The sequence below is a fragment of the Phragmites australis genome, chromosome 1, assembly GCF_958298935.1.
Source record: "Phragmites australis chromosome 1, lpPhrAust1.1, whole genome shotgun sequence".
In the NCBI taxonomy this organism is placed as follows: Eukaryota; Viridiplantae; Streptophyta; class Magnoliopsida; order Poales; family Poaceae; genus Phragmites; species Phragmites australis.
In genome coordinates, this window is record NC_084921.1 from 47,705,453 (window position 1) to 47,756,804 (window position 51,352).

A 51,352-nucleotide genomic window follows, 5' to 3' on the forward strand; every position below is an offset into this window, starting at 1 on the left:
ATTTATTTTATTTTATTTAAACTCTTTATTTAGATATTTTGCTTTTCAAGCCATATGGAAATCAAATTGCTATTTTTCTATAATTTTTAATTTCGAATTTAGATATTTATTAATCATATTTGATATAGACTTTTGGTTTAATCTAGACTGTTAGATATTCATAGCAAGTTAGCCCACACTAATAGCATGACTAGCCTCGCTGTAATATTTTTGTTATGATAATCTTTGATTAAAAATTAGCTTAAATAGCTTTTTCTACGAGGTTAGTGTCGCTCAGTTGCAAAACACATTAAATTAGAAGAAGAGATAAAAATTATGTTCGTGGAAGAGAGAATTATTTATTCTTTAAACTTATGCTCGAATCACATATATGTATTGGTTTGATTTCTACCCCAGGCTTTGCAACATTTCGAAATGGGGAAATTGCGAGTATACATTTTTATCAACTACCAAAATCATATGTCAAGTGTAGGTAACCCAACTAAAATCAGAATATGTTTGTTTTATCTGCATGTTATGTCTTGCCTGCTGTCTGCTTGATCTGATGAACTTGAGTTACACGTTGCTTCTTAATCTATTCTTTTAGTAAGAATTTTGAAAAAAATAATTATTTTTTAATGAATTTTAGATATTGGTTAATTGTATTTTACATAGACTATTTGTTTAGTTATTTAATTTACAATAATTTTTTAAGACTATATTTGATATAGATCATTCTTTCTTCTATTCTAACCCAATTTTAATTATTGTTAATTTTATTTTATTTGGGCTCTTTATTTATATATTTTGCTTTCCAAACTGTATGAAAATCTAACTGCTATTTTTTTATTTAGCTATTTATTAATCATATTTGATATGTATTTTTTGGTTTATCTAGACCATTATATATTTATAAAAATGAGTGGTCTGGATACTTATCTTCTTTTCCGATTAACGTGTTAATTTCGTAACTTTAAGAGCGAACATAGTGACTCCTTTTAATACTTAAATAATAGTATACTCCATCCAATTTTAAATAATTGACACTTTTATCAAGATTCAGTCAAAGTTTTAAAATTTTGACTATCGATAGCTTCTAAAATATTTAGTTTGTAAATATAAAAATCATATGTGTTGTTTTGTCTAAAAAATACTTTCATAATATATATTTTTATTAGATATTATAATTATATTTTAGAAGCTATTGATGGTCAAATTTTTAAAAAACTGGTCAAATACTAGTGAAAGCGGCAAATATTTATAACAGAAGGAAGTAATAAATAGATTGCAGTTTCTTGTTGAGCTACTACCCGTAACAATAACGGAGAAATATGTATGTGCATCATAATATAATTGAAATGCAGCCTCCTACGCATTCTCGAAAGAAAACTAATAAACACTGCTAGCAACTTAGTACTAACTGTTTGCTGTCAACGTAAACGCAAATTAGCTTGGCCCATGTGCTATCTTCCCAGCTGAACAACTGAACTTTTGCCACAAAGTCCACCGATCATTTTAGTGCAGTGGCTGCGCCGTAACCTGAACTCTGAATGGTTACTCCTACATTCTTACAACACACTCCGTTGCCGCCATATCCTGCTCCGCTAGCTGCGAGCGGCGGTTCACACGTGGAAAAACTAATAGAGTCACGTTATGTGCAAAACAGATAAAAAAAAGTATTATATAAATGCTGAGTGTTAGAATTTATTACTTAAAAACTTTTTAGTGACATGTCTTGTTATGACCCGTTACTTACATTGCTTTGGTCAGGAATAGACTATGACCTACCACTTTTGATAGCTCATTAGTAGTGAATCATAACTTAATCTGTCATTTAAGATATTAGTGACAGATTAAGTTATGATTCACTACTAATGATCAATTTATCAGTGACAGGTTGTCCTAGACTAGTCATCAGTGATAAGTCTCTCTGGGTCTGACATAAGCGACGGATGATGTTACAACCCATCACTGATGACTAAGCTTTATTATTAGAGCTGACCAGCTACTGTCCAAGTGATGATTACTTTTTCTTAATTTACCCAACTAAAAACTAACGTACTGTACAGATCTAAAAGAAATTATGCAAAAAGCTTATAACCATGCTATAGCTGAACATTTACGCATAAAAACCACAGATATAAACACTAAATGTATAATCGTACTATAGCTAAGATTCAAACCAAAAAGATATGAGACTACAAACATTTACAAAAAATACATCAACAAGTTAGAACTTATATTAGCCTATTTCATGAATTTTTATTAAAAAACAAAACTGGTGTAGGGTACAATAGCGTAGTAGGCATAATTGTTTTATTTTTTCCTAATTTTTTCTTAGCGTATTCGGAACGCATGCAAGAGTGAGGTGGTAAATGGGCTACACACACGAGAGGAGGTCACGAATTCGATTATCACAGAACACAAAGTATAAAAATAGTGTGAAAAATGGCAAGTGATATGTGGCGAGTGGTGATGGTCTCTGCGTTAGGATGGTTCGGGTGAAAAAAATATTTTTGACTTTTTTATCCAAAAAACGCAAAAAAACGTTCATCAGTCATTAGTGTGCGGTCAAGATTATGACCTGTCACTTATGACAAATTACTATTATGATCCGTCACTGATGACCTTCATAAGTGATATAGCCCACCACTTATAAGTGACGTATAAATGATGAATCACTATTATGACCCATCAATAAACACCATAAGTGATATATCACTATTATGAACTTTATAAGTAACAGGTTACTATTATGACTCTTCAATCATATGGTCATCGGTGACGAATCATAACTCGTTACTAATAACTAATCATCAATAACGTATTTAAATTGATGGATACACTGCAAGACTCATCACTTATAATGGTTATCATAGGTTAGTGAAGATCTTTTTTGGCATAGTGTCAGTAAGAACGGAACTACATAGATAAGTTAAGCAACACTAGCGTATCTAATGAAAAAGTGTTTATATGAATGCCTGAGCAGAGTCACATCATCGAGCCTCCATATAAAGTACCTCTCTCCGATGCAAACATCTTCTCATAGGTTCTTAATCGGGTGCTTGATGTACTAATTGATGATAGTTACATGTGCAAGCACCTACCAAGCATTGATACTTGACAAAACTTCGATGTTACGAAATAAGCATCCTACTCATCCTACGTGATGATAAAACCGGTTTTCTTTCGCCAGACACCAATAGAAGCACCTGTACTGAAGATGGCCTAAGCAGTCTACAGTATCAATCTAGGGGAATTATCTTGCGAGCCCACTTGAGCTGAGGATGCGAATACACAGTTCAAAGAATGGAAGGGCTTCAGGAACACATAGCAGCAAGCACGCAGAAAATTCAGAGAGAGCGGGCCCCATGCATGTACGCAAATGCCTTTTCTTGGCCTCCAGACAAGTACCGTTCTATGCATTTGAGGAACTAAGTGAATATATATTTTAGTTTACTTGTAATGAGTTATTTGTAACGATTGATTTGAGTTGATTTCAATTTGTATGAGTGTGTTTATGTATAATCTTGCTTATGGCTAACTACTGTTGAAGAGTATAATGAAGTTGGTGTGAATTTAGAAAAAAAAGTGATCACCGGATAATCCGATATGAGAAAATTTATCTTCACCGATAGTTCGGTGTTCTAAAGGAGTAGATACCGAAACATTTTTGTGAAGAAGCTAAAGTGGAGTTAAAGCACCGGATGATCCGATGTGGTGCTAATACTGACGCCGGAGGTTTTCAGTTTGATGGTAAAATTTGAAATAAGCATCGGATGATCCGGTATTGGCTACTTGTGTTCATTGTACTATTTCTAGTAGAGAAGGATCCAAATTGAGTTCTAGAGAGTTGTACTCACCGGATAGTACGATGATGAGCCGTGTGAACATCAAATAGTACACCATATATTTTCTTGCAGAGAGCAATTTTTCAGTGCATGGGGGATTTATGTGCACATGATTGTCCAATGGTGAATAGTGTCACACCGGAGTATATCACCGGACTAATTCTTATAGAAAGCAAATTTTCAGTGCAAAGAAAGAGCTACATTCACTGGATGATCCGGTGTTCAGAAGGTGAACACACCGAAGCATCCGGTGTTTATGATTTCTGTATGATATGTTTTCATCTGAGGATTTTTGTTTTGAGCTAACTTGAAGATGTTTTTAGAGTGGGAGAAACATGCTTTCTTATTTCATGGTGTGCAGATGATAGATGCCACTTGGCAGTCGACGGTAGGATGATCGGGGCCAAGCGATGTTGGTGCCGGACGATCAAGGAGGCTGAATGGAGTAGAGGATGATCCTATCAGTACGTGTGGAGGTCAAGTGAAGCATGAGGTGATTGATGAAGATGGTGTGTTGATAAAATCAAGCAAAGGGGTATCAGTACAAGTGAAAATAGGGTCTGAGGGATTCGGAGCGGAAGAGACTTACCGACGGTCAAGATCGTAAGGCGAATGACACGTGTCGACATCAGAGCGCTTACTTTAGGCAGAACAAGTGAAAGCTAGTCACATTTTGAAAGGCATGCTAGGGTTTCGCGGTTTGGCCACAAAACCGTGGGAGGACTGAAGGGTCACCTGGCATCATCGCGAAACTTGCGTTGAGACGAAGCTAAGTCTTGAACAAGCCATGGTAGTTCGATAGACGGAGCAAAAAATGGACCAAAATACCCCGATTGTAGGTAGGAGTTCATTGCCGGTGAGGGGTATTTTAGGAAAAAAATTAAGGACCAAAACACCTTCCTATGCCTATAAATAGAGAGGTACAACTGTGAAAGAGTATTGAGCTAGCCATTTGAGAGCCTAGTGATAGATTTTGGTGGAAATAAAAGGATATACTTAGTCTTTGTAATAGTCTAGAGCTTTTTTTTGAGAGAAACAACTTTGTAATCTGCCAAAAATAAGATTGACCTATGTACTTAATAAAGATTATTTTCTTGCATCTGCTCATACATGCTTATATCCTTCTAGTCTTTTTTTTTCTTTTGTCTTCCTTGTAAGTTTTTTTATTTTTGTGTTGATTTTCATTTTTTCCTTTGTGGTACAATATTTTCATCTTAGGAAGTTGTTTTTTATAGGTATAAAATTCATATATTTATGTATATGAGAGGGTCTTGAGTTCTCTTACCTTTAAAACATCAACGTGAAGAATTTCTTTATCTGGTGATCATCTTCTTTAATTTTTTATCACAAGTTGAGAGCTTTCAGGTACTAAGACATATAAAATGATCTTAAATAGAATCTAGAGTTCATATTCTTTTCGTACAGTTATGTTGCTCAAAAGTTTCCTTTTAAACTTTCTCTCTACTTGATTTTCGCTTGTACGTTTTTAGAAACGTTGAGTGAACACAGAGTAAATCATCTATTTCACAAGAAATTTATAAGACGTCTATTTACCTCTTCTAATCATCTATCTCGGTCCTACGACATTGTATCAGCTGCATGATTTCATGGGACTAAACTTGAGGCCAAGTTGCCTAAAGATGTCCATGGTGCGCACACTTGTGCTTGCAAGTTGCCATTATTTTCCTCCAAGTCTTTCAGTCCGATGTGTAGCCAGAACCAATGTCCCATTGGCATGTCCCCAGCTTGTTGTTCTTAACTATGCAGTGGCGTGGGCACTACTCCATACACATGCATCACTAGCTACCTAAGGACCGTTTGAAACTTAGAAATGCAAAATAAAGAAAGCGTAAAAAACACAGAAATATAATAGAGTGAAAAGTGAAAAACTATATAATTCTAAAACACATGAATGAAAAGGCTGTTTGGATCGCAGGAACGAGACAGAGCAGCGGTGGGAGGGAGAGAAAGATCGAAGACTCTTTCCCTTGGTTCAGACTAGATGTTTTATTTCCTGTGAAACATACAGTTAGTGGTTTCTTTCCTCCAGAACGGGAGCTTACTTTTCTCTATTCCAAACGCGCTCAACATATTCCTTTTCAGAGGAACTGAAAACTGCAAAATTCCTGTGCGGAACATGTGATCCAAATGGGCCCAAGGTTTTGGGTAGGAACCTTGTCAATTTTGCCCACTGGAAACTTACTAGTTGCGAGTGCTATGTGTACATTGTGTCGGTAATGGAGCGTTCCATGGATTAAGCGTTATGAGAGCCGCATCGACCTGATCTTGTATGGAAGAAGAATATAATCAGTATTCAGGAAAAGGGCCGGTTTAAAGCCGTTATTCGTGGACTTGAGTTGCTTCGCGTGGAAACGAAGGGAAGAACAGGCTGCCATGCATGTACTAATGTTGCAAGTTGCGACGTGATGTTTGGTCGGCCATTTATGCCGGCTGACGCAAAATTCCAGGCCTCGAAACGGAAAAGACAGTAAGATTACGATTCAGTTAGTGTTCGCTTGTAGTCAGTCGTTGCTCAGTGCTGTGATCACCGTGTAGTTGCACATTGGGAGATTGTCAATTACCGCGCAGTGATAAGATATGGAATCGGACAGGATGTACAGCCACACTTGAATATTTCAAAACGTAGTCTGATACGTCAGACTTTGTCTAGGTTCATTGACTGCGCCAGAGCCTGAATCCCACCAGATCCATGCGACATAGACGGACCAGCGGTTGAATTCATAAAAAAAAAAAGAAAAAAAAAAGAGAGGAAGTTCCAAGCATTCACAGCCGCGCAAGAAACTGAATCCCCGCTAGCGCACCGTCCGATGCAAATTTAAAAAGTCTTACCACAACATCATATATTGTTTCACATAATATATGAGGCACGAATCCCTTTTACTCCTCTAGTGTTCGCTAGCCCTCGAGCGCAGCTAGCACACTATTAAGGAGCTTAAGACCCTAAGGTTCTAATCAATCTCTCAGAAAAATCGTATGAATAATATTTTATATCCTAGAAAAATCAAGTCCCACATGTTAAATCACGATCTTCAACATCCAAACAACTAAAAAAAATAAACTATAGCATGCAACAAGCCAATTACATTTCTTCAACATCAATAACACTCTATTGCAACATATAAAAAAAACATCCCATCTATAGTTATAGGATAATCCAAATCTATTATGCAACATTTATAAAATGCTAGTGCAACATCAAAACATCGTTTATGCAACATCCATAAAATGATTTACTGCAACAAATCGAAACACCTATTGCGACAAAAATCAAATGATACAATAAATTCAAAAACATACTGCAACAAATCAAAACCACATACCACAACAAAGTGATTTGTTGCGGTCTAACTTTGGGCGAGGAAGCCATTTGGAAAAAATGACGAAAAGAGAGGTGGAGCCGATGGATAAGAGAGCCCCGTGCGAAACGTCCAATATTTTTACATGTAGAACGCAGGCAAATAATATTAGTATTAATTCAGCAATATCCATTACATATCCATTTGAATCCTAGCAGTATGAGTTACCAGACGTCGGTTTATTGAGTATTGGGGAAGATAGAAATTTCGGGTCTAATGTCTTAGATAACGATGACGAGGTGCAGTCATGCCATTAGATGCATCAACAACGTCTGAACAAATCCTCCACCGTCGGAGCGTTCGGGTAGGAGCATTACCGAACTGAATAACATTTGAGCCCACTCCGGCCCACTACAGAGAACCCAGGCCCAACCAAAAAATGGGGAGCTTCTCAGCTTAAGCTTGAATCGAAAATCCTTGGGCTCAAATATGGCCCAAAATCTAAAACACACCCAAGGGACTATGAGCGCAATCGGCTTCCCAGAATGCATGATGACGAACTGAAGAAACCGAACAGTTGATGGGGCCTGAGATAGTTTAGTCTCCGGTGAAGGGAAGATAAGTTCTTCGTATCCTATGTCGCTAGCTTCAGCTCATCGGTGTCGGATGCGGCGGAAGACCCGGCAGAGGAAGAAGATGGCAGGAAGTCCCTAGTTATCCTTTTTTACAATTTTCAGTTGTTATTTGGGGGTGAATGTAAAATTGGTTAGTATCTGCACGTTACATGAATGAAATTCCTTCCCCTTAAAAAAAAGACCACCCAAAGAAAAACAAAACTGTATCTGTATGTGTAAAAAAACCTGAATCTGTACGGCTGTATGTGCAGAAGCTGTTGAATCATTGGACTCGTGGCAGACCCCAACCGGACGCGCGCCCGTATGGCTGCGTGTGCAGCAGCTACCGTTTGCGTTGCATCCGCGCCACGCCTCCTGTTCCAAGTCGCCCCACGCGCCAGACGTGCCCCCGCTCCCTCTCCACGTCGGTTGAACAGAGCGGCAGACATGCAGGAGCAGGACGCCACCGATCGAGCCGCCGAGACGAGATGGCGGCGGGCGGGGCCGGCGGTGGTGCCGCGGCGCGTGGTGGCCTCGTCTGCGTGACGGGCGGGAGTGGCTTCATCGGCTCGTGGCTCGTCCGCGGCTACACCGTCCACGCCACCGTCAAGAACCTCCGTGCGTAACATGCTCCCTTCTCTCTATCCGTAGCGCATCAAATTCGTTTTCATGCATGCATGCACTCAGTACACCGAGTTAGTCGAGTAGGAGCAAGATTTCAAAGTTCTTGACGGTTCTTTCTTGCAGAGGATGATGGCGAGACGAAGCACATGCAGGCACTGGGCGGCGCGGACACGCGGGTCCGGCTGTTCCAGATGGACCTCCTCGACCCTGCCTCCTTACGGCCCGTGGTCGAGGGCGCCCGCGGTGTCTGCCACATCGCGTCCCCTGTGGCCGGAGGGGGAGTAGGGCTGCCGGCTGCACTACCTATCGAGAGGAGAGAATCGGTGGAGGGAGAGAACAGAGAAGAGAGTGGGGTCTTGTTCAGCAGAGGGGATCGAAGAACAAAAATCGGAATAGCCTTCTTCTACCTCCAGCCGGAACCTCCCTTTGTTGCTTCTCCTCCGATCCCCAACTTTCCTGCTCACCCCTAGTTCCCCTTCTTCTTCCAGCTCTTAGAGCTTCTTCCTTCTCTGGATGTACCCTTTTATCTGTATTAGACCTTGACCTCACAGTACACTATCTGTTGGAGTGATTTGGCGTTGATCAATGACTCGTTCGTGTGTTGATTGGATTGTTGATCGCCCGGGATCGTGATAATTGGTATTAGAACCGTTCGATCTGAGGGTTCGCGTTATGGAAAAGGTGTTTGAAGATCCGTGTGATGCGTTGTTGGAGCAATTAGAGGAGCAAGGTCAGATTCTGGACCGGTTGAGCAAGGTCGTGGCCGGGTTGACTGTTGACAACGACATTATGAGCTACCGGACTCGTGAAGCCGAAGGTGGAGAAGGAGGAGCCCGAGCCGCAAATCGAAGTCGTGTGGTGATGCTACCGAGTCTGCTTCTCCCGCCAACGCACCTGCATCTGCTGCTGTCAACACTGCTGTTGTTGCCAGGGACACCACGCCACGTCAACCACTGTAGCTGCTTTCTCATCCAAGTCTGTCCCCCTCCTCGCTAGGGACGCCACCGCCATCAACACCGACACCGTGGTCTGTGTCGACAACCCCCAGTAGCCGCGTCACGCTCAACCACCACCACATCGACATCGACATCACGCTCTGCGGCTTCAACCTCGACGACGTCCACTTCGACCTGCTCATGGAGTGCCTCGCGTGGATTCCCGGCAGCATCTTGGCACCCTCGTCGCACAAGCTTCCCCTGGATGACGCAATTCCGCTCAGCGTCGATCAGGTCGCGCTCGGTGACCGCCTGGAGTGGCTCAACAGGAGAGGGTCCTACATCCTTGTCGGCTCGGACCCCGGCCCCGGCGTCTTTTTCGTCGCTCAGTCGCTCAAGGACGCCTCGCCCGCGCTGAGCCCATTCCCTGGAGCCGCAATGGGAATATGGGATTTGGCGTTAGCTCGTCGACGTTCGGTTCTGTGGCTACAACGACCACCCACCACCACAGCCACAGGCCCACCAACCACTCGACGCCGCCTGGCCTTCCCCTGGGATGCTTCATCTTCGACACCGGCGGTAGTGTCAACTTCTACGACGACGACGTGACCTCTCTGGGTAACAATGACATCACCATCTACATCCACGACGCCAAGTGCTTCGGTGTCATTCTCCTCCAACTGCACCTTTGCGACTTTGGCGGTGATGAGCATCTGTGTCGGCTGCGATCGGAAGCTAGGGTAGTTGTTGAGGCCGTTGCCCGGCGACGAGACGTCCTTGCGGTCGTCCTCGCGGTAGATGGCCTTGTCCTACCGCAGCAGCCACGCCACGTCGCCGAACTCATGGAGGACGCCCCACACGACCAGTTTCTCTGTCATGTCCGACTTGTCGCATGCACAACAAGCCCAACAACGGTCACCTCGGCCCCGCAGTGGTGCCCAACAGGCTTGCCTTCGTGCTACGGGTGCACACCCACATCCTCAACCTCGAGGACGCGCTCACTGTCCACTACACCGTCCAAGGCTGCAACCGTGATGTTGTCAAGGTGATCCTCGAGCTCGGTGCAATCGATGTCAACTCTCGCACTAGGTCGACGGGGAAAACACCCCTGCACCTGGTGGTGGAGATCATCTTCCCCGGCACGGTGTTCGTCCTCCTCGATCGCCACGTCGACCCAAACGCTAGGACGCTCGACGGCGTCACCCCGCTCGACATGCTTGGCAGCCTCAGCTCCGAGTTCCTATGCAAGGGCGCCATGCTAAGGCTGACGCACATCGAGCCCAACAAGCTTAGGATATGCCTGGTGCTTGTGCAATCCGCTGTCAAGGTGACCACGCGCGACGAGGGTACGCACGGCGCCGGTGGCGATGCTGGGGAAAGCGACGGTGGCACCCACCTCCACAGGCAGACGGCCGCAAATCGTTCGATGGTATGCTTCAACCACCTCTTCCTGGAGTTCATCAAGGTCTGCCTCAGCTCAAGGATATTCCGAAGCTGGAAGGACTCTATTTTTGTTCTGGGGACAACAAAAGCTCATTTACCCTAGGCAGAGGATCTTAAACTGCTTCCAACGGAGAATGGCCATGGTTCTCCATGGAATGGAGTCAAGCAGCACCCATTTGTTCCAAAGGATTGGTGGGTTGAAGATCTGACGGATCTCGGCAGTGATTCCTATGAACAAGTCATAACAGCAATCAAAGTCGAGGGTATGGTGCCCAAAGAGGGCAATCTAGGCTTACACGTACAAGAGGCTTCCGTTGTTGAACAAGCTACTGAAGGCAACAAATTTGCTGAAATGTAGAGTGAAGCTATTGCCTGAATGGTCTTGCGTGTGGATGAGGATCCATTTGGAGTCTGGGAAAGTGCTACCGGCAGTGGCCATGATCAGTGTGCTGCAGATATTAGTCCATTGGAGTCTGGTGCTAGGGAGGCCTCAACAACCAAAACCACTTCCTGGGAAAGAATTCAGGAGCGGCACATCGGTGACACTTGAAGGCACAGGCGACACATGGATGTGTGCAACTGGAGGGCAATGTGTAACAGCGTTTCTGCAAGAGAAGGGTGTCCCTGAACTTGCCTCAGGAAGGACACTCGAAGAAGCTGTGGAGGATTTTATGTCCGGGCTGGACTCTTCACAAGATCTCGATAGGCAAAACCTCAAGGAGCAAAGTTCCAATGTCAGGGAGCTAGCATTGATGCACATGGTCAATCAAGACAAACTAGTGAAGAGATCTCCCTTGACATGGTTGCTCAATTGCTCAGTTGAGAAGATGGCGTACCAAGGTGACCTAATCTCTTTTAATCTTGTACTGATTTTGGGTGGTGATGCGCAGCTGAAGTGTGGGGTGGAGGTGGCTATCTGTTACAGCTTGCTGTTACTGCTCCTCTTTGGAATGATCTGGCTACCATGATCCACAGGGATTCTGCACATATGATTAAAAATAGTGAACCTGAAGCCACCAGCGAGGACACTGCTCCGATTGTGCCCTGTGGCCTTATTGCTTGGAGCTTGCTTAACTGCACTTATGCGTTTTCTGTCAACAAGATGTCCAGAGATAAGTAGAGGGATCACTACAATAATGACAATAGAAAACAGCATGAACTTATAATTGCTCCTATATAGAAATTACATAGAAGTATAATGCTAACAGAGTTCAAGTGCACTACTTTTGGAGAACTAAAAAACCGCATAAAAGAATAAGTAAATCTGCATTTTGACTTTGACCAAACTACTTCAATATTTCATAAAATGCTTTTTGCATATATACATAAAGGCGCCTCTCTGATTTTAAAATTACACGGGAGTGTAAAAATGATATCATTTAGTACATATCTAACTACATGATTTCAAAGGACATTACCTAAATCCAAAAGAAAAAACACAATTAAAAACATTATCTGCAACATGGGAAGCTCACACAATAATGCATGGCCAATATATACATATATGGGAGAAACGGAAAAAATGCAGATGACAGTGGTTCAAAAAATAAAAAAACAAATTAAATGCAAAAATTTGACATGCCTCGCATTCATTGAAATATCCCATCTCCATCAACAAAGAAGTGATTATGCGTAAACATAAAAATGACTCTTCAGCCAGGTTAGAAAAATTAGTAGGATCAACGATGAAATTAATTGCCTGAACCTAAGCATGCAAAAGGTATCAATACTAGCAGTAAGTTATCCTTTACTAAATGCCTTTCATCATCACAAGTGCAGATATGCATTTCACATCGCAAGATTGATGTGGATCAAGCACCTAAACGAGAAAGGTAAAACATGACTGATAAAACAATGAACAATCACATGACTCCACATGGGATTCCACAATGCCATATTTACTGGAAGGTGGAAGCATCAGTTCATCTCAATGCACAGCAGAGGTCACAACTGTTATCTTCTCATTAATCAAGTATGCTATGCAACTATGAGATGAAAGCAAGTAACATGCTTCTGCCCACATTATTAACATCGATTCATTTACAAAGCTTCAATCATAAGTCATTATTTTCCTCACTGCAGAAAGAATATTTTCGAAAGGAATTATCATGCAAAGCTGCTTTTAAAAAGGACCAGAAGGAAATATACTGGAAAACACTGAGCCTCCGGTTGTAATACGACTCCGGCAGCGTTAGCCATACCTCGAGCTGCATCTTCTGATTCGGCAACACTAGCACAAACGCAACCGGGCTAGGCTTGGTGTAATCAAAATTCAGGGTCTCTGTCACCTGAACAGGCTCCTCCACGATTCTTCCCACCAAGAGCCCCCCTCCTAGGAACACCCTAATCAGCAGCGCACACAGAACCACACGGACGTACACGGCCCGGAGCGACCCTCACACCAGAGTCTCGTCGTCGACGGCGGTGACGGTGGAGGTGGCAGCGGAGGCCGAGGGGGAAGGGGAGAGGACGGGTTTGGGCTGCTTTAGACTTTTGCCGCGACGCGGGTGGAGGCAGAGGGTGAAGGAGGAGGGGTGTGTGGAGGGGGAGGGGAAGGGAGTGAGTCGAGGGCATCGAAGAAGGTGTTGAAGGAGGAGCAGGAGGCGGCGGCGGAGGGTTCATCGGTGTCCATCGGCGACAGATCGGTGGGCGGTGGTGGGATGAATGGTCGTGGTGGTACGGAATGGGGACGAGGAGGTCGCGGTGTAGAAGCATTGGGGAGGAGGAGGATTCGTGGAGAGGGAGGAACTGTGGTCGGTGGGAGAAGACGGGTGGGTATTTTCGGTTACCACCTTGCGGTTTGGAGTTATTTGTTTTCGTTTTCTCAAATAACAGTCGTGCAGATCGACGGATACACAGTAAACGGTGGATCGCATGTGGGTGCTGATCGACGAACACAGAAAGAAGTCTTTACCCTCTATTTTAGAATTATTTTTATTATAATATATTAATCTTAATTAAATATATATTTTAAATATAACTTAAGAAATATCAAATGTATTGCTCATAACTATAAATTGTACCCCATATTGGTATTATGATTTATCACTTAAATATTTTTAAATTTTATTTGTTCTTTGCCTCCCTTAAAATTTTGATCAAGCTCTATCGCTGAAGGCACACTTCTTATTGCAAATTTTACGCCGATTGATTTGACTGAAATGAAATATTGTTAAACATTCTCTTGAAAATTCCACGGAGCACAAACAAACCTGTATTATTTCAACAAGACATGCTCCACAGGACCCTTCGGAAAATACATTGGAATGTCTAGCATCGACATGCAAAAAGTAGCCAAATAAAGGAAACAGTTCGAACTAAACTAATTAATCCAGCTCGCTACCTCCGCTGAAACTAGCCTCCCCGACTCCGCAGTGCCCACACGGCCGCACCCGCACCCGCACCTCCTTCCCCGGCCACGGCATCCGCCGCCTTCGATCTCACTCATTTCCCCGCAACTCCCGTTCCGCGCTCCCAAACCAGAGGAGGAATGGCCATCTCCTCCGCCCTCTCCTTCCTCTCCGATCGCAGGCGCCCCATCGTCGTCGCCGTCACCCTTTTCATCCTGATCTCCTCTCTCTTCCTAGTCTTCAGCCCTGCCCCGTCCGCGCTCCCGTTCTTCTCCTCCCCTTCCTCCCACCTCTCCTCCTCCTCCTCCCCCATCGCCGCCTCGGCGCCTCCCCGAACCGCAGTTCCCGTTCCCGTCTCCGCCGACGCATCTCCGCCCGAAACGCCAAACACCATCGCGTCCGACGGGGTCAGCAACGGCACCGCCGGCCCGCCTCGGTCAGACACCACTGCAGCTGCCGGTGACGTTGCGGCCGACGTGCCCCAACCAGATCACGGCACGCCCCCTGCTGCTGCCGAAGCGACTGGATCGGCAGGCAACAATGAGACCGCCGCCGGCGTCTCGGGCGAACGAGATGGGGAGCGGCAGGACGGCGACGGCGGGGGTGTTGAGGAGCGGGTGGAGGTGCCGTCGTGGGAGCTGTGCGAGGTGGGGAAGGGGGTGGAGGCCGCGGACTACATCCCCTGCCTGGACAACGTGAAGGCGATCAAGGCGCTCAAGTCGCTGCGGCACATGGAGCACCGGGAGCGCCACTGCCCCATGGCGCCGAGGCCGAGGTGCCTTGTGCCGCTGCCCCCGAGGTACCGGCGTCCGGTGCCGTGGCCGCGCAGCCGTGACATGGTGAGGACGCCTGCTTGCCTTCTTCGGTAAGCGAGGAAGCGGTTTTAACTGTTGTTTGTTTATTCCCCAATGGTTGAGTAGCGGTAGTAGCAAATTAATTTATGCTCCTATGCTCTGATTAAGAGGCACTTTTGTAGTAAGATCCAAATGAGCATATGTTTTAACGTTCTCGAAACTGAATAACAGGCAGACGGGTCTGGAAAGGGCAGTAGAAAACTCTGTCCGAGACATCTAGATCTTGGATGCAGCTATGCCCACCTTGTTAGACTGCACATAAAGGGTGTTGCCAGGTTGGGAATTGTGTGCATCCATGTGGTAACATATGGAGAAGCAAACTTCTTTTATCCATTTTGGCAAAGGACCCTTGGGCACATGGCTGTGTTGTATGGATATTGTCTATTAGGTGATAATATGACAGCATGGATGCCGATTTCCCCTTTCTGTAAATACAGACTTCATCACATACCTCTAATGCTCAAACTTGCAATGTCGCTGGTGTATGCTTTATATTTATCTTGGTTGAACATTCAGTAAAATATACCATTGCTGACCACCTTCAATATCATCTTCCACTTGCAAATTTCAGATTTGGTATAACAATGTTCCTCACCCAAAGCTAGTGGAATACAAGAAGGATCAGAACTGGGTTAGGAAGTCTGGTAACTATTTTGTTTTCCCTGGAGGTGGAACTCAATTTAAAGCTGGTGTGACTGCATACATTCGATTCATTGAACAGGTAGATATTACTTGTTCGCATATCTAATTTCGAATTTATGATGATCAATTTATTTATGCTTTTTGGTGATGTTGCTTCTCTGTAAGATAATTTCACTGTCTATTTTTGTTTTAATGACATGTTTGTAAGATTAACATTTAAGACCTCGCGGGTCAAAAGAAAAGGTGTACTTGTATTCCTAGGAGAATCGTTATAAGTTGGGAATTATTCTCACCTAAACATTACCAATACGATGCTGCCCCTTGTTTTATCTGTCATAACTCATGATTTGCAGTCATAATGGTTTAATAGATCATGCCAAACATTCAATGGGGAACCCATACAAGAACTGTCCTGGATGTTGGATGTGGCGTTGCTAGCTTTGGTGGATACTTGCTTGACAGGAATGTCATTACCATGTCTCTTGCACCCAAAGATGAGCATGAAGCTCAGATACAGTTTGCACTAGAGCGTGGGATTCCGGCAATTTTGGCAGTGATTGGAACACAAAAGCTCCCTTTCCCCGATAATTCATTTGATGTGATCCACTGTGCAAGGTGTAGGGTCCACTGGTATGCTGACGGCAAGTACTTTGGACCACTGCTATATTCTCTTGCAGTTCTTCTCTTTATTATATTCAAAATAATATGATTCACTTATTTGTACACTATTTTAAGGTAACGTGTGTGATATGCATAGTTAAGGTTATAATACGTGGGGAATACAGGTGGAAAACCATTGTTGGAGCTCAATAGGGTACTAAGACCTGGAGGATATTACATCTGGTCTGCAACACCTGTCTATCGTCGAGACCAAAGAGATACAGATGACTGGAATGGTTTGTGTGAACTATCTTTCCACATCATTTGTTTTTTCATCAACACAAATTTTCATTGTAGTGTTAGTATCTCAAACAAAACTATGCACCTTTGAGAGATTATGGAGTGTTAACAAAGTTTCATGCACAAGGTTTTATTGTGATTTGATGCCCCAATATATTAGCACCACATGTTGGACATACATAAAATGTGATTCCCAGTTTCAGTTCATATTTAGTCATGTCGGTGTGCAACATAGCTGACCAATTAATCTAACAAAAAATGAGGCCATTGTTCTTAATGGCTACAGGACATGTGGTTATTATTGTATATGACTTGTGCTAGGTGGTTATACTTTTTTTTTTTTTTGAGGAAACTAAGTGGTCATACTTAAAAACTTCAGGCCTTTTTCCACTACATTTGATAAAATAGGTGTACGTTTCTACCTTATTTACTTGTCCTTGGGTCTGCAACCCTTGTTTGTTTTACAAATCTTTTGTATGATTCGGTAGATAATAATATCTCATTGCTGATTGGAATTGTGTTCCATTGCTGGCAGCGATGGTTACTCTGACCAAATCGATCTGCTGGAGGACAGTGGTGAAATCTAGGGATATTAATAAGATCGGAGTTGTTATATACCAAAAGCCGACATCAGATTCTTGCTACCTTGAGAGAAAAATTAACGAACCACCTCTGTGTTCCGAGAGTGATGGACCACGTTCTCCTTGGTACATGTTCTTGACCTGTCTTTTCCTTTCTTTTATTGTGCACACTGTTCACTGGTGATCTGTGCCAGTCTTAGATAGCCACCAGTGGCTAGGATCACTCATCACTCTATCTGGGCAATTGCTGCCTGAGTGATCAAGTCAATTATGATTTTTGCAATCCTGAAGTACTCGTGTGTCCTGGATAATGATGCATAGGCTTCGGAGGGAATTTATGTTATGATCTTCATTCATGTCATACATGTTAATCTTCTTACATTTTTCTTCTTCAGGTATACACCTCTCGATAGTTGCCTTTTACCTGCTGTTTCGAGTTCAGGTGGAGGAAACAGTTGGCCCATTTCCTGGCCTGAAAGACTTAACATGATACATTCAACTACATCTAACAACTCTTCTACTCAGTTTCCTCAAGAAAAAATTGATTCTGATACAGACCACTGGAAGAACCTTGTTTCAGAAGTATATCTCAATGAATTTGCTGTTAATTGGTCTAGTGTTCGCAATGTTATGGACATGAATTCTGGTTTTGGAGGGTAAGAGAAAATTGATTTTATCTCTTTATGCAATTCAAGGCAGACTAATAGATTGTTCCAAGTGTCATGGCAGTATGTCTTTTAACTTTCTAACTTTTACTTGATCTGCTTGATTCCCATGAATTTATTTGCCTTCCTATTTTACTGAACTCTATTAGACTATTAGTTGGTATGTGTCGGACAGTCAGAATTGGTAATGTGTAAATTTACTGGAACTATGGCTTTTTATCATTCTTTCTGGCATTGTTTTTGAAGAGATTTTTAGCAATCGACTTTCACAATCCTTGGCTCGAACATTTCTAATGCTTAATGGAGAGTATTGCCAGGTCCCCTTTAAAAGGTGAATGCCTGTGAGTGCTTTTGTAGTCTTGGATTAGTTGGAGGCTACCTCATTAAAATCAAGGATCAAACTTTATTCAGTGGACATAAATCTGCTTGCATGATTCTTATTGCCAATATTACATTCTTACCTTTTGTTTCAAAATTCAAACTAGGTGCTTCATTCATGCTGAGATGTTGATTAAATTTTTTCCTTAAACCAGATTTGCAGCATCACTCATTCATCAATCTTTATGGGTTATGAATGTTGTACCTTTTGATCAACCAGATACCTTGCCCATCATTTTTAAAAGAGGTTTGATTGGGGTATATCATGACTGGTGTGAATCTTTTAATACATACCCACGGACCTACGATCTTCTTCACATGAGTTATCTTCTTGGGGGCCTCACAAATAGGTAAACGAGATTGTCTTTGATTCTTGAAGAACTCTTCTGTTTACATTCTGAGATTCTTCTATCAGAGCTCTAGCACGAGCAAGATTTACAATATGTCTTTGTATTTAGGTGCCATATCATTGAATTAGCAGCGGAAATTGACAGAATACTTAGACCTGGAAGATGGTTTGTGCTGCACGACACTATAGAAGTGATAAGAAAGATGGACCCAGTTTTTCGGTCCTTGCATTACAAGACTACAATTGTCAAACAGCAATTTCTTGTCGCCACTAAGGGTTTCTGGCGCCCTGGCAGTACAGGTTCTCAGTCATGATGGCTCCTGGTTCTCCTTCAGATGGTGTCATGGACTCATGGGGTACACCAAAGTTGTCTCGATTCATTTGATTCTTCTTATAGCATAGAGCTATAGATGATTAGATGACACACTGGCGCCATATCAAGGGTGAGTTTCAGAATCCCATAATTCTTTCCAGTTTATTTGCATTTAGCGAATTGTGATTGGGTTGGGATTAAGGTTTTTTTTGTCACTTGAATCGGAGAACTTATGGGTATAGCAATTCCAATAGGTTAGTGCCAACAAGTCTGTTGGTGGATTCTGGAAGCATTTCTTGTGAGATAGATCATCAATATTTTGTATAATTAGCAATGATTTTTTTCACGCCTTCTTGCAAATTAACCAGCACTAGCTTCGAATTGTTTTTTTCCTGTTCCTCGAATTCCTTGTTTGGTTGTCTGTAGACTATGTGGAATATGAATTTTTGTTTAATTCATTTTTTTTCTGCGCACTGAAGATCTTGTGTCGATGGAGTTTTTCTTTTTCCAAAAGGAAAAAAAAAGAATACCGTGCAGCAATGGGTTTGAAAGCGGATTTGAATCCGCTGGGAGGACGTGACATTACTTTGACATTGAAATGGTAGAGCGGATTTGGGACGTGCCTCTTGTGCTCTGCGACTGTGTCTTTCAGGTTTGCTACTGCGCCGACTGCTTCACCGCTTTAGTAGTCTTGGCCGCAGCGAGCAGAGCGCCACCTGACTCTGCCATGCCGACCCGGTCGAGCTTCCGCCTCCGCGAGAACAAATGCCTATTCAATTCGAACTGATGTACATGCACAGGCCGTTTTCATGTGAACGGAACCGATGGCCTGACCGTGACCGGCTGAGGTGAGAAATGTCCCGGCCCGACAGATAGATCGCTTCGGCAGTGGGGGTTTGGAGCGCCCGTGCCTGTCGATCGGTGCCTGGCCCCTCGGTGGAGATCACACACGGCCGGGGGCCGGGGGCCCTGATTGCCGCCGGCCCAACATCTGGTTGATCACCTGGCCGGCCGTGTAAACGAGCGGTGCGGACTGCGCATCGGTAGACGATGCAACGGTCTCACTCGCTCTTACGTACACATACGTTCCAGCTGACGCCTAAGAGTACCTAGCTGTCTAGGGCTTAAGCACGTACGTATATATACGGTGTATGCATATGTCTGATGCCAATATGCCATGCCTCATACATAGAGTACTCCTGGTCTCCTGCTGGTGCGTACTAGCATGCATGTAGCTCTTCTTTGTTGCTACCAGCCAGCAGTTTCGCTGTAGCTCTGAACATGCTGATCATCACATGCGTTCCAGCTGTAGCAAGGTACTCCCGTACGAGGACTTCGGACAGGACCCATCACTTGTAGTTTTCTGTATCCAGTGCCTGTTAATTGTCAAAAATTAAAACTAAGTTTGAGTTAACTTTGACTAAACATCGTGCAAGGCTCCATCAACTAACTTTATATTTGGTAAAATGGTTATACATGTTTGTTATAACTTAAATAATGTTGGACATTATTTTTATTTGTTATATTGTTGTAACAGCTGTAATACTTATCTAATTAATCTGCACCATTAATATCTGCCCTCACTAACATAGGCAGTGTCGATCCATTTCCTTTTTACATGAAATAATTTCTTGCATTTCATTCTTAAGGAGCTAACGTGGGAATTCCAGCCTCTAGGAAGACTTACCTTAACCAGACCTATTGTTTATACTTATATAGAGTAGTCCTTCAAATTTATATGTTACTTTTGACCTGATAATGTATAAATGTACTTTATGCAGTTGTATTTGTTAATATGTATTCACTCGAGTATAGTTAATGTAGCTAACCTATTACAAGAGTAGATCGGATCTAGTCTAACCTAGAGCTAAAGTCGACGAGTTTTTTCTATATCAAGGTCCTAATGTTTGCCTTGAGTAGCCGCAAAAAAAACCCCTTCGGGAGATCTAGGTCCTCACCTTATATAGGAGTATTGTACCATCTCTTATCCATTCGAAATTCATAGGAAGTCCTTCTTGTCGTCTAAGTAGATAAACATGTTATACATACTAGTCTTCTCGAGTTGGTTAAGTAATCAAGAACTTCCTAGTATACACCTTCTAGATTCCGAGAGTATTCGACACCGCAGATTTAGTTCTGTAATATCTGGAGTTGTCAAGTATACAGCCGGCACATTCTGTCCGTATATGATATACTTCTTATATGTATATATCTATAGTTAGATATTCGACATGCTTCAACAAAAACAAAAAATATTCCTGTACACTTTTCTCAGGAACAAACCATTCCTATGGACTTGTTCTCCTTTTCTGATGCTTATATCTTTTCTATGAACCATTTGTGTGTAACGCTGATATATTCGTCCAGTTATGTAGGCTTAAAGTGATCCGTACATGCATGTTGTCAAAGAGCCACAGAATGTGAGTAAAATAATAAGAAATAAGAAATCGAACATATCTCAATCCACCGCCCCTTTATTCCTCAAATATTGAGTGCTCGGTGTGTTGTGCCCTGAGGGAAGGATCATGCTACCTTACGAAGTTTGATTGAACTTTGTACTAATGGTTATCCTATACATATAATAAATTAAATATATCTAGTACTATGGCAGAATAATATTTCGACTTTCTTGCATCAAGTGCAGCATGTTTAATTTCAAATTGCACATGGTATGCAGCATAGCCTATCAAAATCTTGATTTTCCACACGACGGCCTGAACATCTGTTAGGCTAACTCCAACAGAGCTTTCAAATTTGCAAATTCCAGCATTACAGTACTTTGCGGTACTGTAGCACGGGAAATTATCTCATCAGAGTCGTACGAGTACTGTTTATAGAGGCTGACGGAAAACACCGCGGGGGCACTGTATCAACACTGTAGCAGTTTTGTAGACAGAGGTGTCAGTGGATCCGGACGGAGGAAAAGAGTAAGCAGAAGTTAAGAAATAAGATAGCTGTTGGAGATAAAAAAAAAGATGTTGTAATAGTATTTTAAAGATTAAAATTTAAGATAACTATTGGAGATGACTTTATGACACAAAATCCATTAGGGATGCAATTCTGCCAGGCATTTTCTGTCAGTGCTACTGGTCATGGTTTTGAAGGAATGTCTAATCGAGAGAAGTACTTGCCGCATCAATGGGGAGGTTGCAGCGGTCAACCGTCCCGAGAAGTAAAAAAAGGAAGAACTTCCGTGCTACACCATGGATAATATCTTAAACATTTAATGATTATGTCACATACTTTCTTTATCTTAAAATAAATGATATTTTAGTCTCTTCTACAATATTTAAAATATATGATGTTCTACAATTTTAAGCTAATTTTAGCCGAAGTTTTCTAATCTTATCTATGCATTAAGAATTTTTTTCCTAATATAAATGTTATTTTTTATGCAATTAATAATATTAAATGAATGTAACATTATTATTTTATCTTTTATCTTAATACTTGTGCTCAATTCTAAAATACCATTTATTTTAAGATGGAGGGAGTGGGATTTATGGTAAGGTAGTAGAAAATTAAAGAAGAGAGATAATGAGCCAAGCAAATCATGAAGGTAGTGCCTATGTTCCATGAATGAAGGTAGGGTCTCTAGAAAGACATAAATCCTATATTCCATGAAACAAACAAATCAATAGGAAGCAATAGAAAATTAAATATAGGCTCATGTTTTGAGATACGGAAGAAACTATATCAGAGAGCTAATTTCTGCACTAGTGTCTGTGATGTGGAAGTACATACACATCCCTCTATGACATTTCAATTGGGAGTGACCTAACACGCCGGGTGTTTCTTTTTAGTGCAAAATCAATTTTTCCTTAATTAAAAGCTAGTACATTCCTAATTAATGGCTAGGATTTCGAACCTTAAGGGATGGTCAGATATTCTCGACGGTTAGCTTATGCTGTCAAGGAATAATTTTCGCTGGTGATGAACGTAGGCCCTGTCAGGACAAAAAAATTGGTCCTGGAAAATCCAATTCTTGGTCGTGAGGAGGGATAGACATAGTATATATGCCTCACTAGCTACTAGAGGAGATATATATAAAACAGGAGCGACGCCGGATAGAGTGCACAGTATACCATCCCAGTTGCATGGTTATTTCGACCCACATATATCGTGGAACTGGATTAAAAGTTTGTATCAGTGTCTTAATCTGAGGATTACTAATGGAAATACCCGCTTGTTGAACTACACTTATTAATAAATAGGTATACGGTGCGATATTTTTATAATAATGTTATGTGTGGTTCTTCTCACTATAGTCAAACAATTTTGTCAAGCAGCAGAATAGTACATCAAATACAGTGATACAATTCAGTTTAGTTTTTGCCTAAGGTTTGCTGCTCATAAAAACTCAAGTACTAGTCAACAGGAGCTGAGATCCAACCAAAACTGTTTGCAGTTTGTTTTCCTGCACCCATCAGGGCGCGCCATCGATAAAGAACCACCCGACGATATGGAGATGATTGTGTGGCCTGGCTTGTACGTCTGTCGGTCTGTGTATACACACAGCACGAGTACAGTAGACTCCCTGGTTCCTAACCACACACGCATGTTTTAAAATGGCAACACAATCATCGTTGATGAAGAATCCAACGATATCTGTCTGTTCCTGATACTCGACCCATTTTTATTAGATTAGATTAGTAGAAGATCCAACCAAAACAGTTTGCAGGTTGTTTTCCTGCACCCATCAGGGCGCGCCATCGATAAAGAGCCACCCGACGATATGGAGATGATTGTGGCCTGGTTTGTACGTCTGTGTATACACACAGCACGTTGTACAGTACACTCCCTGGTTCCTAACCACACACGCATGTTTTAAAATGGCAACACAATCATCATTGATGAAGAATCCAATGATGTATGTCTGTTCCTGATACTCGATCGACCCATTTTTATATTATATTAGATTAGTAGAAGATCGCTTCTATCAGACATTGGACGAGCTGAAATGGGGGCCTGTTACATGATTGCATGTAGTACTGAGTTATTACAAACTCACAGTAAATTGCAAGAAAATTAAGATTCCAACAACACTAGCAGTGGTTAAGCCTTTGTCTTGCCCAATATGGTGCAAGCCTGGTAGGAGTATAGTATTCGTCTATATGTGCAATAATTTCAGACAAGACCTGACATTTGAGACTTGAAAGGCAGCCAGCAAGAGCACGGAGCGCCTGTGATCGACCAGGACCAGGAGGAGGAGGTCGCTGGTGGCTAGCTGCAATGCAACTGCAATGGGTCCGGACTCCGGACGCGCGCGGCGGAGCAAAAGCGACGCATGGCGCCGACGCGAAAAGAGACGGTGATGGCAGGCAGGCGGGCAGCCAAGTTGCGGCCGGGCATGCATGGGCAGCACAGCTCGCTACAGTTCACGCACGCGCGCCAGGTGTTGGGGCCTTGGGGGCGAGGCCCGGGGCCATGCAGCAATGGACAGGATCACAGGACACGGAGAGAAGCAGCGGCTCGTCAGCTTTCCCTTTTGCTACCAGGCCAACTGTGGACGTGAGCAAGCCTCGCTTGGCCCACCACTCTTTGTTGAGAAAGCGAGCGAGAAAGGCTAGCTAAGGTAAAACCGAGGGTAACCACTGTTCATCTTCTTCCTCGATCTCTGAAGGCAAGCACTTAGTCAGAGTGGCCACACGGAAAACAAAAAAAAATGCTCATCACATGCCAGGAAAGAAAGATGTTTCGAAGCAAAATTAAACACTGTGTGTGGCCAACAAGGGTACGTGTCACTAGATGGTTAATTAAGCTCTAGCGAGACGCAGTGATTTATCCGTCTTATATGGGAGCGAGTGCTAACTTAAGAGAAATAGAAAAATGAAGAAAAAATACGAAGGAGAGAGAGAAATGAAGATCCATCATTCAATTACGTAGAGCTAGCGAGAGGACTGATATTAAGAGAGAGACAGAAAGAAATACGGAGTAAGAGATCGAGAGGACGCTTGGCAAAGGACCGGAGTGAGTACCACGCCCACTGCCACTGGCAAGGGGCAGTGGCCATGCAGATCAAGGACGAACGGATCAAGGAGTACGCGCGTGAGAAAGAGATGGCGGCAGTGTGACAGTGAATGAGTGCGAGAGAGTCCGGTTGGAAGAGTGCACGTGTGAGAGGCTCAGTGCGTGCGCGGCGCGCCTGATGCCGTGCCATGGGCCTTGCACTCTCCGTGCATGCATCCGTAGTCCACAGTCCCATCCAGTCTGCCGGCCGGGGACCAGTGCAGAGATCTCCTCCTCCCCACGCCCTTTTCTATTTAAGGCCCCTCGCGCGTGCATGCCTAGCCCTATCCGCCTCTCTCTTTCTCCCTCCCGCCATTACAAACCGCAAGAGCTAGCTGACGACAATTGCATGCACCTCTGGTCTGCTGCGTCTCTCTGCCTAGTTTGTGCGTGAGCATGCACATGGAAAATGGGAGTTGGTCAAATGGAGGACAGAGAGATAGGCCGGCATCTGTAGCACCCGTCAGGGGCGTGCGCCATGTGTGCCAGGGAGGGAGGGAGCACCACCATCAATGCCGGCCTCTTGTGACTGTATCCCTCCCCATTTGCACAGTTCATCCAGTAGAAACGCCACTCATTCAGTGCCGCAAATTCAGCAATAAACCACAAACCACACAAGAAATGCTTGCGAAAAGATAAACAAGTATATGTGCTTTGAGTGCATAATAGTATATGGATCGGAAATGCAAAGCTACAACTAGATAGATTAGTTGTGCTAATATAAATAACAGCAAGTTTGCGATGAGAGGAACCAAAAAGGCTTGGGAGATTGAGCTGAAATATTAGAAAGCTAGGAAGCCATTAACATGGCCTCAAATCTTCATTTCTTTACCAAAGATATAATATGTATCAGATCATGAATGCGCAGTTGCGACGATTAATCTGCCCACTTCCCCCTTCAGCTAGCTCCAACTTCTAGCCATATACTGACCTGATGAATCAGGAAAAAAAAAAGGGACTCCAAAAACAAGCTACAAAGGATGAAATGAACAAAGAAAGGAGCAACGACAAAGCATAGCAAAAGCTTAAATTTTTCGATATGAATAGACAAGAGAAAGAAATTACGATAATTAAACAAGATCTGCAGGTCTACTGTACTCAAGAGGTTCCTGGTGCAGTGCCACTGCCTCCAGCTTGATCGGTGGACGCAGCTGCAGCGCCTCTGCTGCTCCCGGACACGCCGCCTGGGGCGGCGGCAGCAGCAGCGGACGAGCTCGAAGGCTCGGCGGCCGCTGCGTCCTGCGCGCGCTTGCGCTTCTTCTTCTCGTACGGGATGCCGCGCGCCTTGGCCTGGGAGTCGCGCACCTCGCGGAGGTAGATCCGCACGGCGCGCGCAGCGAAGGGGTTGGACTCGGGCGTGCCGCCGCTCTCCTCGTACGCCGCGCGCAGACGGCCGATGAGCGCGTCGAGTGACCCCCACGCCTGCCGCAGCGGGCACGGGCATGGCCCAGGAGGGGCGGGCTGGCCGTAGTACGCGCACCCCTGGGCGTGCACCTTGGTCTTGCCGAACTGGTCCAGGTACCTGAGGAACTCGATCACGTGAGCGCCGCTGCACCGCGCCAGCGTCAGCGGCGGCCGGTGGTTCCGCAGGTACTGCAGGAACGTGTTCCAGTCCCTCCGCTTCTGCGACACGTACCTGCTCAGCTGCGCCGGCCGCTGCGGCGCCATGGCCGGTGCGCCGCCGCCACCTCCTCCTCCTAGCCCTGCGGCCGACGACGGGCTGGGCCCGGATGGATCCATGCAAGTGGGATAGTTACCGACCAAGCGAGCGAGCAAGAAGCAACTGCGAGCTAGCTCGTAGCGATCGAGCGTTCGATCACGCTGAGTGGACGCGCACCGGGGCGGGGGTGCGGTAAAGCAGAGATCTTGGGGCCGCGACGGGGTGGATCGAGATGGGACGTTGGAAAGGGAGGGGGAGCGGAGTCGGAGAGCGACGGGGAGCCGGGGAGATGAATGTTACTGCAGCGAGCGGACTGGTGAGGCCGATGGGAGCTACGTTGGCCGTTCACCTGGGTGGCCCACCCCCCGTGCCGGAAGGATCCGCATGTACGTACGTACACAGCACGTACGTGTCTCGTGTATTATACGCAGTGACCATGCCAAGTGTAAGCTCAGCTAGGGATCCATATAACTGCAAATACGAAGCTGACGAACCTGCGGTCATGCGGATCAGCCCTTCCCAGACTTGACAGCTTGCTTTTGGCGGTATGCTTTTCAAAGAGGAATTTTGTGTGCCTAGTTCATTCGAGATGTGCCACTGTGGTAATGTTCCAAACGCAAAATTATGGTTAGAACTATTTTTGTTTACTTATCTATCAAATTTGCGTCTATCGTATTTGGTTTGGAAGACTTGCTTTGAGATTCATTGGAGCATGCTTGTAGTCTTGGCAGACCTGGTTGCTCTGTCTTTTCTCCTTGACTCTGCTCTGAAAGTCTGAACTGGTCTTTATAAATACTTCATTGGAGCACTACTGCAAAAACACTAGGTCTAAATTTTCACACAAAAGATGTATAGATAGCCTCAAATAATTCCATCGTCATGCTTTGTGTTTAAGCTGGAGTTACTGTTACTAGCTCCATGCAAAATGCAAGTACTCTTGCTTACAAATTAAGGTCCTGGGCTGCAGCCTGCAGGTTTTGACGGCCTAATTGCTCACGAAACAACGATCCCCTTCCAGCCTCGTTAAGCACCATCTTTGCTTCGGCGGTGGAGAAACACAGCGCAGGGCGTGTAGTGTAGATGCATCGATTGGAGCGGGGGCAGACAGGCGCGCAGCGGTGGGCACGCGGCGCATCAGAGTTTGACCCAGTGCCGGGCGGCACCAATCGAACTGCTGCCTGCCTGAGACCGACGCTCCTGCCGCGGGGTAACCTGATGATGATGGCCGCCGTGCCGAGCCCAAGTGCGTTGGTCTGACACGCTGCGCATGTTCATCAACATGGCCTTCGACGCGCGGAGCAAGTGATGTGAAGCGGACAGGAGACTGGAGTGTTGCGGATAGGTGTGCGTGCTCCACTGCTCCTATTTGCTTGGAGGTGGACTGAGTTCAGGCCCAACCATAAAACTAAGGCCCAGACATGGCCCGGCATGATCTTCCTGAGGCCCTTAAACCTGCAAACTTCTATTCGAGCTGAAAACGTTTCATGAGTTCACACACTTTTTGCCGAAAGATCGAAGGGGTTTTACAACGTTAAAATTTCAAAATCGAGCCGTTCAGAAAAAAAAAACTCAAATTCGCGGATGCTATCGCGAATTTCACATGTGCTCTCGTGCACACGCGTAAGCACCGTTGGATTTGAAAGGTCACGCGACCAACTGGACCTTTTTATTTTTTAACCCTATTTAATCTTATATTTAATCATTAGCCCGTTCCGGACTACAGTTTCAACAAGTACCCCTTTGTCATGTTAGCCCGCGTAGCGTGACCCGAACTTAAGGTGGTAATGGACCGGATTAGGTCGGGACATCACAGATTTCAGATCTAGCATGAGCGGATTTGAGTGTAGCAATTGTCCAGTGGGGCTATCGGGTTGGAGCCCCTATCCGAGTCGTATTCGAGACTTATTTTGCACCCACGGGTGCCTCCACGAGCCTCGAAATCCCAAGGCTCATTAGTCCATTCCTATGTTCAGCCTATTCAGCCTTTCCCACGTGCATGATTGGTGCTTCTTACATCGGCGAGGACCTCACCCGGTCACCACAACAAAAGCCATCCGTCCCACCGGCGAGTATTCTGTTGTAGGCCTATTCGTCCCACATGCGGTGTGCTCTGAAGCAAGCGTTGCACAGCCGTGACCTCGCCGTCCTGCCTCCCACAGTCCCACATGCCCTACGGCCTGGCGCGACCCTGACGTCCCGTCGGTGAGGGAGAGCGCGATGGAAAGCCGTGTCAGTCCCCACTCCTCAGATTCAGTCGGTGGCCGCGACGGGACCCGAGGGCGGCGGCCGCCACAATGGCAGATGCTCGATAATGAGGGAGAAGGAGTGCCTATGGTTAGGTTTCATGTCCCCCACTCGGGTCTCAGATCCCTGCCAAGGCCGAGGGCGGGGGTGGATTTACACTCGATCTGATTTTTGGATCCGAGTCGGGTTTAGTGTTTAGTGTTTTGGGTCAGATGCGTTCTTACTCCACCTGAGTCTGATTCGAGTTGTTACCACCCCTAAACACATTGTTGGCATGACATGGTGTGCCATGTCGGAGAGGTTGGCCGAGAAGAATCATAAGTGGCATGATAGAAAGGACTAAATCTATCAGTTAAACCATCCATGCTATGCTGACTTCTCACATAATCCCAATATATCCATTTTTGTTCAAAGATTTTCTTATTCAGAATATGACCATAAAAAGCATCTTGTTGTACCATGGTATAAAAATGTGGTTGAGAAACATCATTATCTATAGCATATTGATAGGTGTGTATAGCTCTAGTATATTCAGTTGAATTTCAAGATTTTCTATACCCAACATAAGCTTGACGGTTAATTTCAAAATTCTTATCACTGGCATCTTCCATATTATGATCAACATTACCAACAAAAGATGAGGTTTTCTCACCAATATCTTGAAATGACATCCAATCGGAGTCCTGACGATCATACTCTGAATCTGAGTCCACTAATCTTTTCTTAGCCATACCCTGACCGGCCACAATCTTTGTCAACCTCTTCCTAAAGCTATTCCCACTTCCACTGATCATATAAGATGTCACAAGGAATTAGATAAAGGAAATGAATTGATACAAGATAAAATAGTGAAGAAATCTGTTTTTGCCGCTACTAGCGGTCAGACCGGCACAGGCTGCGGTCTGATCACGCACGCACAGACAAATCCAATTTGATGGATTTCAAAGAAATTAGAAGTTCCAACCAATCAAACTTTGAGCATAGCCTAATTTAGACCATAGCAAACCATTACATTCAAATTTATCTCAAATACATGTATCATAAGATGGATCCTCTCTTTCAAACACTAAGCATGAAAAATAAACCTGAAAATCCACGGTAAAAGGAGAGGGAATCGAGAAAATACTGAGAAAACATGGTGGAGGAGTCAGCAGTTGGATCGGAGATTGTCACGGATCGACTAGGGACAAGGGATTTGGGCTCCCTTGAGCTTCCACGGAGGGCACGAGTTTGTGAGAGAGGAAAAGAAGAAGCGCTCGATTGGGAGAGATGGGGACTGAAGGAGAGAAAAAAAGAAGACTGATGTGGACTTAACAGACGCTGGCTGTCAGATCAAGACTCGGGGCGGTCGAACCACCGGAGTCCAGAGGCTCAAAAAGTTTTTGTATAGATCTGGCGGTCAGACCGAGACTTGGTACAATCAAACTGCGAGAGTGCAGAAGGGAAAAAACTCTCTGTATGGATATGGTGGTCAAACCAGTAGGGCTTTCGGTCGAAATGCTGGAACAAGATAGCTCCAGAAATTCTAAATTTAGATATGAGACGAAATATGATAACCATATGATATTTAGAGGTATGAAATGTGATAGAATCATATGCAACAGGACATAAACATAATTATAGAAATATAAGCTTGAACTGAAATTATGTAACAAATTTACATATTCAAAAAGGAAATAAACATAAATAATATGAGCATGTAAATCAAAGTATGATTGGTAAAACATATAAATACGCAAACATCATGTCCCATTGTTTCAAGCGACATTTGAGAAGTCGATGACATTAAGTTCATTTCTCAACTTACAAAAATGACTCTCATCTAAAGGTTTTGTGAAAATATCCGCTAATTAATCTTCGGTCCGTACACTATCTACTAGGATATCGCCTTTGTTTACATGATCTCTAAGAAAATAATGATGAATATCAATATACTTGGTTCTAGAGTGTTTAACCGAATTTGTATTTATCACATTCTTTTTCACAATGCCCAGGCAAAAAGGGAGTTGGATGATCCAGAGAATGCACTAATTGGTGCTTTTGCTGGTACATACGAAATTCTCAGCCTAGCCGTTCTAACTCTCATGTTGCTTCCTAATCATCTGACTGCCCTGTGTTGGGTTTTTCTATTTCCTCTTTCTGACCAAAACACTGTTGTTGTTGTTTTTTTACTTAGGTGCCATTACTGGAGCTATAACAACACCCCTTGATGTCCTGAAGACAAGATTGATGGTTCAGGTGGATACCCTTTCTCGCAATAAAACTTTTCACGCTGAAATCCCCATTTGTATTCTGCAGAAAAATTTGCGCAAAAAAAATCCCCATTTGTATCACTGATCATTTCCATACTGGTTGCACTTCCAGGGACAAGGAAACCAATACTCTAGAATAGTAAGCTGTGCTGAGACAATCCTGAGGAAGGCCCCAGGGCATTCATGGATATAAACAACTTCAATACTTCTAACGAAAAAAAAAAACAGTATATGACCTGATGTGAACTTGAAACTTTTGGATTTGTTGTCGAATAATTTCTCGAATCTGACTTGTTGGTACAGTTCGGTTTAAAGTATGTTTTGGCCTAGCAAATGATGCACAACGGTATCTGACTTGCCGGATTGGATGATAGACTGATAATTGTGCAGACTTAGTGGTATATTAAACACAACAGTGGCAGCATAAGATTACATCTGAGATGATAAAATGGTTTGTTCTATCTATTGAAAGACTTTGAGTTAGCAACTTTGCATTCCTTGAAATAATCTTTAGAATTCAGTTCCCCTCTGTTGGAAACTGTCCTGTTTACATAGTACTCACATTCAGTACTATCTAGGTCATAGTTTTGACCGTTTGAACTCACGGAGTTCTTTTATGTAATATAGACAGTTTCTCCAAAGTATCCACCTGATAATCTTCTCTGCTTATAATATGATGCTGCCTTCTTACCTATGCACCACTTATTTTTTGTTTCCTCATACATATTCCACCGACACTATAAAAGAAGCCCGTAATCAACGGGGGTTATAGCGTGTTTATATTTGAGCCTTCACTCCTCATGGCATCTGAAGCAAAAGAACTGCTCATCTTTTAGGTATATTATCCAGGTTGAAGACAGGCCAAAGATAATGTGAGGTGATTATGTAATGTGAAGCAGAAGCGCAGCTGGCTAGCGCTGGACTTCGCCATCTTCTGGTTGCTAATGTACGTGAGGGGATTATGTAATCTGACGCCAATGCAAAGCTGTGTTGATTTGCTACTACTAACACTAAAGCTACAATTTTCAAAAACATAAAAAAATTATTTTACCTTGATCAAGAAAAATAGGCCTAGCCACGCAATTTGTACTGGCCTCCTTGCTAGTTCACTGATAAGGCGTTTGTAGTCCAACGGTTAGGATAATAGCCTTCCAAGCAATAAACCCGGGTTTGACTCCCGGTAAACACATTACTTTTCTTGATTAAACGCTTGTGATGCGCTGTTTAAAAACGAAAAATGTTCAGAATTTATTTATCTCCTCTCATCGTCAATTTCATTCATGGATCGATCACGGACCTCAGCCCACCCTACCGCCCTGTCACACTACGTCATCGTGCCGTCCTGCAAGTAAACGTGTATATCTATGGGTAACAGGATCGACTCTTCGCTCACAAGCATTCATAGATATATCTATAGGGAAATAAAAATTAACAGATACAAACATAGATAAGCACTAACTATATCCATCGTATCCGATTGTTATTTCTAATCCCATCAGGTTGCGATGTTTAGTGTACACGAGGTTGCAAGCCTTGTGGCTCCATAGGCCTTTATACTTGCAGGCCCTAATTGTCGTGGCCTCTTGGGCCGATCTTATCCGTGTCCCGCAGTGGGTCTATGTCTAGTGTTCCGAACTTGCTTCGAAAACGAGCCCGAGCCCACTGACCTGTGGCTACTCGAATCAAGAAAACAACTACTTCACTCCCTCTCAAACGCTGAAACACGCTGAAAAAAAAGATTGTTGGGTGAGACACGCTCCTACCATGATCTACTATTGCCACCCCACCAACACCATACGATCTTGAAACCTCACGACTTGAACACATGTCGCTTGCTCGGCTTCACGGTCTGCTACCATACCCACATGCGTATGTGAGCGTGATTATAATGTGGGTGTGTACTATTTGTACTTTAAAAATATATGAATAATTGATTAATCAAATCCAAGACACTGGTGGGCCACGGAGGTCTCATCCCAGTCGTTGGCAACTGTGATACAGAACTCAGCACATGCCCGCGCCAGGTCTTTTGGTTCGCAAAAGCTATATCGGGTCAACGTCTTCTTCTCGCCAGGAATTTTCCACGGCATATAGTGGATGGGGCCGTGTGCCGCATGCATACCATGATGAGGTGAGGTCCAAGACTCTGGTCTCCAAGCAGAGGAAAGGTTTACGCTGAAGCTTTGCAGCTTTTTTACTCGTGCAGGCGCCCACCATCACGTGGGGCGGAGCTTTCGGCATACTCTCGACATGTCGCTCATGGTCATGAGCCATGGCGAGAGGCTATCTAGTTAACCGCGCGTGTAGTCGCTGATCAGTCCATTGTCAATGCAGCCAACTCATGAATCGAGCAATAAGCACGACTTTCCATCTCCTAAATAAAAACCTGTCCGGAGGTGAACTGGTGAAGTCGCCAAGATTCTACTGGTTTTTGGGTCACTAGAAGCGTGTCAAATTATCAGTGTCTCTTGGAAGTCTGGAACGAGAAAAAAACAAGTTACTCGACCAATCCAGTCTTTGTGAGAAAAAGAAAATGCCAAACGGCACAAACTTTCCCTTTTCGAAAAAAACAATCAAACGGTACAAACTTTAGCTACTGCATGGCTTTGCTGCGACTATGGGAAAGAGGACGACTAGCCTGCTGTTGGCTGGCATTCACTCCCTTTGTGCTCATGGCTGCATCAGTTGCTTGGAAGCATTGTCTTCCGACAGTGTCAGTTCGGTAGTTGTCAGCTGACAGCAGCTGAATAGATGGGTTTTGAAAGACACTGATTAATTGGTATTGAAAATTAGTATATTTTATTTATGAAATAGTATTGATAATGAATTATTCGTGTTGGTTCTAAAATAAAATTGGTATTGATAGATATTCGGCAGTCAAAAAAATTGCACAATCCAAAATGCATCACATGTACATGCATCTATTCTTCTAATATTTAAGTCACGATAAACATTTAATACATTAATTCAAAATGTAAGCATTTTTAAAATTACATCAAATACCATTACATGCATAATTAATATCTAAAATTTCAACTTCAAATATTACATCAAAATAGTTCAGTGCATAAATGAGTGTATTAACTGTTGCTTCAAATGGATGTTCTATTAAAATTTCATAAATAACGAAATTGGTACTATCATACTAAAATTTAAGGTATGACTGGTACTTTTCTTCTCGGACCTTCCTGCATTGAGGAGCAACAATGTGTACCCCACTGCTGGGTAAGAAGACGTAAGATTGAAGTCAAGTTACGATCCATCCGCATCCGAGTGTTCCAGTAAAAATTCTATAGACAAAGAGCAACAATATAGAGGCAAATTTTAATATTATTGAAACAATCCTAGCTACAAACTACAGGTTTATATCATCAACCATTTTAGCTGCATGTAACCGTGAGAGACTAGGAGTCATTGCAAGCACATCCTCATTCTGTTCGAGCGCTTTCAATTTGAAATAGCTATAGTCCAAAAATATGTATCTAAGTTACAGGTTAACCGATTGTAGAAACGCATGAACAACAGATCTTTCAAGCATAAGTCTTTAGTCTGTTTCGAAACTTGATGCTGTTAAAGTGATATATACTTCTTTAGGAAAAGCAATGCTAAAGAGATAGTGATATTCATTTTATTGTTAATAGCAAATGTGGTCGTCACCACAGGTGGTGTGCCACCAAGGTTCGTAATAATATCATATAGCCATTGTAGATAACAAAGCATCTACATCAATCGGCATGTTAGTTTTTAAATTTGTTAACTGCAAACTGCTATATTAACTTACCTTCTTATAATTTATTGCAAAGTGTTTTTTATCTATGAGCATGTAGATGTACCTAAGGCAAGTCATAGGTACGTCTACATGCCTAGAGAAAAAAACGCCAATGCCATATCAATCGTCACATGTGGATAATCTCTTAATTATGTCAAGTTATTAATTACAGAATAAGTAAGTACCAAACTAGTTACTCACTGGAAAGTAATGGTAACATCTAAAACACCGATATAGCGATACACATCGAATATCATGGCATACATATCTAATAATAAGTTAACATATTTTGAACTAAAATACATATAAAATTTCATACCTAAATTGGCTAACTAAAATTGCTAACTTCAATTTGCTAACTATAATTTGCCAACTATAATTTGCTAACTTGAATTTTAGTACTAACCCAAGTGTTTCGTGACCCTTCCGAGTAGAAAGTGGATACGCAGTTGAGGATCTGGAGGCCGGGAGCACGAGGGTGGTCATCCGGACCCGGACGGCCGGATAAGATAGAGCGGCCGCCTCCACGTTGCCTAGATCTACGCCCTCCACCTTTATTGTCGCTGTTGCTCTCCATGGGAACGTCAAGGAGGCGACAAGAAGGCGGCGGTGGGCTAGCGTGCGATGAGGATGAGGAGGCGGCGGCGGGCCGACGCACGACGAGGATGAGGAGGCGGTGGTGGGCCGACGCACGATGAGGACGAGGAGGCGGCGGTCGGCACGCGACAAGGAGGAGTAGGCGGTGGTGGGTCGACGCACAACGAGGACGAGGAGGCGACAGTTGGCGCGCGATGAGGAGGAGAAGGCGGCGGGCCGACGCACGATGAGGACGAGGAGGCGGCGATCGGCACACAACAAGGAGGAGTAGGCGGCGGCGGGGCCGACGCACAACGAGGATGAGAGGCGGCAGTTGGCGCGCGATGAGAAGGAGAAGGCGGTGGGCCGACGCACGATGAGGACGAGGACAAGGAGACGACGAGCCAACATGCGACGAGGAGGCTGCGGACAGGGAGGAGGCAACGGTCAGGGAGGACGAGCGGCGTCAGGCTGAATAGAGCAAACGAGGAGAGTTGCTAAGTGCTAGATATAAATATAACACAGACATTAGTGTCAGTTCTAGTTCTAACCGGCACTGATAGTGACTATCAGCGTCGGTTCTTAAACTCGCACGCTCGAGCAATAATTGAGGCGCCAAGAACTGTCACTTCAATCAGTGCTGGTTACATCTAAGAGCCGACACTGATAGTACCTATCAGTGCTAGTTTTTGGTGTCTCAATCATAGTACATGCACGGGAGTTTAAGAACTGGCACTGATATGTTAACAGTACTGGTTACACTCGAACTAATACTGATGAGACATTACTTATGATCTATTCTATAGTAGTGTTTAAAAGAGGAGTTGGAAATCGAGACAAAATGGGCAAGAAGTTCGAACCGGAAAAGTTTTGCACTAGCATGCATGTTCCTGTTGCTTCGCCGAGATGGTACTTTTGCACGTAGGAATGAACGGACAAAGCCCGGACACGCAATAATTTCACGTTGCAGAGCAAAAGCCGTATTCTTACAGATACAGCCACCATGTAGTAGTGATGAGTTACTGCCATACGGACACGGTGCTGAACAAGCATATGAGACTGAGTTACTCCTACAAGGCTACAAGGTGTCATTGGAACCTTATAAAAGGATCCATTATACTGAATTCAGCAAGACTTAACATCTCGCTAACTACCCTCGGTTCTGTAATTAGTAGATTTAACCTTTTGATCCATATGTACACTCCAAGCTTTGATGCCAGGCACACAGATATGGTGACCCCCGCCCACCAGGCAGCTTGGTGGGGTTGGATTGAATTGAATGGAGGTGAGGAAGAAGGCTAAGCTAAGCTCACATGTTTGCCCGACCGAGGGGCTCCAACCCCTCTCTGCTACCACTTCGCAACCAATGTACCCCTCTCCCTCTGAGCCCCCTCTCCCTCCAATAATTATTTACCATAGGTGAGGCAGAGGAAAAGGAAAAGAAAGAGAGCGAGGAAGAGGATAAATGGCGAGAGAGGTGGATGAGCTCATATCTGCATTTGCTGTTAGGGTTCGCTGTGTAGCATATAAACAAGAAAGATAATTTTTTTATTTACCACTAAAAATTTACCCATTTTCTTGTTTGCCACACATTCTTACAGTAGTGACAAATAAGTAATTGATTCCTATAAGAAAGAGAAGACGCTTACACACTAGACCATACTTTTTGCGCGGATCAGCACTTGGCCACAGCTGACTCTCCTCTCAAGCTCCTTACACTAAAGCTAAACAAAGAGGGCAATGGACTATATGCTATCAAGATTGTCCCAGTTTTATTATTTACCATCGATAAAATTCTATTTTACTTTATACAACTGAAATATCAGATTCTTCACTTTATAACATCGCTGTTACATGACGTCCATTTTTTCTTTGGTCATATGAAAAGTCCACCGTACCCTGTTTTGTTGTTTTATGGAGCTTGAACTTTTTTTCGCGATACTGCAGCGTTTGTTGTTTAGGATAAGCCAACAAAATTTATTGCATATGTGGGACCGTGACATTGTCTTTAGTTGTAATTTTCGCGCTACAGTACCGTTGCATTATAATATCTTGCTACAGTGCATGAAAATATTGTTTTTCGCATCTTGGTGACACCAAAATTATATTTTGTTGTACCGTAGCGTGATTGGGTATTATTTTTGAAATATTGTCAAACTGCATATTATTTTCAAATAGCAGTATAAAATAATATTATTTAAAAAATCCTTCTGATTTAATTCGAGGGCGATAAAGTCATTTTTAGAATGTCTGACATACTAAATTACGGTAACATCACGACAATAATGTAGAGTAGATGTTTTAAATTATCAATGGTGTATAGTAAACACGTAATTTTATCGATGGCAAATCGTAAATTGAGATGTATTTATTCTAAACAAAGGGCAGCTCTTTCGCATTCACCATGCGACCCCTCCTTTTTCATCATATTATTTAGTCGATGCACCTTCTATTGTTACAAGTGCAATTTAGCATATTCTCTTTTGTCAATTTTTTTATGCATCTCTGATCACTCTGTTGAATATACCTCCCTCCCTCTAGCTTTCTTCCTATTTAAAGGTTATCATAGTTAGGTTAGGTTTATTTGGACTTCCATAAACTATAGCTTCTTCAAAAGTACTTATAGCATAAACACGTACGGATTTGCTTCTGACTTCTCAGATTTCTATAGTAATAAAGATTGCTATTATTTTTCAGAAATCATAGCCAAAGTCAAAAAACAGGTTATTTGTTTTAACTTATGGCTTCTAAGAAGCATAAATCACCGGAAGTCAAACAAAATGGGCCTTAATCATGGTAGTGGTACCGACTAGCATGTACATAAACATTTTTATAAATATTTTTTACTTCTATATTGAAACACACAAATTTATACGCTGATTAATGCATTATTTAGCTGATTTGAGAATTCAGGTGGCTTAGCTCTCATGTGCTCGAGTCAAGATTAAAAAAAAAGGTCGCGGAAAAAAAAAACTATGCTGTTTGGAAAATGCAAATTATGATTGGGGTTTAACACCGGTTAACATATCAGGTTCGGCTTGAAGTTGACTTTGCTTGAGCTTACTTTTTTTGACTGACATCTGCTTTGGATCGATCCGGTACTTAGATCCTAACCATCGTTAGTCCACCTCCTGCCAAACATAAGAAGAAAATATGTTCCTTTATACGATAATAATCATGTTTAATATAGATGAAACTTATGAGTTTTTACTGAAGTTACTTATGACTTATGCCAAAAATTATTGGTTTTTACGAGAAAATTTTAAATTCTCAACCCACTAGCTTTTCAAAAAGTCATCTTAGCCAGCTTATGATCTTTTAATTTATTTTATCAAAAACTAACTTTTCAAAAATCAGCAACAAGTCAATCTATTTATTTCAGCTTATAATTTTTGAGAAGTAAAAAACAGTAATAAGTTATACCAAACATGACTAATGCGCCTTAAACGATCCTATGTCAAAGCAATTAAACAAGTTTGGAGCAAAGTAACTGAAAAGAGGGTACTCAGTGCGTGAGGTGTAGGTTCAACTCAAGAACTATCTGGGAAGAGGAATTTTTATTTATGTATGTACACATATGAATTATTATAATTATTTATTTATATTGAGATTCGTGTTAGAATAATTTAAAAAAATTATAAAAAAGTGAAGAGAATAAAAAATGAATGAGTATTATGTAGAAGGTATAACAGCTGATATAAACCATACGTGCATAAACTCTTACGATTTTGTATTTCCAGAACAATCTCCTCCAACTGAGGAAGGTAAGGAGTACCTTTAAATTCCATTCCGTGCGAAAGGAGAATCTGCAACTTGCAAGGGCTAAAGGAAAAGAGCACTCCCCTTCAAATTCCAAACGTAACAAAGGAAAGCCCGAGCCCAAAAAACGAAAGCGAGCCAAAAATTGAGGGCGAGAAGCCGACAACAGCAACCCAGCCGCCGCATGCTCCCCTCCTCCCCCAAACTGAAAAACAAACAAATCCCCACCTCCTCCCCTTCTCCGGCCTCCGCTCGTCCATCTCCGCCCATGTGGCTTCCCTGGGTGAAGACTCGCCCTTCCTCTTCCCCCTCCTCCGCCACCTCCACCGCGCTGGTTGCCGGCGCCTCCCCGCGCTTGTCCTTCTCCTCCCCCTCCCTCAAGGACCTCCAGGCCCTGCTCCTCTCCGACCACGCCACGCCCTCCCCGCCGCCCGCCGCGCCCTGCTCCCCCTCCTCCGTCCGCGTCTTCCATCGCGTCCACGTCGCCGCCTCAGCCCTCCGCGCGCTCCGCACCCTCCAGGCGCCGTCGTCCGCCGCCGCCGCCGAGGCCGACCGCCGCGTCGTGCTCTACTTCACCTCGCTCCACGTCATCCGCAGCACGTACGAGGACTGCCGCGCCGTGCGCGCCATCCTGCGCGGGCTCCGCGTCTCCGTCGACGAGCGCGACCTCGCCATGGACCCGCGCTACCTCCAGGAGCTCGCCGCCCTCCTCCCGCGCGCGTCCCGCCGCGTCACCCTCCCCCAGGTTTTCGTCGGCGGCCGGCACCTCGGCGGCGCCGATGAGGTCCGCCGCCTCCACGAGGCCGGCGACCTCCGCCGCATCGTCGCCGGCGCTGCCTCCCTCGCCGCCTGCGGCCGGTGCGGCGGCGAGCGTTACGTGCTCTGCGGCAGCTGCAACGGCAGCCACAAGCGGTACAGCGTCAAGGGCGGCGGCGGCTTCCGCACCTGCGCCGGCTGCAACGAGAACGGCCTCGTCCGGTGCCCGGATTGCTCCCCGCCGGACGTCTGACGATCCAGATCCAAAAGGTCCCAATCTGATAGCTACTAAATGCTTTCTTCGTAGTTTCAAATCAAACTTGAGATAAGAAACGAGCCTTGTGTGTAGTTGTTAATCTTACTCGTTAGCCTAGTGTTGATTGGTTGCTATGTGAATGTGGCCATCTGCACTTCTTTTTTAGCCCTTGTCTAACCAACGCCTCTAATGTTGGCTGTTGTAGTAGGATTTATAACAGTTGTTGATTTTCTTGCTTCTTTGGCTACTCTTTTACTTCTTCCTTTTTCTATGCTACGCTATGCTGGAGGCAGATCTTGAGTCTGGATCTGGGGCGTGTTTGATCTGGAGTGCTGCGTAGTTGCGTGAAATTTGAAACAAGGTTGTTGTGCCAAATTGACCGAGAAATTTACATGCCAAGGCTTGAGCTGAACCCTCGTGCATTTGTGTCATTTCTCTTTCAAAACGCTCACCGCGGCTGTCAACAAGTTTGAATGGTTGGTGACCTGTTGCTTGGTTAAGGAGTCGTACTGCCAAAGTTTCTAGAAAGCTGCTGCTTGCCATAAAAATCTGTCATCTGAGTTAGTACTCCATCGCGCAACGGTAGCACATCATTAGCAGGCGAAGAAATGGGATCCCCGAAGAAATCCCTCTCGCTCCTTTCGTTTGGAACGGGCGTTGGTGCAGCGTTTGAATGCGACATGGTGGGCAAAGTTGCCGTTGAAGCTTAGTGTGCTTAGTACTCCTGAAGAAAATGATATCTTATTCGAGGGGAAATTATGTCAAAGGGTTAGGTTTTTTTATTAATGGAAAAACTGTTCTATCCTTCTCTATCTTTCAACGCATACAACCTTATCCCTTATTACATTAATTTAGGCTGGAGTCTCGAAAAACAATAAAATTAATAAGTCATATGGTGTTTGTCATCTCAATCAACATATAGTCTATTATTGAATTGTCACTCATTTTTTACGAAGAAATCCATAGTCACAACCTCCAATACTCGACATGCCATGCAAATGTCCTCCATGTATGTTCTCTTTGTGTAACAATTTCCAAAATTTGAGCTAATAAAGTGCGCATGAAAAATGTCTGCATAAAAGACATGATTGATATTTTGTCAAAAAATATCGTTACGGCAATATCCATATTGCCCAACAAAGCAGCAACACAATCAATATCATTTTCTTTCTTTCTCTCCCACAAACCACTAAGCCAGCCTACCATCATATGGTCAATGCCCCTTCTTTTTTTATTCCTAAGGCAATTCTGACATTGCGCAACACTGAATTAGCAAAGTGGAATTCAAAAGAAAGATGTTGAATGTTCACGTTGTGGTTGCAGAAACTGTATTTGGGATTCCCCTTCCAATTGCGTTTTGCCAAATTGTCATAGGGTACACTGCTCGTACTCAGGAGACCGAAGGGCATTTGAATGTAACAGTACACCCCAAAGAGGTGATGAAGTTGGTCTTGCCCCCATCTTCAGTGACCATCCACACCTGGTGGTACCCGGAGTATACATCCAAGAAGCTCAGTAACTCACAGTCAGCGGTGGAGTCCATCAGCTGGTCTATGCGAGTGAGCGGGTAGGGGTCTCGAGGGCAAATTTTGTTGAGCGCTGTGAAGTCGATACACACGTGCCATTTTCTATTAGGCTTTTTGACCAGGATGGGATTTTAGAGTCACTCTGAGTAGTGACCTCCCGGATGACGCTGGCCTTCAGTAACTTCTGGATCTCCTCCTTTGCAACCTCCGCTCGCTCAGTTGATAGCTTGCGGAGCCCCTATCGCATCGGCCTAGCCTGGGAGTCGACCTAGAGGGTATGCTCAATGATGCGGCGATCTACCTTGGGGATGTCCTGCGGGGACCACGTGGATACATCGGAGTTGTCCTTTAGAAGGGCTACTAGCTGGACTTCTTGTCCTGGAGCGAGGTCTGCCCTGATTTGAAACATTCGATTAGAGTTCCTCATACCCAATGGAACATGCTTGACGTCCCTCTCCGGTCAAGGCTTCAGAGGGGCCCGGTGCTTGGGGCACACCGGAGGGGGTCTTCGAGGGGGCCTTTGGCCACGTTGTGCATGTGGCGACTGTCGAGTGGGGTCGGGTGCCCGTATTCGATGCGCCTAGCTAGGTGTTGATCACCCCCTAGGGCCCCGGCATCTTCACACAGAGATAGTTGTGATGGGGGACTGCTTCGAATTGGTTAAGGGTACCCCAGCCTAGTATGACATTGTAGGTGTAAGGCGTGTCTAAGATGTCGAAGGTGATCATCTCAATCCGCATGGCGAGGCCTTCACCGAAGGTGATTGGTAATTATATTCGACCCAGGGCATCGAGGGGAGCCCCATTGAATCCTTGGAGAGGCCTTCGAGCTGGGGAGAGTCAACTCCGCGGAATGCGGAGATGATCGAAGGCATGTGCAAAGAGGATATCCGCGGAGCTTCCCCCAATCAACTAGCACCATTCGGACTTTGACCTCGGTGATGTTAGTGGTGATGATGCGTCGTGACGATAAGGCCTTCGTTGGCCCCCGAAGCCCGGGCTGGCGAAGCATTGGCTACTATGAGTGCCACAACAGTCGTGCAGATAGGTGGTTGGGCCACCCACAAGGCCGTCTGCAACTCCTCTAGTTGGGCCAGAAGAGCCGCTATGTGTGCTTGCTAGTCAAATGCGAAGGCTTGTGCGGCTGTGGCCTTAGCCGCACCTTGTTGTCATCGCGAGCCCCCCCTGACTGATGGGGTCTCTGGTGTCAACCAAGGCCAGGGTCGCGTTCGAACTGCCGCTGGCCCCGGGTTTTCATTTTGGCCCGTGGAGGGACTGGCGTCGACAAAGCGTGAGTTTGGGTGCGGCAGTCGCGTGGACCTTCGCATGGAATGGCTGGGGAATCAGCCACCTAGGTTGTCACCCTAGTTGTCTTTTTCTTTGTTGGCATCCTACATCTCCTAGTGTTTCTACACTTATTCTCTCCCCACAGTCGGCACCACTGTTGGTGAAAGAAATCGTCTTCCACAAACAAAGTGCGGCGAGAGCCAAGTCACACGAATGACTCAAACTTGAAGGAGAGGCGGAGAATAAGGAGACACTAAAGTTGTCTGGACAATCTTTCCCCCCCCTTTGGCTCGATGATCAAAGGTCTGTAATTATACTGGTATTCATAGTGTGGATATACAAATGTGCTCATAGAAGACATACATAGGTATATGTCTTCTATTTTACCACTAGAGAGCGGGCTAGCCCAATAGTTATTCATACAGCTGGTAAGACGGTTGTCCTAACGATGGGTTGTCTATTTTGGTGCCGCACTGTACCAGCATGTCAGACACCCACCACCTACGCTATTGTGTCAGGCGACCACCTCTTGTACCATGGTGTCAGATGGCCACCACTACACCAGTATTAAATGCTAGTCACCTCACTGCACATGGGGGCGGCATGCGGGCCTCCTCTTGATCTTTTTGAAGGCTTAGAGGGCTCCGGATCTCTAGAGGTATGGTCTCCGGGATCACCTCGGAGCCCTGAGCCCCGGAGGGGGCCAGAGTCTAGCAGTCTTCGAACCCAGGATTCCAGAGCTAAGGGACATCGAGGGTCCTTAATGATGATTCCCCAAACATTACCATTTCTCTCCACTCCACCGTGCCATACCGATGTCGACACATAAGGTCCAAGCCCAGTTACTCCCAAGTGTGATGATTTGACATCGTTGGTTACGTGACTTGCGAGATATCAAACCTTTGTATGATTTTATTGTTGAAGTTAGACATTTGAACTTATACTCATATTGTGTAATCAGTGATCCTATGCGTCATATATGACAGACTTAATTGTTTGTGTTAGACACTTAAATTATACCTCTCTTTTATAAAACATGTACTGTCCTTTATCTTACGAGATGTTATGTAAGACTTATCAGATGTCTATACTATATTCCTATGCATGGTACTAGAATCCAGTGATACGGTTTGGTGTTTTCATTCCTCGATATTGATATGTTTCTATTTAGACAACATCATTTATTATCGATGGCATACTCGTTTTCGATATTATTATTATTATCAACTCCGACTCAGAGAAAAAAATATAAAATTAAAAATGATTAAAACCTTTACCGATTGTTTTCCAATCTTTTTCATCCCTACACTACACCTGCAACGCTGTACGTATGCGCGACGGGAGGAGCCCAAGCGGGGGACCAACGCGCGGCAACAGCACCGGGTCACGGTCGCCACTCAACATTCGCCAGCAGGTAGTGGCGAGCAGGGGCTCCGCCGGTTGCGGATGGAGGCTTGCATTTGGCTTTGGACTTGGAGACGAGATTGAGCTCGCAAGCAGCGAGGGCGCAAGACCCACGTGGTGGGACTCGGCCATCTCTCCTCCACCCTACTCCCATCCAGTCGCGCACCACGCAACGTGCTTCCGCGCGGTGGAGGGGTCGCGGCTCGGCAGCCTTTGTTGGGGCTAAAGGCTGCATCACTGAATCAAGTGGCCGCGTCAGAATAGTGCTATGTGCTGCTGCTTTGTCACTGTGCCCTTTTCCCCTCCTGCCGCCTGTTGATCTGTGCACGGTAAAATGTTCCTGGAGGTCATGGAATTTGTGCCAAATCGTTGCGAACGCAGAGGAAATGGTCCGGGGACTATCCCGAATGGTGCTTGGGCATTGACCATGAAATGGGCCAGCAACTGTTAGTGCACTTGTACCACACAAGACATAATTGTGCTTGCGTGCTTCATATCTTTGAGCCGCGTTTAAGGCCACACACGAATAAATAGTGTGACTTTTGCCGTGGCCTATGATACCAAAAAGTAGCAGTATGTCACGGCCGCGTTTACACACGCATAAATAGTGTGACTTTTTGCCGTGGCCTATGGTACCAGACTGGGCTGACGGGCCGGACGCTGGGGACCGGAGGCCCACTCGGCTGGAAGACGGTAAAAATATAAAATTAGATAACATACGTGATCATATTTATCGAAATAGATAATATATAATTATTTTTATAATTTTAGCATCTATATTCAGCACCTTATTTACCAAAAATTGACTTTCGGTACATCATACGTTAAAAAACGCGGATCCGAGGTGCCGAATATGGCACTGTATCATATATTTGGCACCTCATATGCCGAATATCGGGTGTATTTTGAGGTGCCGAATATGGGCTACAGTAACATATTCGGCATCTCGTGTGCTGAATATGGCATGTACAAGCTGTGGGCACTTTGATGCTGTCATTTAATGTCGAGAAGTGTTGCGTCACGTAACACTTCGTGATTGTTATTTTATGCTGGGACCGGTTGCATCACGTAACGTCCGTTGACAGAGACAGAAATGGGCGTGTTGTTATTTTATGTTTGAAGCTCTGTCATGTGGTCACTTCGTGTCTAAAGATAGAGTCAGAATAGAGGTGTTGTTATTTTATGCTTAAATCTCTGATCACTTATTGTCTAAAGGTTGGGTCAAAACATAGGTATGAGGATATGTCATGGCTTGAGCTTAAGCACATTAATGTTAGCAATTGCCAACTATCGTCAAAATTAGAAATTATTTGCTAATGTAAATGTAAATTTCAAAATTCCTAATTCACCATGTAGTCTCAAAGGTTGTGAGCAGCTTTAACATTTAGCCATGTTTGAAGATGCACAATTTAAAATGTAGTGGCAGCAATATTCCCTCTTGTATCATTGATCTCAAGATGCATAGTACATAGGTATTGATTACCTAGATCATCTTAAGATAGCGGTGGAAAGTGACGACGTGAACTAATGAAAGAATGACAGTTGTGTCAGTCTATGCTATCAGGATAAGATGGTTGTTGTCGCCGAGTTGGTGATTGAAAGTTGTGAGGATGGGTAGAAACAAATCTACCATAATCTTGAGGGTCATCAGTGTCCTCCGGAGATGGAGGTCTTAGAGGGAGGGATCGTTGTGGCATGAAATCGTTGTACTCATTGTCATGTTGAGCTAACACGGTAGGAGCACGTCCTATTTTTTTTGTTGGTTGTACGCCATGTCGATGTGGTGCGTGAACGTCCTATTGCAGTGTTCCTTGAACATTATCCTGTATTGCTGCTCGAATGTCGAGGCATTAGTGGCATGAAATCATCGTCCTCATCGGCCTCATCATTTTCTGGTTGAATAGTAGAGGGCGCTCTTGAACCCCTTAGGTTCGCTGATCTTCGGTGTCTTATACGCGAAACAGGTATCACACCACCGCCAAAGAGCATATATATCACCAAGAAGTTTGGGATTTTTTTGTTGATCAACTTAGCGTTTTCTGGGAAACACCTAACGCAAAAAAGGAGCATTCGAATCAATGGAACCTGGAGAGGGTTTTGATCCATTCGCGTTGATGACCCACCTGTTTCCCCACAAGTTTGCTCCGCCTATGTATGCATTTCATACGTCGCTTCGGTCTGTATAAGATAAGGGTCATGCTAGTAATACTGAGATTTAACTAATAAAAATCGTTAGAAGTACCGCATCACTTACCACAACATGAAGAAGGCGGGCACGATCCTCGGGGAAGGGTCTAGGGGCTGGCTCTACAAATCCACCGAGTAAGGTAGCACGCGTGGGCGAACGGTACCACGAAAGATACTCCCAGTACGTGTCATCATCGTATTGTCCATCAGGAACGACGACATCCACCGCGGTTGACTTCGTCTACCTGTTTATGTGCTCGGCATTAATGGATGATCAGTCATGCATGCATGCGGTCCCTATGCACTCCTTCTGTACATGACATAAACAGTTATAATTTCTTAACATGGATCATTTAAGGTAATAATGGTACGTACAATAACACACTTACTTGTGCGCCCGTCCAACGTCACATAGGGGAGGTACTGGAACCAACTGTCGGTACCCGAACTGCCTCTGTATACGCTCAGGAAAATAAACTTTCACGTTGTTCATGTACAACAAGAAGTATCTGGTCATCTATAAGTGTGAGTCACGTAAACAAGACGACACGATGATGCCTCTAGTCGCAATTTCGATCACTCGTGCCATATGCCATGGATCCCACTCCACGATATCAGCACTGATGACGTCTACATCACTGATTACCCGAGAGTAGTTACCATGGTCTTGTTGCTGACTCTATCTTAGCCTCGCATGAATCCACTGATACACCATCATAGGCCTCATATAATTTGTAACGCCATCAGAGATTAGGATAGGATAGTAGTTCTTGCTCACTCAAGGTCGACAAACCTGGAGGTACTCCCAGCTCCATAGCTGTAACAGATGTAGGTAGCCTTAAACATATCTCTTCTTTTTTAACCGCTGGGTTGTGGCACACAATCCTCTATACGTAGCATCTAGCACAGCCGATCCCCAACTGTAAGATGTCGGTTCATAAAGACGTAACACGAGCTGACATGCTAACCATACAATATGAGTGAGGACATAATCGTCTGCCATGTTACATAATATGATACCTCCCAGCAGTATATACAAGTATACATCATAATGCTGTATAACTGTAGCCTCGTCTACATTCAGTGGGCATAGACCAAACTGTGGCAGACCATGAATCTAGGACATAAAGAGGCAAACATCCTTCATGTCATATTACACATCAAACCTACAAAATGCAAAGGGCCAGTGAAGCATGAATAACACTAGAACATATGAAGTGTATTACATAATAAATAATTATCTGCCTTGAACGTAACTCTTCCACTACTTCTTTGTTTATCGCGAAACTACTAACGGGGCACCCCTAATCGGTAGCTCGGTTAACATGGCCACATCCCTCAATGTTATGGCCATCTTGTCAAAGGAAAAGTGGAATGTGTGCGTCTTAGAACACCACCGATCCACGAGAGCTATGAGCAGTGATGCCTCAATCAGCGGGAGAGGTGTCATGCCACCACCCGCCATGGTAGCTTCGGTCATCATGAGAGTGAACGGTAGTAGTCCTATCCATACGAGTGGCTCATAAAATCGAGGGTCTAACTCCTTAATCGTATACACACTCCTGACACACAATGGAACCAACTGCAAAGGTATCCAATACATGTACTAAGTAAGTAACTAATTATCATGGCAATTCAAAAGCATATATAATCATTGTATATGTTGCTTTGTGAAAATCATCCTCCCCCTATGATTCTCGTCGTACCGTAGCTGAAGAATCTCGAGAAGATGACCGTGAGGCATGATAATGACTTCAAGCTTCATGGTTCAATAAAAAAAACATAAGACAACAGCTACTATGTGAATAGCAACTATACCAGTATCATACAATATATTACATAAACATGTATGCGATGCTAACACCATTACGATATATTATAAAATAGGAAGTACAACTAATAAGTGAATAACAATTTAGAATACAAACCATGTCTGCGATCAACTTCATAAAACAAACTAAATTGCAACAACTCTAATACAATACAGTTCGATCGTGGCCTGATAATTTACTGTCGGGTCGGGCAAGTCCTCGTGTCATGGCCAAGTTGTTTACAAATTTTGCACTTGCGCAAGTCGTTAACAACATCTGCTACATCCATGTCACCTTGCAGCCTCGTGGCTTTAGGCCTTCCAGGATCCGTGCGTCGTGCTTGGGGATAAGGTACCTACTTAGGCCATTCGATCGCTTTGTTGTTGCTCCGATGTTGAAGGAACGCATACTTAGAAGCCATGGGCTCCTGAATGCATCGATCTTGAAGTACGATGATACAAACTGTGATCGGTCATTACCGTCCATGTCCCTGCAAGCGGCGAAGACATGGGAGCACGGGATAGGGTGCAATTTTGGCTTATTGCATGTGCACTTCACCTCGTGAGGCCCAATTTGACATTGTTGCATGGTGTTTCCCGCGCTATATCCTGAAGCATACATGCGGTGGCACATGACCTCGAATTCATTGTTGTCCATGTCGTAGATCCTAGTCTGATGAAAGTGTGCCTTATTCCTTCTTTTGGATATGATTTCCTCTACCTTAGGTGTGAACCGCATGCTGCACTCCATAGAAACTATACCACGGTCTCGAAAGTAGTCCGTTGTGCTATAGAATGTGAGCTCAACAATAACACATAACAGGAGACCCCGTACACCATTTATGATATTGTTGAATGTCTCCGCTATGTTCGTTGTCATGATGGTGTACCTAATATGGGAGATAATAATTTTAGAAGGGATATTTGCATAACAAAGGGTAGAATATGATCATTAAAATGTTATGTGCTAACCTGCACTACGAGTGTCATTGAGTAGGGCCCAACGCTCCGCCGGCTTTTCTGCTATCCACTGGCTAAACGTAGCACGTGAACGGCTAATGATAGTTTGCCCCCCCCCCATCTGTGTCCGCAGATGATCCTCCTGTGCTTCCTGCTCTGCCATCATCTTACGAGTGGTCTCATTTAACTCTCTCCATATCTCATTGAACTTTGCCTGTTGGTTCTGAAGACACAACCCTTTAAACCTCTTTACAAGAGCTTTGTTGTGGTACCTTGTGTACAAGTTTGTGCCCGAGTGTCGCATGCACCACCTTCTCTCTATATTAGGTCATGCAATAGAGTAGTTTGTGCTGTCATACAGCATGTCTAACGAATGCAGAAGACCCTTGTTGCGGTCTGAGATGATGCAAACTCGTTCCTTATTAGCCACGACACGTGTCCTTACCAAGGTAAGGAACCACATCCAACTATCATTGCTCTCACTCTCAATCATTGCAAACGTGATAGGAATATTTTGATTGTTTGCATCCACCGCCATCGCTGTCATAAGGTTACCATGGTATTTGCCGCTAAGAAATGTGGTATCCACACATACAACTAGCTTGCAATGTCTAAAAGCTTTGATGCACTGTTCAAAGGACTGGAAAAACCTAATGAGGTATCAGTCAGTGGTGTTGTATGACGTATCCTCCAGCTTGATCGGCTCATCCGCCATGGTCCACTAAGTCCCTAGATTCATCATAGCAATCTTCCGCAGCAGCCTCAGAGCATAGTTGTAAGACTCTTCGAAGCTTCCAAACAACATATTTAACGCCTTCTACTTCGCTCACTACGTGGTGTGGTAATTGATCAACATACCCATCTTAATCTGCACCTCCTGCATAATGAATTTTGGTGACAAACATATGTTCATGCCAACAAGGGTGATGAGAAGTTGGGTTATGAACCTCACATCAACAGCGTGGCTCACATTCCTAATAGCCTCTTCGTTGCATGTATGTGGGGTATGCCTATTGAGCACAAAATAATTATCATATTTTGGCTTATGTGCTCGTACGAAGTAAGGAAATTTGGGTGCTTGATACATCTCATACTCCGTATGGTTAGACCGGCTGCATTTGTAGTCTCTTCTTGTGATTACAATATAGTTCCTAATAAAATGGATGACCTCCTCCGTGTTACGAAACTGTTGTCTGATCTGGATGTTGCTATTCTGGTATCCCCAGTTGGATAGGGTGTTATACTCAACGACGGCACAATCCAGCAGCCCAGCACCACAAAAGTACTGGATCGTCGACACCAGATCATCGTCGTCAGCAACTTCTTCATCCCCGCTACCACTGGCTTCATCATTCATGCATCCTGCATTTACCTCAGAAGGGTCTACTCCAACTCCCTCTGTACCGGAACTGCCCTCCCTCCTCTTCATGCATCATATGCTGACCTAAACATTCCACACTAGTCACTGCATCACCTTGCACTAGTCGTGACACTATGTTTACGTACACCCCAATTTCAAAGTTCTGCTCTAATGCCTTACGTGAGTATAAAGCTCATGCATTGTTCCTTCTCATCTCAAACAACGTATGGACAATGATCGAGCTGTTTGGAATAAGCTATGGACGCACACCCTCTAAGACAACATTATAGGACTGTTGGTTTACACGTAAAAGGCTCATAACATGTGATTTCAGACCATATAGATCAATAGGTACCTCAACTGTACTCTCTATATGCTGACAGTTCTGAATTGATATGAGTCTCTCATGCAAAGCAGCAAGATGTTTTCCGTAATAAATATAGATAGTCATAGCGTATTTGCTAAACAAACGTACATGTAATAAATATGGACGTTCTATTCTATTTATGTTCAGTAGATATTGATGTAATTTATCCGTATAGATAGCTGATCTTAGAATTTTGTACTGAGAGATTGGCTCAGATTACTGTTTAGGCTGCTCTTAAATGTGTTTTTTTTTAAGGTGAAACTGTGGGGAATGACCCACAACAAGCTGCTCTTAACTACATTGTAAGAAATATGTGACCTTCATGGATTGAAATTCCGGTTTTCTCTAAGGTTTCATCATTTGGAGATTGGGCCCA

At 44.1% G+C, this 51,352-nt stretch overlaps 4 protein-coding genes and 1 long non-coding RNA gene across 6 annotated transcripts; 4 read left to right on the top strand and 1 right to left on the bottom strand.

Annotated features, from left to right (window-relative positions):
- Positions 1 to 8,191: 8,191 nt before the first annotated feature.
- LOC133923700 (cinnamoyl-CoA reductase 1-like) lies at positions 8,192 to 8,987 on the top strand. Its single transcript, XM_062368988.1, has 2 exons — positions 8,192 to 8,379; positions 8,509 to 8,987. Exons 1-2 carry the CDS (start codon positions 8,250 to 8,252, stop codon positions 8,853 to 8,855), a joined length of 477 nt encoding a protein of 158 aa, XP_062224972.1. The 5' UTR covers positions 8,192 to 8,249; the 3' UTR covers positions 8,856 to 8,987.
- Positions 8,988 to 14,083: 5,096 nt separating this feature from the next.
- LOC133923711 (probable methyltransferase PMT23) lies at positions 14,084 to 19,268 on the top strand. Its single transcript, XM_062368996.1, has 8 exons — positions 14,084 to 14,952; positions 15,539 to 15,688; positions 15,980 to 16,250; positions 16,395 to 16,505; positions 17,045 to 17,216; positions 17,486 to 17,746; positions 18,289 to 18,483; positions 18,592 to 19,268. Exons 1-8 carry the CDS (start codon positions 14,254 to 14,256, stop codon positions 18,794 to 18,796), a joined length of 2,064 nt encoding a protein of 687 aa, XP_062224980.1. The 5' UTR covers positions 14,084 to 14,253; the 3' UTR covers positions 18,797 to 19,268.
- Positions 19,269 to 25,599: 6,331 nt separating this feature from the next.
- Positions 25,600 to 26,881, bottom strand: LOC133890250 (protein G1-like7). Of its 2 annotated transcripts, XM_062330689.1 has the most exons (2): positions 26,441 to 26,881; positions 25,600 to 26,326 (listed from the first exon to the last, which is right to left on the bottom strand). In XM_062330689.1, the coding sequence occupies exons 1-2, from the start codon at positions 26,542 to 26,544 to the stop codon at positions 25,903 to 25,905; spliced, it is 528 nt and encodes a 175-aa protein (XP_062186673.1). In that variant the 5' UTR covers positions 26,545 to 26,881; the 3' UTR covers positions 25,600 to 25,902. The 2 variants fall into 2 exon arrangements, with proteins under 2 accessions (XP_062186673.1, XP_062186669.1); XM_062330685.1 differs by having other exon boundaries at positions 25,600 to 26,881.
- A 4,002-nt stretch (positions 26,882 to 30,883) lies between these two features.
- LOC133890262 (uncharacterized) lies at positions 30,884 to 31,431 on the top strand. The gene is made up of 2 exons (XR_009904031.1): positions 30,884 to 30,946; positions 31,073 to 31,431. It is a non-coding gene; the product is annotated as an uncharacterized LOC133890262 (long non-coding RNA).
- A 7,697-nt stretch (positions 31,432 to 39,128) lies between these two features.
- On the top strand, positions 39,129 to 40,325 carry LOC133923723 (uncharacterized protein At3g28850-like). Its single transcript, XM_062369005.1, has one exon. The coding sequence runs from the start codon at positions 39,249 to 39,251 to the stop codon at positions 40,071 to 40,073; it is 825 nt and encodes a 274-aa protein (XP_062224989.1). The 5' UTR covers positions 39,129 to 39,248; the 3' UTR covers positions 40,074 to 40,325.
- Positions 40,326 to 51,352: the final 11,027 nt, after the last annotated feature.

What these genes read in the sequence shown, in the direction of transcription:
- LOC133890250 (XM_062330685.1), bottom strand. Translation starts at nt 26,544, where the DNA reads ATGGATCCATCCGGGCCCAGCCCGTCGTCGGCCGCAGGGCTAGGAGGA.
- LOC133923711 (XM_062368996.1), top strand. Translation starts at nt 14,254, where the DNA reads ATGGCCATCTCCTCCGCCCTCTCCTTCCTCTCCGATCGCAGGCGCCCC. An exon ending in AGATACAGATGACTGGAATG is followed by an intron (nt 16,506 to 17,044) that starts GTTTGTGTGAAC and finishes CATTGCTGGCAG; the next exon opens with CGATGGTTACTCTGACCAAA. An exon ending in CTTGGGGGCCTCACAAATAG is followed by an intron (nt 18,484 to 18,591) that starts GTAAACGAGATT and finishes CTTTGTATTTAG; the next exon opens with GTGCCATATCATTGAATTAG.
- LOC133923700 (XM_062368988.1), top strand. Translation starts at nt 8,250, where the DNA reads ATGGCGGCGGGCGGGGCCGGCGGTGGTGCCGCGGCGCGTGGTGGCCTC. An exon ending in CGCCACCGTCAAGAACCTCC is followed by an intron (nt 8,380 to 8,508) that starts GTGCGTAACATG and finishes TCTTTCTTGCAG; the next exon opens with AGGATGATGGCGAGACGAAG.
- LOC133923723 (XM_062369005.1), top strand. Translation starts at nt 39,249, where the DNA reads ATGCTCCCCTCCTCCCCCAAACTGAAAAACAAACAAATCCCCACCTCC.